The sequence below is a fragment of the Zingiber officinale genome, chromosome 2B, assembly GCF_018446385.1.
Source record: "Zingiber officinale cultivar Zhangliang chromosome 2B, Zo_v1.1, whole genome shotgun sequence".
NCBI classification, from domain to species: Eukaryota; Viridiplantae; Streptophyta; class Magnoliopsida; order Zingiberales; family Zingiberaceae; genus Zingiber; species Zingiber officinale.
In genome coordinates this window covers 82,941,797-83,012,478 of record NC_055989.1, presented here as the reverse complement: position 1 = coordinate 83,012,478, position 70,682 = coordinate 82,941,797, and the positions used below count along the sequence as shown (strand labels likewise).

The 70,682-nt window shown below is 39.3% G+C and overlaps 4 protein-coding genes across 7 annotated transcripts; all 4 read left to right on the top strand.

Moving 5' to 3' along the window:
• Nucleotides 1-14,685: 14,685 nt before the first annotated feature.
• Nucleotides 14,686-20,439, top strand: LOC122046073 (peptidyl-prolyl cis-trans isomerase FKBP53-like). Its single transcript, XM_042606580.1, has 12 exons — nucleotides 14,686-14,848; nucleotides 14,939-15,012; nucleotides 15,109-15,344; nucleotides 15,423-15,565; nucleotides 17,019-17,328; nucleotides 17,398-17,610; nucleotides 17,698-17,886; nucleotides 18,511-18,727; nucleotides 19,298-19,382; nucleotides 19,466-19,507; nucleotides 19,589-19,637; nucleotides 20,012-20,439. The coding sequence occupies exons 1-12, from the start codon at nucleotides 14,836-14,838 to the stop codon at nucleotides 20,088-20,090; spliced, it is 1,650 nt and encodes a 549-aa protein (XP_042462514.1). The 5' UTR covers nucleotides 14,686-14,835; the 3' UTR covers nucleotides 20,091-20,439.
• Nucleotides 20,440-34,355: 13,916 nt separating this feature from the next.
• LOC122046071 (eukaryotic peptide chain release factor GTP-binding subunit ERF3A-like) lies at nucleotides 34,356-46,346 on the top strand. Its single transcript, XM_042606575.1, has 17 exons — nucleotides 34,356-34,636; nucleotides 35,963-36,016; nucleotides 36,374-36,481; nucleotides 37,743-37,854; nucleotides 39,497-39,542; nucleotides 39,842-39,913; nucleotides 41,014-41,076; nucleotides 41,167-41,321; nucleotides 41,413-41,477; nucleotides 41,854-42,004; nucleotides 43,216-43,321; nucleotides 43,399-43,534; nucleotides 44,596-44,660; nucleotides 44,735-44,920; nucleotides 44,995-45,067; nucleotides 45,143-45,209; nucleotides 46,033-46,346. The coding sequence occupies exons 1-16, from the start codon at nucleotides 34,498-34,500 to the stop codon at nucleotides 45,205-45,207; spliced, it is 1,596 nt and encodes a 531-aa protein (XP_042462509.1). The 5' UTR covers nucleotides 34,356-34,497; the 3' UTR covers nucleotides 45,208-45,209; nucleotides 46,033-46,346.
• Nucleotides 46,347-46,687: 341 nt separating this feature from the next.
• LOC122046072 (protein Brevis radix-like 1) lies at nucleotides 46,688-53,201 on the top strand. 4 transcript variants are annotated; one of them, XM_042606579.1, is made up of 6 exons: nucleotides 46,688-46,970; nucleotides 47,048-47,457; nucleotides 50,174-50,309; nucleotides 50,421-50,851; nucleotides 51,564-51,649; nucleotides 52,634-53,201. In XM_042606579.1, exons 1-5 carry the CDS (start codon nucleotides 46,803-46,805, stop codon nucleotides 51,640-51,642), a joined length of 1,224 nt encoding a protein of 407 aa, XP_042462513.1. In that variant the 5' UTR covers nucleotides 46,688-46,802; the 3' UTR covers nucleotides 51,643-51,649; nucleotides 52,634-53,201. The 4 variants fall into 4 exon arrangements, with proteins under 4 accessions (XP_042462513.1, XP_042462511.1, XP_042462512.1 ...); XM_042606577.1 differs by having other exon boundaries at nucleotides 50,174-50,330; XM_042606578.1 differs by lacking the exon at nucleotides 52,634-53,201 and having other exon boundaries at nucleotides 51,564-51,858.
• A 269-nt stretch (nucleotides 53,202-53,470) lies between these two features.
• Nucleotides 53,471-69,208, top strand: LOC122048393 (kinesin-like protein KIN-7K, chloroplastic). The gene is made up of 22 exons (XM_042609964.1): nucleotides 53,471-53,978; nucleotides 54,073-54,170; nucleotides 55,528-55,617; nucleotides 57,760-57,812; nucleotides 58,666-58,731; nucleotides 58,809-58,862; nucleotides 60,756-60,815; nucleotides 61,667-61,745; nucleotides 61,884-61,951; nucleotides 63,047-63,109; nucleotides 63,306-63,410; nucleotides 64,061-64,165; nucleotides 64,252-64,359; nucleotides 64,524-64,670; nucleotides 64,764-64,844; nucleotides 64,944-65,168; nucleotides 66,949-67,089; nucleotides 67,178-67,303; nucleotides 67,395-67,445; nucleotides 67,660-67,707; nucleotides 67,786-67,986; nucleotides 68,608-69,208. Exons 1-22 carry the CDS (start codon nucleotides 53,725-53,727, stop codon nucleotides 69,103-69,105), a joined length of 2,721 nt encoding a protein of 906 aa, XP_042465898.1. The 5' UTR covers nucleotides 53,471-53,724; the 3' UTR covers nucleotides 69,106-69,208.
• The last annotated feature ends 1,474 nt before the right edge of the window (nucleotides 69,209-70,682 follow it).

Below are 70,682 nucleotides of genomic sequence, written 5' to 3'. Positions count from 1 at the left end.
GGACTTTGTGCCAGCTATCCGGTCAGCCCGTCGACCTAGCTAGACTTCGTGCCAAGCGTCCGGTCAGCCCGTTGACCCACTTGGACTTCGTGCCAGCTATCTGGTCAACTCGTCGACTTAGCTGGACTTCTCGTCAAGCGTCCGGTCAGCCCGTCGATCTGTCTGGACTTAGCCTGTATACTCGATCAAAGCATTAGATAACGACAAACCTAACTTAACCTATTTGTCATTCATCAAAACCTAGGTTAAATCGTTAGTGTTAACCGCACCAACAATTACAAGAGTAAATTCCTAAGTTGGCCAAGAAGAAGGGTCAAGTAGCACAAAAGGGCAAGGAGAAGCTCAAGGAGACCATCCCCAATACAAAGAAGAGTAAGGAGCACATTGTGTGCTTCTCTTGCAATCAAAAGGGGCATTACCGAAATCAATGCCCTAAGGGGAAGAAGGTGGTCAAGGCTCAAGGAGAAAGCTCAATTCAAGGGGAGTCTCCAAGGTAAAAAGAAAGGTAACTTTTATTGAGCCTACCCCTTTAAATTATAGTAAAAAACATGCTAGTTCAAGTTTATATCATTTTAATGCTATTTACCATGAAAATATGAGGCATGATAAAGTTAAAGAAAATCATGTAGCTTATCATGCTAAAACTTCTCAACCTAAGTTTAGAAAGGTAGATAGGAATTTAGGCAAGAACCCTAAGGATTCTAGATATTTGCCTAAGAAGAAGAGAAATCAAGGTTTTAGTGAAAAACCTAAGGTTGAAGAATTATGGAAGGAAAATCAAGTCTTGAGGTCAAGACTTGACAAATTAAAGAGGGCTCTTAGAAAAATCACAAATATGACACAAGGGTCCAAGAGTCAAAACCTAGGTCTAGAAGTATCAAAGTCATCCAATGGTCATAAGGAATTGGGATACAAACCTAAAACCAAGAAGGATGTAATTTCTTATCATAGGGTTCCATATAGCTATGAAATCAACCCTAGGCCTAGTGGGCAAGCCAAAAATACTAGGGAGGTTATCCCTAAGAGTATTTTTACAACAAATGTGACTAAGACTTCTAAGAAGTCTAAGAAAGTCACTAAGAAGGTCACAAGGAAAGAAATTCCTAGGGTTGACCTAGAAAAAGTGACCAAGGCTTCTAAGAAGTCAAACAAGGTCACTAGGAAGGTATCTAGGGAGGTTATCCCTAATGAGTACCTAGAGCATCCAAGGAGCACCAATAGGTTTTTGGTTCCTAGGAGCATCTTCTCTGCCTCATAGATGGGTTAGAGAGTGTCAACTCTAAGTGGAAGGGTAGTTAACCCAATCATGATGAAGTTGACACTCAAGGAGCATTTTCAAGGTTATTATTAACCTTGAAAAATGAAGAGGATAAAGGGTTTACTCTTGGAAAGAGTAAAATGTGTCATATTTTGAGAAATTGGATGAAAGCTTAAATGACACAATTTGAGAAAATCATAAGAACTACCAAGTTAGGATTTTGGTATGTTCTTAAGAAGTTAGAAGAAAATTTTAAGCTTTAACTCAAAATTGATTACTCTTTGAAAGAGTAAATTGTGCAAAAATTTAAGGAATATGCTTAATTTAAATTGACACAAATTAGGAAAAGCAAAAGAAATGTCAAATTTGGTTTTGACATTTTCTTGGGAAAATTGGGCAATCTAGGGTTTAAGTTGTAGGATTAGCTATGTGCTTAAGGATACTTAGGTGGGTAATTTAGGTATTTTATCTATGCTAACTTGCCATGTTTTGCTTGCCCATCAAATGTCATAACATCATATTTATTTATTTGTGTTTGCACTCATCTCTTATTATGAAAAACACAAAAATATCATGTCATGTCATCCATACATCATATAGTTATAGAAAATTTTCTTTTGAAAATTATTTCTTTTCGATGTATGTCATAACATCATCATGCATCATTTTAATTCCTTGTTTATTAAGGACAAATGACATTAATTAACAAGTAACATCCTTGGTGGATGTCTAGTATTCAAAAATATCTAGATAGATATGCATGATCCCTAGATTAGGGCAAAAACAAACTTTACATCTCACAAAGACTAATAAGGTGACTTGTATGTGTTTTAGTGCACATTAGATACAAGTGAGATGTTAGGATGATAAACAAAACTCAAGATGTTGATTTAGTGCATTCCTTTGAGTTTTAAGTTCATTAAAACACATAGGTATGTGTTTTCCCATCACTGGGAAAGCTAATGTACAAGTCATGTGCATTAAGCCCAAGGAACATGGTGGGATATTGGTTTTGAAAATTATTTTAAAATGATTTTGGAAAATCTTGATGAAGACTATCTTTTGATAGTGATCATCATTGAATAGTTGAGCACAACTAGAAGAAAACACTAAAGTTTTTGCAAGTTCTCTAGTTTGTGTCAATCTTGGAAAATATGAAGTATTTTCTTATAAAATTATTTTTCCATGATAATATATGCCCTAAATAATGTCTACACAAATTTTTACAATTTTTGGATTTTTGTAGAATTTTCTAGGGGTTTTTGAAGTTGACTGAAATGGAATTTCAACAACTATCAGAACTCCAATCGATCACCCGATCGATTGGAGTGCCTCAATCGATCAGCCGATCGATTAAGAAGGCCATTCTCGCGAGCAGAAGCTCGTTGGATCGATCAGTCGATCGATCCAGACTGGCTGAATCGATCAGTGGATCGATTCAAGGCAGTTCAATTGATTAGGACCTAACTCCAATTGATTGAGGGAGCTGATTTTGGCTGGAAAAGCCTGATTTCAGCATTCCAAACCAAGTTTAGTCTAGGTAACCATTCCAAACCCATAAAAATATATTTATATACATAAAAAAGGTGTTTTCATGTTGAAAACAAGGATAGATTGATTAAGAAAGACTAAATTGAAGTTAGGTTGAGATTTGCTTTAAATTTTGAATATTTGACCCTCTAAACTTATAAATTTGGGTTTCCTAAAGGTTTAGGGATTCCAAGTCATTGTTGGTGCAATGACAGAAGGTACGACCATGTCTTTAAGGGGAGTTACTCTTTAAGGACATGAAAATTTATTTTTCGTACACCTTGGTAGGTGGTTAACCTTCTTTTAGAGAAAATGCTCAAGGTTGGGCATGAAAATTAATGGGGAGTAGATATCCTCATTGTTTAAGTGGAGTTTGCTCATGGATGAGCATTTGATACAAATGAAGGGTATGAGACCTCCATTTGGGTTATTCAAGTGGTTAATGCTCAAGGGTGAGCATTGATGATAATGAAGGGTATGAGATCTTCATTATCGTGTTGATCACAACGAGTGAAGTTGTGAACAATGATAAGCAACTCTTCAGGGGGAGAGGTTGTGGTTGATGTGTGCCCAAAGATGGGGGAATGTTTATGATGTGTGCCAATAGGGGGAGAATGCATGGTTAAGTTAGGCCTTCAGTACTTAAAGGGGGAGTTTGCCCTCTAGAAAAGGAGAAGAATGAAGGGAACCATCATTCAGATATTGGCAGGAAGGGAGTTGAGGGTATGAGATTAGCCTAATTTCCTAACTTAACATATGGTATTGTCAAACATCAAAAAAAGAGAGATTGTTGGTACAATATCCCTCAGGTCAAGGTTGACCTGGTTGACCAAGCTTGAGTCTTGGTTTGGGTTTCGATGTTTGACAATACAAGACTTCGATGATATGGACAAGTGCAGGTGCAGTTGTTCATTTGGGGAGATTATTTGGTGCAATTCTCCTCTGATCAGGGTCTGATCAGGTTGGTTGAAGAAGAGTCAAGTAGGTCAAGGTTGACTAGATACTTGAATGGGAAGTCCTAACTGGGATGTTAGGCAGAAGGAAAATCCTGGTGAGTGAAGTCAAGTGAAAGACATAGTGGGTGAAGCTAGGCAGCTTGAAAGTCCTGGTGAGTGAAGCCAGGCAGAAGAAAAATCCTAGTGAGTGAAGCCAGGTGAAAGACCTAGTGAGTGAAGCTATGCAGCTTGAAAGTTCTGGTGAGTGAATCCAGGCAGAAGGAAAATCCTGGTGAGTGAAGCCAGGTGAAAGACCTAGTGAGTGAAGCTAGGCAGCTTGAAAGTCCTGGTGAGTGAAGCCAGGCAGAAGGAAAATCCTTGTGAGTGAAGCCAGGTGAAAGACCTAGTGAGTGAAGCTAGGCAGTGAGGAAATCCTAGTGAGTGAAGTTAGGTAAAAGTCCTGGTGAGTGAAGCCAGACACGGGAGAAATCAAGATGGATCAAGACTGATCAGACATCTGGTGTTGGAAAGTCCAAGTAGGTCAAAGGGATTGACTGGATACTTGGCACGAGGAGAAAAGTCCAAGCAGGTCAAAGGGATTGACCGGATACTTGGCAAAAGGAGAAAAGTCCAAGTGGGTCAAAGGGATTGACCAGACACTTGGTGAGGAAGTCCTAACAGGTCAAGGGTGACCGGATGCTAGGCATGATGAACCAACAGGTCATGGATAGACCGGATGTTGGTTTGGGGGCTGGGAACTTGGTTTTGGGCAAAAACCAACCTCTGGATCGATCGACCGATCGATTGGGAAGGTCCCCGCGACAAGCCTCGAGTGGGCAAGTCGCAGAGCGCAAAGAACGTCTTTGGATCAATCAGTGGATCGATTAGGAGATCGCGATGTTGCGCGATAAGCCCTGGATCGATCAGCGGATCGATCCAAGCAATTCCTGAGAGCACAGAGGCACTCTGGATCGATCAGCTGATCGATCGAAAAGCCTCCCCGATCGATTGGGAGCAATCCAATCGATCGGGATCCGACTGTTGGCGCAGATAAATACCGTTGGCGTGCGTCTTCTTCGATAAAACTTCACCGATTCATCTCAGATCTTCACCAGCGACTCCACAACATCTCTTGAGGTTCAGATCGCCAGGTCTTGAAGGATCTTGGAGAGACATCCAAGTCAAGAGGTGAGAACACAACAACAAGGAGAAGCTAGGGTTAGGGTTTTCGGTTGTAAAACCTTTAAGATTTCTTGTATTTGTGTTTCCCTTTGCTTTCTTCTTGTATTGAGAGATTGTAGGGCTTCTCCGCCTTTGGTAGTTACCATAAAGGAGTGTTATTTATAGTGGAGGGTGCGTGAGTGTGTGGATCCTTGGATTAGTCACCTCTTGTGAGGTGGATACCAAGTAAAATCCATTTGTTAGCGTTGTTGTAGTTGTTTCTTGTATTTCCGCTGCACATCTTTGAAGAAACAAGCAAAGTCAAGCACCTAGCACGTGCCGAGCTATTCACCCCCCTCTAGCTACATTTTGGTCCCAACAGTATGTTTTTATACATGATGGATTTTGTAAGTCTGAGTGTTTGTTGTTGTATGTTGAGTTCTAGGTTTAGATTTCAATCTAGTCCTGCTAATATTTAAGAATAAACACCTTTGGGTTCTAGAAAGGATATACCTCGAGAAGTCAAAGCTTTAATAATAGTATTAATCTATACTTTAAAAAATATAGATCTGTTATATTAACGACCCTCCTAGTATCGACCCCACGGATATGGAGGGAGGTACATGCAGGTCATAGACGTCAGATGCATGGTGGGGTAAACCCTAGGTCGTCAGTTCCTAAGAATTGATCTCTGCCATTATGCTAGAGATGTCATGCGCCCACCGGCTGTACTATGCCCTGAGGGCAATAATCTGTACTTTAAAACTATTATTGATTTGTGTTATTATTTTTTCTAAAAAATTATATCAATCTGGAGATTATGTTGTAATAAATTTCCATAACCTTTGGCTTGGATTGTGATTTTAATATGTGTAGGTTCCGTGCGGCCGATAAGAGAGAGGTGAATAATTTTACACAATAAAAACAAGTATATGTTAGTACCCCAAGGTAGTTTTGATGTGATCAAATAGGTTAGGTTAAGTTCTATTGTGTTTAACCATATGTCTAAGTGTACAAGAACTTAGGGGCACAGAGCGTCGAGCAAAAGACGCAGCTAACGAGAAAAAGGGTATGGGAGAGAGTCGGCGGGCTTGGTGCGTCTGAGGGACGAGGTGTTGCGGAAGAGTATGAAGGTGGACGAGAAGGAAGCGCATGACGTTTCTAAGAGACAAGAAGTCGGAGCGGATGCTTGCTCAAGAAGGTCGAAAGTTGGGTTCAGATGAGCTTTATTTCAAATGGTCGAAATCACTCAAGCGAGCAGAGCCGCAAAAGTCCTGGACTGAAGCAAGTGGAGTCGAAGCAGGAGGTCGGGCCCGAAAAATCAGCAAGGGGTTGATTTTTCTGTTCAGGGCGCTCGGACCTAGTCGGGGCCCCCGGAGCAGTCCGGGGTGCCTGGAATCCTTCCGGGCGCTCGGAACCCAAAACTTAGCCAAATTCGATGTGACACGTACTGTTGCGCTGAGAATAAAATATTATCCTATTCCAGGCATCTAGAACCCTTCCAAGCACCTGGAATATAAGCAGTCATACTCCCAAAAGCTAGAAACAACAAGAAAATGAGAAACAACACTTGTACTCATTTAGTTCTCTCTTTAGCTTTCTTTTCTGTGCATTCATTGCTGTAAAGAAGTTTCTCTGCCTGAAGGAGAAAATAGTGCAACTTCATCTGCCTTAGATTAACAACTTCCCTGGTTGTAACAAAGTAAATTTGTTGTGCCTCTTTCCTTTTAGTGTCTTTTATTATTTTGATGCAAGTATTATTTTAATTAAGTTATAAGTTTGAGAAAGGTTGTGTTTGCTTGATTTGTTCAGGGACTCTTCACCCCTCCCCCCCACCCCTAGATAGGGGTTCTTTCTCTTGGCTTTTATGTGACGATGAGGGTAGTCTTTAGTATTGGAAGTGGATGTGTGGATTGTGGTTGGGATACTTAATTTCTTTCATGTTTTTTGATGTTTGCTAATTCTGATTGAATGCTTGTATTGAACTTAATTTTCCATGTTTAAATTGCACGTACTATGCTTAATTAGTTTCATGCACACAACGTATTCGATGAATTGTTTCAATCATTAGTTAAGCTTAATTTGATGCATTTTAGTTTGTTTAATTTTTGCTTTGTATTGTTCTTCTAATTTCTTTAAGTTCTAGTTTTGATTGAATGCCATTAGGATAGATTAGCTTAGGTTTCGTTACACGCTTAGTTTCGTTAATACTTTACTTCATGTTAGAATTAGCTTTCATTACATGTATAGTCTTTCATTTACTAGATTAGGTTTCATTTAATACTTTACTATTTCATTCCTTAGTTTAACTATGTTGATGGTGAAATTCATAGCGTAGAGTGACAATGTGTTGTGGATTAATTGTTGGCATTTAGTTAGATTTCATCCCAACATTAGATTAGATTCATACTTGCTTCGCTTTTAATTTGTTAAGTTTAGAATCAAAATTCAAAACCCCCATTTTCATATTATAAATCCCAAAAATATGAATAACATACAATCCTATATTATCATCCTATCATTACATTCATTGAGAGATGACTTGAGTCATTTTTATACTGCATTAGTGTAGTTAGATGGGCTCAGTACTTAAATTCTTTTGATATCGTTTCACAGTAAAAATGAACTTTATCAAAGTTTGGTGCCATTGTTGGGGATAATGTAGCGGTGTTTGGTGATCTTAGGATTATTTTTTATTTTCTCTCTTATTTCTGTTTCCTTGGTTGTTGTAAAAAAAATTCAAAAAAATTGTTAGGACTTCATTATTCATCGTTTATATGCATGCTTGCTATTTTGTATATTTTTCTGTATCTTTTGATGGTATTTGCATGAGTGTTTCAGGTAAGACCAGGAATTTTTTTGTTTATCATTAGTAGTTTCAAAGTTTCAATGTGATCAGGTCCTTAGATTTCTTAAGCAAAATGGAAAACGACATTGAAAAGACTCTCAAAGAGCTTTGGGCACCAGATTTGTTAGTTGATTCATTCTATATTCGATATTTTAATTTAGAGGTAGACTTTGAGTTATGAACTATTGTATATCTATTAACGAAGTTTCATAGACTTTCTAGTGAGGATCCCAATAGACATCTACAAGAATTAGATATAGTATGTTCTTCATGGAACCCATATGGTATATCAAAAGAAGACATCAGACTTAGAACATTTCCATTTTCATTGGCAGATTCAGCAAAAGATTGGTTATACTGTCTCCCACCTAACTCTATCACCAACTGATTCGAGATAAAGAAATTATTTATGGCGAAGTTCTTTATTTCTTCTAGGATTGCAGCTATTCGGAGAAGTATTTGCGGAGCCCAACACTTCACAGGAGAACCATTTCAAGAATATTGAGAGAGATTTAAAGGACTTGTTGCTAGTTACCCTCAACATCAGATTAGCGATCAACTACTGATTATATACTTCTAAAAGGGATTGCTTCCCATGGACAGGAGTATGGTTGATGTAGCTAGTGGAGGGGCTCTAGTTAATAAGACATCTACTCAGGCTAGAGAACTTATCAAAATTATGATTGTAAATTATTAGCAGTATGAGACTAGACCGATGATTGCTAAAGATGTCCATTTCTTTTCCAGTGTAGTCCCAACCAGGATCTAGTATCCCTGCTTCTCTTCGTGTTTTTGCTAGGGAATGAAACAACACCCTCTTGCACCTTCTTCCTAACCACCGGCCAGTGGCTCTTTCCTTATCTTCACTGCTGCCGACCGACCAACCATAGTTCATTTCCTCTGCTTCTTGATTCTAGTGGCGACAACAGCAAGCATATTGAGGCAGCACTGCATGCGACAACAACGATTCCCTCGATCAAGCTCAACTCATCGGTGAGGTTCTCCGGTGTTCCTTCTTCCCTCGAACCCTAGAGGTTGGCCGTAGTGGGTTGCAAAAGCTAGGTCTTCAAGGTTCGATGGTGGGAGCGATCTCCGACCAACTTCACCTAGTCGGAGGGGGTTCTTCGGTGTGATTCCACCATCCGGCTTCCTTCTGGCAGCTCCATCGCTTGGGGTTCAGGCGACAGAGCAAGGAGGCAGCGACGACGGTTCATCCCATTTCATAGTGCGGTCTCACAATTGGCCAACTTCATTTGGAGAGGGTTTCTTCAAGTGAAGAGTCATCTCATCTTCGTTGTTGAAGCGTGCAGCGATTTAGAATTAAAACTTAAACCCCTATTTCCATATTAAAAATCTCAAAAATAGGAATAACATATAATCTTAAATTACCATTCTATCGTTGCATTCGTTGGGAGACAACCTAAGTCATTTCTATACTGCATAAGGATAGTTAGAGGGGTTCAGAACTTAAATTATTTTGATATCGTTTCACGACAAAAAATGAACTTTATCAAAAATTAGTGTCGCTGCCGGGGATTTGAATAGGAGAAGGTGGAAAGGGCTGGCCGGGCAGCGACAGTGAAGGTAAGGGAAGAAGTCACAGGCCAGTGATGAAGAGAAAGAATAAGGAGAAGGACAAGAAGTTGACCCAGACAAAGCACAGAAACCTAAAGGCGACATGGGACGAAACGCGTTTGAGTTGAAGATCGAAGCCCACGTCGGACTTGCGTTGATTGCAAGTCACCAAGAAGATGACGAAGCAAGTTCATCGGAGATGAACATTGATGAAGGAGGATCAATGTCAGAAGAAAGTAGCTCTACACGGGGAGCATCAGATAATGAGATTGACAAGGTAAGTCAGGTACAATCTTTACCTCATGATAAGTTATTTAAATTTATAAAAATATTGTCAAAAATTTCTTATAAATTAGAAATTGAAAATGAAAAATTCAAAAAGGAAAAATGAGGAATTAAAAACAACCTTAGCAACATCTTATCGATTAGAAGATTTCAACAAGATAAAAATTGAAAATAAAAAATTGAAACTAGTAATAGAAAATTTGAAGAATTATGCATGCTCACACATTCAATAAATTAGAAATTATTCAGGACTTAATTGCATTTTAGATATCATAAGGGTCAAATTAGAAAATTATCATCAAAATATATCCCGATAAAATTTTTGATTAATTCGGTTGGAAGGAACTTATATTGGATTTCAAAATCGTGCTTAAATTAAATTTGTATACATGTCATACTTTTAAATTAATTAATTTTTTTTGTTTGCTTAAAATTATCCAAATAATTTTTTAGTATAATTTCTGATCGAAATTAATTAGATATTAATTTTTTCAAAAAAGATAATTTTATTTCTTAACTATAGAAAAAATCTCAACATTTTTTTGACTATTGTATTAATTCTCATGATTTTTTTTAACAAAAATTATATTCTTTAATTTAAAAATATTTTATAGTGATATTTTTTGCAAAATTTATTTTTTATTAAAATTTATCATATTCTCTATATAAGGAAATATTTTCAAAAAATTTTAACTGTTAAATTTTCTATGAATTATTTATTAAAATACTAATTTTTAATATTAAAAATTCTTGAAGATTGAATTTTTGGAAATTTATTTTTTGTATAAAAATACTTGCTTTATTATATTCTCAGAAATTTTTTCATGATTTTTTAGTTTAGAAACTACTTTTAAGTATTTTTTTTTAGAAAATACAACTTTTTATAAAAATTATTTTATTTCTATTTAAATATATTTCATAATTTCATGAAAATTTTATCACAACTTTGATTATGTATGTTTAACAGTTATATTTTTTTTTAAATTTTTTTGCACAATTAGATAACTTTAAAATTATTTTTCTCATAATTCATAAAATTCCAGATTTTAAATGTTAGTAAATTTTCTCCTTAGATGTTAATTCAGATTTATTTCCCAATTTTTTTTTTTTTTGACTATTTTTTTATTTTTAATGTGATCAAAGTAAGAGAATTAGAAGTTAAATCTAGGGAAGGATACATTTTTTTTTTGCATTAAATGTTATGCTATTTTTACTGTTATTTATTTTTAGTTTCCCTAACATAATTTGGTTTGCTCACATCAAAAAAGGAAGAGATTGTAAGTACCCCGTGGTAGTTTTGATATGATCAATCAAGTCAAGTTAGGTCTTGTTACGCTTTGATCCTTATGTCTAAGTATGCAGAAACTTAAGAGAACAAAAAGTCAAACGAAACACGCAGTTAGCGAGAAGGATAGCATGAGAGAGAGTCAACGAGTTCGGTGCGTTCGAGGGTGAAGTGCTGCGGAAGAGTGCACTGGCAGTCGAGAAGGAAGCGCATGACGTTTATGAGTAACGAGAAGTCGGAGCGGAAGGTTACTCGAGAAGGTCGAAAAATAGGTTCGGGTGAGCCATATTCCGAAAGACCGAAATCACCTGAGCGAGAGGAACCAGAGCGAAAGATTCAGACGAAAAGTCAACATGAAGTTGACTGCGGTCCGGGCGCTCAGAACTATTTCGGGTGCTCAGAGTTCGAGCGCCCTGGAGCTACTTCAGGCACCCAGACCGGTTTGATCCAGGCGGGGGCACCTTGGAGAGATGCCCCTATGCGAAGGAAGTTCGGGGCGCCCAGAGTTGTTCCAAGCGCTCGAACCAGATAAAATATTATGTTTCGCCCGTTGCATAGTTGTTGCGACACGAATAGAGTTTTATCCACACCCAGACGCCTAGACCGTGCCACGTTAGCAACAGTCAATTTCGATCAGTGGACTATAAATAGAGCCCTGATCTTCTTCTTTCAAGACAATACACTCTATACTTCAAGTTTCATTCCGTTTTTCATTTTTGAGCGGTATTTTCATGTATGAGGCTTCTCCACCTTTGACGTTTTGTTCTAGAAGGAAATTATCTTACTGAGCTGACTTTCCTTGGAATAGCAATTCTCTGATTGCCAATCAAATAAATCTTTACTTGTCTCATACTTTTTTTGATTCTTTATTCTTCTAAGTATGTAATTCTTAAGCTTGATTGTTTGAGAAAGATGTTTATTTTTTTTTATATTGTGCAGGGTAATTCGCCCCCTCTTGTTGACCGTATGAGACCAACATTTAGAAGACCATAAAACAAAAGTTAATTACATAGATATTTACATAGATGTGGTATAAACAGATGGAAACATGTGGACATTACATGCACTCTTTTAACTTAGGAATAAACTTACATATGAAACTTGCTTAGCTGAGACTGCTTGCATGTTGGGAGGTCTCTATCCCCTTGGTTGAAACTAGGAGGGCATTTATTGAGGAAGAGAGGGAAGACATCTGATGAGAAAAGAAGGGGGGCTTTTGTGGAGAAGAGTTCCTTCTTGAAGAAGGAAAGATAGTTGTTGAGAAAAAGGAAGGAGGTTATTTTCTGAGTCAGAGTAAAGAAGGCATCTAGAGGATAAGAGAGAAAGAAGGTGACAATAGTAGATGGAGCTATAAAATGAGTGTGTCAAAGTGGTAGTGGAGTGTGGGACCCTTAGGGCTCTAGCATGTTTTCAAGGTTCTGTTCATCTATAGAATTCATTGTTGGTGAAAGTAATGGTTCCCTAGGCTTCATTGAACTAGGCTTGTTGGTTGTAAGGGATGTTGGCTTGGGCCTTGATGAGAGCCGCTCTATAAGCTCTAGTAGAAAGAGTTGAAGTTGTTCTTGCTTTATGGGCCCATCGTTCAGTTTTTCGTAGGTAGTGTTGTAGTAATGTTGTATGTTGTGTTGTGAAGGAGAAGGGAAAGAAAATGGTTCCCATGTCTCTAGGCCAATAAATTTTTTCAGTATATGTTTCTCTGGTTAAAAGGTACTCATTAGGGTCTTCTTGTCGATCCCACATCCAGTTGGACCCTTGGACAAAGCCTCTCCAATGTTTGACTTGATCTATTAATAAAGGGAAGACATTCCAATCCATATCAAAATCAATCATCAAATTCTGGTTGTCATCCATTAAGTTCATCAATGCCTATTTTGATGAGATGCCTAGCGGGTTTAATCTTCACATCTATCCATTATGTAGGAGAGTTGTCAATAGTACATATAACATATGCCTTTGCTTCTTTAAGAGCTAAAGAGATGGTCTGTCCAAGTTTCTTTGGGAAGTTTCAAATAGAATCAAGATCATGTACCCATAATTTATGAAGAAGACCTTAGTCCATTAAAAGGAATTGAGTAATCAACTTGCTTTTAACTGTTGGAGGCTCTGCGTATCAATATTTATATGCACTTTTCTAAAGGAATATACAAGTTGACATTGGCACCCATATTTTTTTGAAGTTTCACAAGTTTTGTTCCTTTTTTGACATTTGAGTTTGGAGCTGAATTTTGCTTTATAGATAATTATCATTCTTCTTAGTACCTTTTGATGTAATAGTTTAAAGACTTCACATAACTCAACAAAATTATGGAAGATAGATATTTTTGCCAACTTGCGTATGTAGATGACAATATCTTTAAGAATAGTGTCGGGTTGAAGTGGCTTCTCATTGAGCTTTTAACTGTCCCAAAGTTAAATACTTTGGTATGTGGATGGGAGGTTATGCAATGTTGGAGTTAGGCATTGTTACGAGGTCCTGTGTGGCTGTGCGTAAGTCTTTTTTTGTTCCTCTGTTTCCATTAGTGTTTTTCCATAGATTCTAAGTGCTAACAAATAAATTAGGGTTGATAACTGTTCTTGCTACAGTAAAGGCCTCTACTCTCACACTCTTGGATAACAATAATCACTTCTTACCGGTCATAATAGACTCTTGCTTGTATACTAGAGTATACTACATAATAAGAAAACTTCTTTCTAGATGGTTTTTGTATCATTGTTTGAAAGTAATTAGCCAGGGCATTGATAATAGCTATATTGTAATTTGAACTTCCTGCGATTATAGGAATGCTCCATATGTTGTCAAGTAAATAAGTTTGTATATGATCAAGTTTTTCTCTTACTGTAATGTGGAATTATTCCTCATAGTAAGTGAACTATTGGAGTTCCTGATTGCCAAACCTCATGGTTTCATAACAAAAATTTTTTACATTCTTTTGTCTATCCATGCTCGCAAAAGTGACGAAGTTAATGTAAAAATCTAGAAAGTGTATCCATAAGGGAATTATTATTTCCCTTAATATGTTCTTATTGAATCTTTAATCCTTATTGATAATTGTGCCTATAAATTTTAATCATCTTTTAGTAGTAAGTTCTTTTCTTAAACATTTTATTTGTTAAATATATTTTACTATTGCTTTAGAGTCTATCCGGACTATGATTTATTGCTGGCTATAAATGAAAAGTCAGAAAGTATCTAAACAATAGATTTCTGTTAAAATTTCATAGTTAAGAGGAGTTAAATGACATTTTTTATACTAAAAAAAAGTATATAGCATATGGCTTCTGTATTCCTATTTAGATAGTTTTTAGTAAAGAACCCCTCATCTATTTTTATAACTATATGTTTCGATAATTAAATAATCAGAATCAAATGATAATATTAAGATTGAAATTTATTTGACCATATTTTTAATTTATCTAACTAATTTCAGGTCTTATAGATTAAAATATTTTTTGATATTTTGTTATATAAAGTTTATTAATTTTTCTGTATCTTTCAGATATTTTCTGACGAGCAATGATATGCACAAGGAAAAAAACTCAATGAAAACCTAAGGATAGACACATAAAGTCATGATCCACCATTTTACTTTTTGTGGGCCCCATCACTTTATGTGTCTATCCTTGAGATTTTTATTGAGTTTTTTTTTTCTTGTGCATATCATTTTTCTTTTCTGACATAGTGTCCCCTATTTTAACAGAAAAATATGAAAATAAAAAAATAATATGTGATTGAAGCGAGATTTTTCCTTGTCTAATTTCTCAGTCTAAAATGCTCTATTTTCAGTTGCAAACGCCTCTGCTTAAAGATATATAAACCTCTCCGCCCGGAGCTCTTCGCCAAGAAATCGTCGTTAGGGTTTACTTCCGCCGCAACCTCAAGTCTTCGCAGTCCAGATTGTGGCTCCGATTGCTCACTTCAGTCTTTGCGAGGTCTCCACTCTCGCCTCGCGCTTCGTCAATGGCGTTTTGGGGTTAGAATTCCTTTCATTCCAGGCTTTTCTGATGCCTCTCTACCTCGATATTTTTTGCTCTTACCCGTCTGTTTGCTTCTCTCGTCGCAGGAGTGGAGGTGAAGCCCGGAAAACCTTACACTCACGTCCACGACCAAGCTCGCGGAAGGCTTCGCATCGGCCAGGTTTAGCATCCTATCCAAACCTATTCTTCTGCAGGTTTGCTGTTTTCGGCGCTTCTGGGTCATCAAGGAATCCCGTCTTTTGTTCGTTTGTTGTAGGCGACGTTGGGAAATGGTAAGGCTACCACAAAGAGCGTGGTGCAGTGCAATGTTGGCAAAAAGAGTCCTGTTTTGCTTTGCAGTTTGATTCCTGATAAAACTGAGGCCTGTCCTCTAGAGCTCGAGTTTGAGGAGGAGGGCGAGGTTCTCTTCTCAGTCATAGGGCCGAGAAGCGTCCACCTTTCTGGATATTATATTGGCAGTGGCCGGAGCGGCAGGGATGGTGGAGACGATACGTATCCTTGTAATGTGTAGTTGATGTTGAAGCTGTTTAAACTTGTATTTTCTCTGGTTTGTTCTTTACTTGGAAATAGCGATTCATATGGCGAAGATATTGGAGTGGACGATTCTGAGAGCTATGAGGAGTTTGACAGTGATGAAGACGAGTATGAATCGGACTTCATTGATGATGGTGACATTGACATGTTCCCACTCTCTCCTCGTCATAAAAACAATGGTAATCCATTTTTTTCTGCCGAGTTATTCTAGAAGCATCTAATATGGCTACGTCTCTTCTTCGTCTGTCCATGTTATGCCACATTATAGTAAGCACAAGTAGATATTTGTCCTCGATGAACTGTGTAAGCTATCAAAGTTATGTAATAGAGACCATGCAAGGGTTAATTAACAGAAATATAGCTTACTCAGAAGAGATTGAACTATAATTTCCCATCAATGGTATAAAGGAAAAAAATCACAAAATGTATATGCAATTGTTATGTAAAAGTTGTATTTTAGTTACTTAAAGTTATTGGCAGTACTATTTTGATTCTTAATTCAAATGGTGAAGATGAAAATCAGTGCCGTGGACATGCAAAATGATATACTAGGATAACATACTATGCACAATGATCTTAATAATGATTGAACAATAATAAACTGTTTTGGGAACCTTTACTGGTAAAACTCTGTCATTAAGCTGATTGAGCCACACTTTTCTAAAGTGTGTGGGAAAAAGATAGCGAGATTATTGCATAGTGCATATGTAGTGGGGGGGGGGGGGGGGCTATGTAAGGTCGTTAGGAGAATTAATATTCGGTTGGCTTGCCCAAAACGTATTCTTGTGTTGACTTGCCCAAGAACATATTGTTCTAGTGTCAGCTGACATCAATATCATGTCTACATGGGCAAATGTTGTGTCATTAGTGTCAACATAGATTTGTTAGTGCCTATTGAGATTGATCTTGTATTGTCCTAAATAGAATGATGCATGAAGATTCTCTTCCCATGTTTCTTTCTTCTGTTCTGTTTGTCAGTGATGGGCAAGGAGATCAAACACTAAAAAGAGCAGGGTGGAGAAAAAAGAATCATCAATAATGATATCGAGATAGAAAGATTTTGATCTCATGATCCAACTTTCATTCACTTTCATTTGTAAGTCATTAGGACGAGATGAAACACTAAAAAGGGAGAAATAGAAGAGAAGATTCCCCAATTGGAGCACCAAATATAGCAAAGAAATGACACTAGAGTCTAAGAAATATAGATGTATCAATATCCTATACCTATATATGTTTTAATTTCAATTGTGTCAATCTAAATCCAATTATTAGTAGTCTAGATCTAACTATTAATGTTTAACTAAGCTATGTTTATGAACACAGATATTAATTTCAATATTGGATGTCTTAGGAACTTATTTAATGCACGTTTTGAAATTTTTTGATATTAATCTTAGTAGGATGCTAAAACTAATGCGCTCATCCAATAATACATTCCCTTTATTGCGGAAAGAATCATGCAATATTCTACATACAATTCTTGTTGGAGATTGAATTTCTGATTCTGCATGATATTTTAAATTTCACATTATCCAACATTAAGTTATTGCATTAGTCTTTTACTTGACTAATTTAATGATCTTTGTGTCACCTTGGTATTTACTTTACCTTTTCTCTTCATTCAACTAGTTGTAATTGAGGAGATTGTAGACGATGAAAAACCAACAAATCGAAATAATACGCGTCGACGTTTGAAGAAAAAGAGTCAAGTGAGTGATACTGATAATGAGGATGACAATTCTCAGCTCCAACTGATTGTCAAGCCTAAGAACACTGCAGTCGTTGAAAGTGAAGATGAAGATGGTTTTCCAATCTCTTCTTTGTTAAGGAAAAATGTGAACAAGAATGAATCTGGAGATGAGAAAACAGATAAGAAGACAGTCGATGAAGACAAGAAAAGAAAGATTGATGCAATTAGTCAAGAGACTGAACCTTCAAGGTTTGACTTGTTCATAATATATATTTGTGTCACTTTTTCGTGTTTCCAATAGCATGTATCCATTAGCAGGGGTGTTACTGGTGTTGAGCAGAACCATGTCCTTGGTGATAATGTTGAAACTCATGTGGGCGAAGGGAAGCGGAAAAAGAAGAAAGAGAAGACTGTGAAGGAGTACAAAGAACTTGCAGAAGAAGCAATTAAAGGGGATGCAAATGCAATTCCTAATGCCAATGGCGTAGATCAAAATCACCCCTCTGAAGCTGAGAAACCACTTAATGAAAAGTCAGACATAGCGATTACTTTGACTTCACTAGTCCTTTGAATACGTATATTGTTTTAATCTTTCTTTGAAATTGTTCAATTGTGTAGTGACAGAAGCAGTGGCGGTAAAAAGAAGAAGAATAGAAAGAAAAAAGCTAAAGAGGAAACTGCTCATGAAAAAGTTGGTGAAGAGACTGGTTTGAACGAAACAGAAATGAATCAAGACACTACAGAGGTTAAATTGGGTTCTGATAGCGCAGAAGTGGAACAATCTGTAAGAGAAGCACTGAATGATGAGTAAGATATAAAGCAGCCTTATAGAAGCATTCAACATAAAACAGTGTTATAAGATTGTCACGCTATTGGATATCTCGTGGTTAATTGATAAATCTATCACAATTTTTGTATGAAATCCCAAATATATAATGTTAATTGTTTTTTTTTCAAAATCTATCACAACATTTATTTATTAATTTCAAATTGGTCATCCATTTGCTGTCCATATGCAATTAAGCTGTTGTGGCATTGACATGGAAGAATACTTGATCAACTGATTTATCTACATTAGCTGTTGGATACTAATCGTGCCATGTCGGAGGGAAAAATATTACTAGTTGATCTCTATATAGTCTGCAATGGATTTTTTACTCAAGTTGATGATGAGGCATGGTTGATACTATTCGAAGATGTGAACAAAATAATGGCTGATCTGGTGTTCTGCTATGCCAATGCAAAGATTAACAACCACAGACAAGGATTGCTGATGGATGAGTAAATGGTGTGATAAATTTGAAAATTTTAAAATCTCAACTGTTAATAGGTTTGCATTTTTTTTTATAAAATGTTATGATAGATTTGAAAATCTATGCAAAAGTCGTGATATACTTGTTGTTAATTAAAAACTATTTACCTTGTGTGCAGGGTTCCTGATGATAAAAGCCTCTTGCAAAAAGCCAAGAAGAAGAAAAAGGCAAAGAAGGGCAGTAACCCGCAGAATGATTCCAATGTGAAGGAGCCTGTCATTGCGCCAGAAGAACATAATCATGAACACAAAACGAGAACATTTTCAAATGGTTTGTCTGTAGAGGAGCTCTCTATGGGCAAGCCTGATGGGAAGAAAGCTTCTCCTGGGAGTAAGGTAGTCTTATCATCTACGATCTACCTAGTGATGCATGTTTATATTTATGTTTCTTGGTTCCATGCATTGAGTTCATCTTATATTTGTTTAATTTTATATGTTTATTTGGAAAGGAGGGAATGGAAGGGAAACAAAATAATTGAAGTGAAAAGAAAAGTAACTTAATTCCTTTTGTTGTCTTATTGATTTACTTTTGGGTTGTAGGGAGAAAAGGACTCACTTTTCTGTGTTTATGAGAGATATGTAAATGTCATCATTTCATTTCCCTTCGATTCTACTTCTTGTGCTTACTGGAAAAGGAGGAAATACAAGGGAAATGAAATGGTTTATGCAAAAAGAAAAAATGTATTATTTTACTTCCAGTATATTTCATATATTTCGTTTTCTTAGATGCAATTGCAGTGAGAGAGTACTTCACTTTTTTGTATTTATGAGTTGGATGAATTTCAGTTCATTTTTGCTCGATTTGAGTAAAATAAAATAGAGGAATTGAGGAAATAAATGAAATTAAATTCATTTTAAGTAAACATAACATATCTGAGAATGCATGAAATATGATTTCATTCCCAGGTTTTGGTAAACTATGTTGGCAAGCTAAAGAATGGAAAGATTTTCGACTCAAATGTTGGCACAAGACCTTTTAAATTCCGCCTTGGTAAAGAGGCTTAACTCCCTCTTTTATCACTAATACACATTGCAACATGTTGACTAAATTAAGAAATCACATCCTAATTGCAGGTGTTGGGCATGTCATCAAGGGATGGGATGTCGGCATTGCTGGTATGCCTCTATATTCTACACATACCTCTTTACCTCAAATCTATTTGTGAGACGCTAACGCATTTAAGTTTGAATTATTAGGTATGCGAATTGGGGACAAAAGAAGACTCAACATTCCGCCATCAATGGGGTGAGTATTCTCTTCTGTTTGTGCTATGATCAAAGTTTGAAATTCCCTTCATTTCCATCGGCACAAGCATAGCATCTTGTTCCACAGCCAATACATAAACCCAAGAACTCCACCGCTCGTCACTTGCTGCCGCTGCTTGCTCTGTTTCTATGCTGCGGGTTGCAGCATAGCATAACTCACTGCCAAATAAACTTGTTGAATCGATTAAGCTTATTCCTATCTTTGCATTTTGAAATGTGGCTTCTTTATCTTGGTCCCGCACCGACTCATGAGTACCATCAGAATCTTGTCAACACATTGGCATGGCCTTACTACTGTTTCATTTGTTGTTCACTGGATTTCTCACATTATAACTTTGGATGCTCTGTGTGCAGTTACGGGAACAAGAATGTCGGAAAAATACCAGCAAACTCATGGCTCTACTTTGACGTGGAGCTGGTGGATGTTAAATGAACCAACTCCCATTAAATGAATCAATTTTGTCGATTGATACAAGAGGTATATTTGTTCTGATGCCATACTCTATAGTTGGTGCCATCATCATCTTAGAACAAAGGCATATCTGAGATAGAAATTTTGCCGTATTAACTGGGAATGGTGATTTGTGGTCGAACATTTCTATCAAAAGACAAGTTTTTTTTTAAAAAAATTTGTTTTGCTGTTTTTGATATGTGAATTCAGACTTGCAAGTTCTTAATCAATTTGTCATTTTGATCTTTAAAATTCACCTTTTCAGTTCTAAGATAATCAAAATATCTTGTAACTTAAATCTTGTTATTTCATATTGTAATCTTCAGCTTAATTCGTCATGGTATTGTAAGGACGTCCGGGGACGTGCGTGATTCTTGTCGTTTCAGTGAGAAAATCTGTATCAGATTTAAATGTTTTTTGTCTGTTAATTCTAAAATCAAATCGAATTAAATTGTTTTAGTTCTGTTCTCCAATCTAATAGAAATTTCAGCAAAATAGAAATTGATAATTTTGTGTAATTCCTAAACTTGTAATTTTATTTTAATCCTGGAGGTCGTTTAGTTTAAAGAGGAGCCTTAACGGTAAAATTATTGTTTCGTGGTTCAAATTTTGAAAATAACTTTTTTAAAAGGAAAAAGGAAAAAAAAAATGGATAATGGATCTTTTTCCGGGATTTCATATGTTTTTTTTTAAAAGGCCGTTTAGTTTAAAAAAATATCGGTTCAATTGAATTTGCCTTTGCTTCGACAAACGAACCTAGAAAAAAAGTTATTTTATTATTTTAATATATTAAGGAAATGGAAATTAAATTTATTTTATTATTTGTCAAAAAAATATAAGACACTTTTTATTTTTAAAATGATTAAAAAGTGAATATAAATCATTTACTTTTAGGCTATGTTTGGTTGGGTGTAATGTCATCTTGTTTCTAATGTAATCAAATTTGTAATGTAATGTAATGTAATCTTGATTACGTTTGGTAATGTAATGTATGTAATGTTTGATTATAAGGATGATTACATTTTTTTGTTTGATATCCATTTTTTTTATAAGGAATGTAATTCGTATTATTATAAAATGACAAAAATATCCTGCGACCTCTACCGACGGCCGTCGCACCTCTGCCGGAGCTTGCGGCAACCAGCGGCTGCTGCCATAAGCAATTGCCGGCAATCGGCGACGACGACAACCACCGGCGGCGACTGTGGGCAGCGGCGGTCGATGCCGGTGGCCGGTGGCGGAGGCCGGTAGCGGTCGACGGCGATAGCAGCCGGAGGCGGGCTGCGGCCGGTGGCGCCAACGGACGGCGGCTGGAGACGACAACCAACGGCGGTGGGTGGTGGCAGTCGACGACGGTGGGTGGTGGCAGTCGACGACGGTGGGCGGCGGCCACGGTGGACTAGGGGTATATTCGATATTTAAATTTTGGTTAAACGGTGACCTCGTAATGTAATCGGATTACATAGTATTTGCTTTATAATCCAGATTACAAAACTTCACTATCTTTTGTAATCCAGATTACATTACATTACAAGTTTAAAATTAAACCAAACAAAATAATCCATCTTGTAATATAATCCTGATTACATTACAAAGCAGATTACATCCTACCAAACGTAGCCTTAAGGTAAAGATAATTTTAGTTTTCATGTAATTCTAGATCTGTTATAAAAGGTGATCCGGTGGTAAGGACGGGGGACCCTCATTGGCGGGAGGTCAATGGTCAAGAAGGTCAACCCCAAGGTCGTGCCGAACTGACAAAAGTCATGCCGAACGGAGTAGTGGGCCGACCAAGCATCCAGCCGACCGGACATCCGGCCAGGGGTTTCCCGGACCGGACGAAAGATAGCCCGACCAGGGGTCGAGTTTCCGATGCTCAGGTAAAAAGAGTCTATGGGCCGAGCGGACAGGCCACTCGGCCGAGCCGCAGGACGATAAGGCGCAATTCCATCCGAGCACATGAGCAGGGCTTCCCCGCCCGGGCCGAGGTATGCACATTCCCGGAGGCCATGAGCGCCGAGCGGATGGTCCGCTCGGCCCGGGAACAGGCAAGAGCGCTAGGAGACAAAAAAGACAACTGGTAACTTCGTCCTCGAGACACCTGCCGCCGACAAACATCATGGTCGGTGGCCGGAGCGGACAGAGTATCGTACGGTGAAAGTTTCCATCGTTACATTCGAGATATGCTCAGACGATTGCGGAATAGCGTCAGACATGCTTTTCTGACACAACTCTACTGAGGTATGTTTGGGGAAGCGTGCACGCATCGAGAAGCGTGCTCGCGCCTCTCCGGGGTCCTATATAAGGACCCCCAGATTTCGACGGAGGTATGCTATTCTCATCACTGTAGCCACAGTAACGTTGCCTTGTTCTTCTTCTTTGCTGCCTGACTTGAGCGTCGGAGGGTCGTCGCCGGGAAACCCCTCCCGGCTCGGCTTCTTTGCAGGTCCGCCGGAGATCCACATCACCAGTCGAAGACAGCGGAGAGTGTCACGTCCCCAGTATCCGTCGACTCAGCGCTCGGACAGGGTCAAATTGGCGCCGTCTATGGGAACGCACCTGAATCCGAGCAAAGACGATGGAAAAAGCTGGACGCCAACTCACGGTGACACTCTCTCCCGAAGAACTAGACACGCTCATCCAAGCGCGGGCGGCCAAGATAGTCGAGCAACAGCAAAAGGCTCAAGCCGAGCGGATAGCGCAACAGGCAACGTCGGCATCAGACGGTCGGGCGGCACCAGACGACCGGCCGGAGCAGCTCTCAATATGGAGCCAGAACAAAGGTCCGACCGGCACTCAGGTGGAAGCTCTGCCCGCCCCGATACCATTCCATCGGGCTTTATTTCAAACACCGTCAGAAGTCGCTCAGGCCAACCTCGACCGAGGATCTTTGTCAGACGAAGCCCCCGCGCGGGACAACAGAAAAGGCAAGGCGCCACGAACAGACTCGTCCCCCGAGCGAATCAATAGACAGTTCTCCGAGGCCATCCTGCGCGACCCACTGCCAAGGCATTACGCGCCCCCGGCGATCGGGGAATACAACGGGACCACTGACCCGGACGACCATCTGGGTAAGTTTGACAACACCGCCACTTTACATCAATATACAGATGAGGTGAAGTGCCGAGTGTTCCTCACCACCCTTTCTAGGTCGGCGCAAAGGTGGTTCCGGAGGCTGCCGGACGGATCGATAACAAGCTTCAAAGAGTTCCGCACGACCTTTCTCCACCACTTCGCGAGCAGCAGACGCTATCAGAAAACCAGCGTCAGTCTATTCGTCATCAAGCAAGGATCGAGGGAATCGCTCCGAGCTTACATCCAACGCTTCAACCAGGTGGCCATGGATATCCCGACGGTCACCTCGGAAACTATGATGAACGCGTTCACACAGGAGCTTGTGGACGGTGAGTTCTTCCGTTCGCTCATCAGAAAGTCACCTCGCAACTACAACCACATGTTGAACAAGGCCAACGAGTACATCAACGTGGAGGAAGCGCAGATGGCGAGGAAAAAGGAAACACCAGCCGAGCCACCAGCTCAAAACGAACGGAATCCGCCTTCCAATTATCAACCGTCGAGAGGACCCCGCGCAGAAGTCGCCAGGCCTCATCAGCAAGCAAGGCCGCACGCCGTCCAACAAGTAGCGGCCGATCGGCCTAAACCGAAAGGGAAGGTATGGACTCCCTTATTTTGTTCGCTCCATCAGTCAGCTACTCACTGTTGGTGCAACCTTAGGTCAAGGTTGACCTGGTTGACCCGACTCGAGGTGACTTCACTCGAGTTGTATTTTGATGTTTGACTTGGGAAGATTGTCGGTGCAACCTTAGGTCAAGGTTGACCTAGTTGAGTTGCATGTTGATGTTTGACACTCGTGAGAGAGTTCTATTCTTGATGTTTGACAAGAATAGGTGTTTGGGAGATTGTAGGTGCAACCTTAGGTCAAGGTTGACCTAGTTGACCTGATTCGGGAAAAGTCCAAGCAGGGAGCTTGGCCCGCGAAAAGTCCAAGTATGGAGACTTGGCACTGGAAAAGTCCAAGCAGGGAGCTTGGCACGCGAGAAGTCCAAGTGTGGAGACTTGGCACGGGAAAAGTCCAAGTATGGAGACTTGGCACTGGAAAAGTCCAAGTATGGAGACTTGGCACGGAGAAGTCCAAGCAGGGAGCTTGGCACGAGGGAAAGTCCTAACTGGGATGTTAGACAGTGTGGAAAGTCCTGGTGAGTGAAGCCAGGCAGTGGAAAAGTCCTAACTGGGATGTTAGGCAATGGGAAAGTCCTAACTGGGATGTTAGGCAGTGTGGAAAAGTCCTGGTGAGTGAAGCCAGGCAGTGGGAAAGTCCTAACTGGGATGTTAGGCAGTTGGAAAGTCCTGGTGAGTGAAGCCGGTGAGAGAAGCCAGGCAGTGGGAAATCCTGAGTGAAGCCAGGTGGAAAGTCCTGGTGAGTGAAGCCGGCAAGGGAAAATCCAGATAGATCAAGGATGATCGGACATCTGGTGTTGAGGAAAGTCCAAGTAGGTCAAAGGGATTGACCGGACACTTGGCGAGGAATTCTAGCAGGTCAAGGGAGTGACCAGATGCTAGGGATGAAGTACCAATAGGTCAAGGTTGACCGGATATTGGTTTGGAAGGTTTGGGACTTGGTTTGGGCAAAACCAAGCTCGGATCGATCAGACCGATCGATGATCGCTGTGTATCGATCGGTGCAGTGACCGATCGATAACAAATGTGGGCTTCGATCGGTCCGGGACCGATCGGATGGAGCTGATCGGTCCGGACCGATCAGGCGCATGGATCGGTCCGGGACCGATCAGATTCCACGAGAGTTGGGCAACTCATGAAGCCTTCGATCGATGCGGGACCGATCGACAGACCTGATCGGTCCCCGCGACCGATCAGGCAATACGAAGAAGAAGCCCGACGAAACTAGCCGTTGCTACGCAACGGCTAGTTCGTGAAGGGGTCGAGGGCTGCTGCTGCGAAACTTCTTCTTCTTCCTTCTCGAGGTGTTGTTGTGCTTGAGCTTTGTTGAGCTCCTCCTTGTCGAAGCTTCGCGTGAGCTTCATTCCACGACTGGATCAGCTGCTGCTGAGTTGCTTGTTGCATCTGTCCGTGAAGTTGCTACTTCATCCGGGACCCCAGTCGACGAGAAGGCAAGCTACTGTGTTTACATTCCTGTTGTATTTTGTTCTTGCTATTCTCTTGTACTCTTAGCTTGCTGTTGCAAGTGATTGTGGCGAGGTTTCTCCACCCACAAGGAGTTTGATTTAGCCGGTTTTCCGGGGACTCATCCACCGACGGATTGATAGGCTTCGTCCACCTTACGGACACGCCGAGGAGTAGGAGTTTCATCTCCGAACCTCGTTACATCCTTGCGTAGAGGTTTGATTTCTTCTCCTGTTTTCTTTCTGCATTTAGTTTCCGCTGCGCTAACCCTAGTTTGTAGAAAGAAACGCGAGCAATTGGGGTCGACTATTTACACCCCCCCTCTCTAGCCGTACGAAGAGATCCTAACACTCACAACACCCGCGACTGTCGGAGCCTCCCCCCAATCACTCATCCTACACCAAGGAGCTATCGCCGTCGATCACCTTCGCCGAATCAACGACGTCAACACCGAAGTCCCGCTCGGCATACAGAAAGGAGATCTCCCGAGCGGCAACATAACCAACAGCACAAGGCCATTCCTCGGGCATCGCATGAACGACCCCGACCATCCGCTCGGGAGGAGGAGAATAGAGGCAATACGTCGAGGGGTGAAATCAACATCATTGTCGGAGGGCCGACCGGAGGCGACTCCAACAGGGCAAGGAAGGCGCATGACAGGCAGCTGACGATTCATGTGGTTGGCTGCAGTCAGGAGCAGTCAAACGAGCCCGAGATTAGCTTTGGGCCTAGGGACCTCGAAGGAGTTTAAGTCCGCACAATGACGCCCTCATCATCCGAGCGGTAATAACTAACTATACTATTCACCGCATCTTTATTGATACAGGCAGCTCAGTCAACATAATCTTCTGGAAGACTTTCGACCAATTGCAAATTGACCGAGCCTAGTTGCTGCCGATGACAACCCCCCTCTACGGGTTCACCGGTAACGAAGTTCTGCCAGTCGGACAGGTCCGGCTGGCTATCTCGCTGGGGGAGGAGCCACTCAGAAGAACGTGGACCGCCAACTTCATCGTGGTCGACGCTCCCTCCGCGTACAATGTTATCTTGGGGCCACCGGCTCTCAACGAGTTCCGAGCGGTCGTCTCCACCTTCTGCCAGAAGATCAAGTTCCCGGTGGAAGACCAAGTTGGGGAGGTCCGAGGGGATCAGCTTGTCGCTCGGCGATGCTATGTAGAGATGGTCCGAGCCGAGGCTAAATCCGCTCGGAAAGTGTCACGAGTCGAGGTAAACGCTATAACCGAAAAGCCACCTGCTCTAGTTTATGAAGAAAAGGAGGAGGTACAGATCCACCCTGCCCGACCGAAGGCCACGACTTTCATAGCATCCGACCTGGAAGCAAGCCAGAAAGAGAAGCTCATCAGATGTCTCCAAAAAAATTGCGACGTTTTCGCTTGGTCGACCCACAAGTTGCCTGGAGTCTCGCCGAGCATAGCGCAACACGAGCTTCATGTCCGACCGGATACTCGGCCGATAAAGCAAAGGAAGAGGGATTTCAGTGCTGAACAGAATATCATCATCTGAGCAGAGGTGAAGAAGCTCTTGGAGGCCGGCCACATAAGGGAGGTCCAGTTTCCGAGCTGGCTCGCAAACGTGGTGATGGTCTCCAAACCAGGAAACAAATGGAGAGTCTGCATCGACTTCCGGGATCTGAACAAGGCCTGCCCGAAGGATTTCTACCCTCTACCCCGGATCGATCAACTAGTAGACTCCACAGCCGGGTGCGAGCTAATATGAATGTTGGATGCTTATCAGGGCTACCATCAAGTGCCGCTCACCCGAGGAGACCAAGAGAAGGTCAGTTTCGTCACCGCAGATGGCACTTACTGTTACAACGTAATGCCGTTCGGACTCAAGAACGCTGAGGCTACCTACCAACGACTGATAAACAAAGTATTCCGGGAGCAGATCGGGAGCAACTTGGAAGTATATGTAGATGATATACTTATCAAATCTTTCCGAGCGGCGGACCTTTATGCGGATTTGGAAGAAACTTTCCAGACACTGAGAAGATATGGGGTCAAGCTGAACCCTCAGAAGTGCTTGTTCGGAGCAAAAGACGGGTGTTTCTTGGAATATATTGTGACCGAGCAGGGCATAGAGGCGAATCCCAGCAAGGTGAAAGCATTACAAGATATGCCTCCTCCCAGAAATCTTCGAGAAGTACAGCGCCTCACCGGTCAGATAACGGCGTTATCTCGATTCATCTCCCGAACGGCCGACCGAAGCCTCCCTTTCTTCAAGATTCTGCACAAAGCTACCAAGTTTCAATGGGACGAGGAATGCGATCGGGCGTTCGAGTAGCTGAAGACTTATCTCAATTCTTTGCCGGTGCTGGCCAAATTGGTTGTAGGAGAGCCGCTCCGTATTTACTTGTCTTCGACCGAGCATGCTGTGGGTTTGGCATTAGTGAGGCCGAACAGCGAAGAGCAGCCCGTGTACTTCTTAAGCCACATTCTAAAGGATGCTGAATCTCGCTACACTAATCTCGAGAAACTGGCTTTTGCCTTAATCCTCGCCGTGCGGAGATTGCACCCTTATTTTTTGGCGCATACAATCATCGCGATGACGAACAGCCCGCTGGGAAGGGTGCTCCTGAATCCAGAAGCGTCCGGGCGGCTCATCAAGTGGACAACAGAGCTGAGTGAATTCGACATTCAGTATCAACCCCGCTCGGCGATTAAGGCGCAGTCCTTAGCAGATTTTGTGACCGAAGTGCAGAATCCTGAGCCCAAAGCTATGTGGAAAGTATTTGTGGACGGATCGTCCACTCGACTCGGAAGAGGAATTGGTATCTTGTTACTTTCCCCTCAAGAAGAGCAGATGCACTTGTCCGTCCAGCTGGACTACCGAGCAACCAATAATGAAGCGGAGTATGAGGCCCTCAGAGTCGGCCTGCAGGCCGCGCGGCACGTAGGAGCCAGCCGGGTGACACTATTCTCAGACTCCCAGTTGGCTGCTCAGCAACTCTCAGGGTCCTTTGAGATAAACAACGCGAGACTTAGGCTCTACGCGGAGGCCTTTGAAAAGCTCAGGGCCAACTTCGTCGAAGTTGTAATACGGAAGATCCCCCGGACCGATAACCAGTCTGCGGACGAGCTAGCCAAACTTGCTAGTTCGATACCGCCGGTCGTCATCCAGCAACCAATCGAGCAAGTGTCCCTGGTGGCGCACATCGACCGGATGGAAGGCCTCACATTCCGGAGTGATTGGAGAACACCCATAATAGAATTTTTGCGATCGGAAGCTACGCCGTCTGATCGAGAGGAAGCCCAGCTATTAAGGAGGAGAGCCGGCCGGTTCACGCTCATCGGGGATCAACTTTACAAGAAAGCATTCTCCCGACCGCTGCTAAAATGCGTCAGCTCGGAAGACACAGAGTACATTCTCCAAGAGGTACACCAAGGATCTTGTGGAGGTCATTCGAGCGGCCGGTCTTTGGCTAGGAAGATCATGATGGCTGGGTACTGCTGATTAACCCTACAGGAAGATGCCGCTCAGACCGTCGCTACTTGCCTTTCCTGTCAGAGGTACCACAACTTCTCCCATAGGCCTACGAAAGAAATGAAGGCGTCCACGATATCCTGTCCGTTCGACCAATGGGGCATGGATATCATAGGGTTTTTCCCCATGACGATCGGTCAACGGAGGTTTCTACTGGTGGCAGTCGATTACTTCTCCAAGTGGGTCGAAGCCGAACCCCTGACCAAGATAACCGAGCAGATGGTTAAGCAATTCATCTGGCAGCATATAATTTGTCGGTTCAGCATTCCCCGTTGGCTTATTTCGAATAATGGCCGGCAGTTCGTCGGTCAACAGCTCGAAGAATGTTGCAAGGGGTATGACATCGAACAACACTTCACCTCCGTGGCGTACCCTCAAAGCAATGGTCAAGCCGAAGTGGCCAATCGGGAGATCCTGCGGATACTTCGGGTTCGGCTCGACCACGTGGGAGGAAATTGGGTGGACGAGCTGTCGGGCGTACTATGGGTCATTCGCACAACCCCAAAGGAGGGAACGGGGGTAACACCATTCCACTTGGTGTACGGAGGCGAGGCGGTCGTCCCAGTCGAGGTTGGAGTAGATTCCGATTGGATCCAAAGCTACGATGGGATAATGTCGAGCGAAGGCAGCTGGAGTTGGACCTAGTGGACGAAGCAAGAGGTAAAGCAGTCGTCCGACTGATGGCGTACAGGCAAAGAATGAAGCAGAATTACAATAGGCGTGTAATTCCTAGAGCATTCTAGGTCGACGATCTTGTATGGAAGAAGGTGAAGTCGGTCGGCGATGTGAGCAAGATGGAAGCTCCCTGGGCGGGACCCTTCAGAGTCGTCGAGAAGCTCCAGTCGGGTGCCTACTACCTGGAAGATGAGGACGGACGGCAGCTAGATCGGCCATGGAGCGCAAATCACCTCCAGCCGTACCGTGCTGGATGAAAGGTGCGCCAATGTAATTCACTTCATGTATGTTTCGTTCGTCTGTATCCTTTGGCCGCAGGAGTGAAGATAAGAAAAATTGCGAAGGGTATGAGCTTTATTAGCCGAACGACAAGCTACACGAATACCGTCGAGTGGCGACGTTAAACTCTAGAGTCGAACCGGCGACTATAAACCCCCCGGCTCGAAGACGGTCGAGCGACGACGTTAAACTCTAGAGTCGAACCGGCGACTATAAACCCCCGGCTCGAAGACCGTCGAGCGGCGACGTTAAACTCTAGAGTCGGACCGGCGACTATAAACCCCGGGCTTGAAGACCGTCGAGCGGCGATATTAAATTCCTGAGTCGGGCCGGCTACTATAAACTCGCCGGCCCGAAGAATACCGAAGGCCATTTGGAAAAAATACGTGCGAAGAAGTAACATAAGCAGAGATGAAATTTTTTATCGCACAGAAATAACACAGTCAAGTACGTTGAAAGTCAAATTAAAGCAGATAATTGTAACTCGCAGAACGGCGAGCATACAGATACACCTCAAAACACAGACAAAGCTGAAAACACTCCTCACTCCAAGGGTTCAAAAAGGGGCTCGGGAATGGTCTCTAAGAGGTCGGCCATGTCTTTGGCAGGTATAGAGGCCGTCTCCGGGAGATGACCCTTAGCTTTCAGATAAATCATTGTCGCCCGGATGGCTTCCTTGAAGGCTATAACTAGCCGATCGCTAAACTTTTCGTCAAATTCGTCCGAGCGGAGATAGTTTTTCTTCATCGCCTTGAAGCGGCCTGATTCACCATCTTGATATTCCTTTAGCGCGGCTCGGGAAGCGTCAAGAGCGTCTTGGAGATCTTTCTTTTCTCCTTGAAGTTTAGCTTCGGAGGCCGATCGGCCCTTCTGCTCAGCAGATAGCAGATCGGCCAGCTCGTTGACACGCTGCTGGAGCGCTCGGGCCTACACATTCTTTTCCTCTAAATCGGAGACGACCCTATTTTTTCTATTGGTTGCCAGCTTCATCTCCTTGTCGTGAGACTTGACCTGGGCTTCAAGGCTAGCTACCCTGGTCTCCAGGCCAGAAGACTTGTGCCGTTCGGCCGCTAGTAATTTCTCCGATTTGCTCAGCTCGGCTCGCAGCGTGGCATATGAGGGCCCCAGAGCTGGCGCCCCTCTGGAAATTTGAAGCTTTTTTAATTTTTCCTCCAGTGCAGCCAGGCGGTGGATGACCGCGATGTTCTCTACCCAAGTCTGCGCACAGAGGAAACAATATCACGGACCAAGTCAAATAGGGACGTATGGTGTTGAGAAACATACCCCGGTAGCCTGCTGCAAGTGGCTATCGCCGAGCTGACCGGGAGTCATCAAGGCGACGCGGGCCCTCGCATCCTCCCATATCCTGGCGAGTGGTCCGCGGATGGTAATATGATGCTCAGGAGCAACTGGCCGGTCAGCCGCCAGAAGAAATTCTTCTGTGGGGAGGTGGAGGACGACCTTAACCACTCGACGGCCGCTCGGATCAGATTGGGCTGAGGTTGCGCGCCCGGATGACTCGTCGAGCAGGGTAGATACTATACCAGACCGCCTAAGGCGAACGGGAGCTTGTGGCTGGGAGCTTACAGGCGGCGCTCCAAGGGAAGCCATCGGCGGATCAAGTTGTGAAGGAGTTCGGTATGAAGAAATGACCTCGATTGGGGCAGGGGCCGGGGCGATTGCTATGGTAGGGGCACTGGTCGACTCAGTCACTGGCTCCACAGATATAGCTGACTGGGTGTGGAGGTCCGTCCGGCGCCGTTTGCGTATTATCAGTGGGGGGTCCTCGGTCGAGTGCCCCGCTTCTTCCGATGCCGGTTGTCCGGCGGACGAGATATCATCACCGATCGGCGCAGTTGCAGAAGTCCGAGCGGCTGACTCTCCAACTGCAGGTGAAACTTCTTCACTTTCCCCTTCGTGTGAGCCGACCGGTTCAATACCCAGATCGCCCATCTCCTTCGCGGCTGCCGCCTCCACCTCGGCAGCTTTCAACTTTAGCCGATCGACAACCTTGGCGCGCCACATGATGTCAGCTGCATAAAAGAAGAATAAATCAGTTAGACCAAAAGGAAGGGGGACAAGGAAAATGCTTACCCATACTGCTCGGAAGCTTCGTCCTGATCGAGCTCAGTCCAAATATATATAGCACCCCCTTATAGAGCAGCTTGTTGATGTTGAATCTTTGCCCGACTAGCAAATTGGTTGCGTGAAGGTAGTCTGGCTGGCTCTTATATTTACCGAGATCCGGCGGGCTCGGCACAGTGGTTTGCCATTTAGTGCGAAAGGACAACCGCTCGGGAAAACGAAGATAAAAATAGTTTTCCTTCCAATGCTTGTTCGAGGTCGGCATCTTGTCGAAGAAGACTAGACCGATCCGAGATTGGAAGAGAAAGGTTCCCCACTCGGACTGTTTAGGGTAGTAGAAGTAGTGGAAGGTCTTAGGGACTAAGGGGATGCCGTGCAGCCTAAAGAGGACAACCACCCCGCACAGCAACCTGAAGGAGTTAGGGACGAGTTGGTCGAGCGGAAGGCGGAAATAGTTACACACCTCAAGGATGAACGGATGAATTAGGAAGCGCAGACCGGCCACTAACTGGTCTCGGAAAAAACAAACAGTGCCGGTCGGAGGGTCGTGTGGCCGATCGGAAGGTGTGGCTAATATCAGTTCGTGGTCAGAGGGAAGTTCAAAGGTTCGGGTAAGGCTCAGCGCATCCCTCTCATCGAATCGGCTCTCGGTGGTGGTATACCAGAGGCCGGGGCGAGGTCGGATGGACGAGAAGAATTGGCCATTATCAAAGACAAGGAACGACACAGAGGAAATCGAAGTTTGACAAGTAGGATGGTCGGAACAGTGTCCAAACGAGCATAAAAACAGCGAAAAGTGCGAAGAAGAGCACGAAGGAACTGAAAGGAAAAGGGCGAAAGGGCCTTACAAAGGATAGGACCGAAAAAGGCGGTGGTGGATCACCAGAAAGCAAAGCAGCGAGCTCGCCTGAGCATTGAACGAGAAGAAGCAGAAGCTTTCGGATGCGCACGCGATATCGTGAAGCGGCCGAAGAGGAAAGATGCTTATAAACATTGGGCTCGATCAACCGGGGCCGTCCGATCCAGGTTACGGGATCCAAGGAGGGGATCTGACCGTCAAATTCGAAAAACCCAAAGGTCACATCAGACCTGACGACTCGAGTGAACGGTGACGAATGGGCGACCACGTGGCGCTCGCTCACGGGTCGCATTTAATGAGCACCATCATGCGAGCGTGGCCGCGTGCTCAGCATTAATGACAGTGATTTACACAAATGCCGAGGAGTTTTCTAGGGATAATCAACATGACCGATGCCGGAACGGCGGGACAACGGTAGACAAACAAAACTATCCAAGTACCAACCGGGGACACGCCGAGCGACGTTACCTACTTGCATAGTCCCCGGACAGCCGGACACTAATCTCGGTGGATGAGCGGCAGACACACCACCCAGATGCAGTCCAATCAGTCGGACTTAGCGCCTCCTTCGACTAGATTTGAGGGGGAGGCATGTGATCCGGTGGTAAGGACGGGGGACCCTCATTGGCGGGAGGTCAACGACACGTGAAGGTCAATGGTCAAGAAGGTCAACCCCAAGGTCGTGCCGAACGGACAAAGGTCGTGCCGAACGGAGTAGTGGGCCGATCGAGCATCCAGCCGATCGGATATCCGGCTAGGGGTTTCCCAGACCGGATGAAAGATAGCCCGACCAGGGGTCGGGTTTCCGATGCTCAGGTAAAAAGAGTCTATGGGCCGAGCGGATAGGCCGCTCGGCCGAGCCGCAGGACGATAAGACGCAATTCCATCCGAGCACATGAGCAGGGCTTCCCCGCCCGGGCCGAGGTATGCACATTCCCGGAGGCCATGAGTGCCGAGCGGATGGTCCGCTCGGCCCGGGAACAGGCAAGAGCGCTAGGAGACAAAAAAAAACAACTGGTAACTTCGTCCTCGAGACACCTGCCGCCGACAAACAGCATGGTCGGCGGCCGGAGCGGACAGAGTATTGTACGGTGGAAGTTTCCACCGTCACATCCGGGATATGTTTGGACGATTGCGGAATGACGTCAGACATGTTTTTCTGACACAACCTTACTAAGGTATGTTTGGGGAAGCGTGCACGCATCGAGAAGCGTGCTCGCGCCTCTCCGGGGTCCTATATAAGGACCCCCAGACTTCGACGGAGGTATGCTATTCTCATCACTGTAGCCACAGTAACGTTGCCTTGTTCTTCTTCTTCGCTGCCTGACTTGAGCGTCGGAGGGTCGTCGCAGGGAAACCCCTCCCGGCTCGGCTTCTTTGCAGGTCCGCCGGAGATCCATATCACCAGTCGAAGACAGCTGAGAGTTCCACGTCCCCAGTATCCGTCGACTCAGTGCTCGGACATGATCAAAAGTATATGTACATTTTAATTGAGAATAAATATATTTATTTAAGCAGCTATAGTTGGCAAGAATATGGATTGAAAAAATGAAGCTAATAGAGTTTTTTTGTTGTTTAATAAATAAAATACAATTTTTCTTAATATTTTCATACGCTGTTGGAACTTGGAAGGGGAAGGTGCAAGTGCTACGCACGTGATGCTTGAGGAAGAAGCTTCCGATGTTTCGTGAGGAACAAACTTCAGATGTTTCTTAGCGTGATCCAGCGCCTCTAGGTAGCCTCCTCACTCTACCACTGCGGCGTGAAACCCTAACCCTGGTCGAGCGCAAGGGCGGAGTGAATCCCTCAGCCGCACTGCCCGAGATGGAGGACGAACGGACTCTGGCGACCGTAACCCATCCGAGCGGTCTGCCTGACGACTGGAGCAAAGAGGACGAAGAGATGATCGTGGAGGAGCATCCTCCGGAAGCTGCTGACAACTCCCACGATTCGCCACCCCAAGGTTCTAGACCCGTTGAAACTTCTTATATTCAGATCTGACGTTATTCTTTTTCATTAAGGTGAATCTTTGCTGGAACCCGAACAACACAGTAAGAAAGAAAAAATTGATTAAACTATTCAGTAAAAGAAGTATGGTAGTGTTTACTGCCTATGCTGTCATCTAGAATGGAAATTGATCTTTCACTCGAGTATTTAGTTACTTGTATCAGATCACTTTTTTTATCCTTGTTTTTGCAGAGTTGCTGGATTCATAATTTGTTGTTGATAAAAAGAAGCTACAGGCTTATAATTTTAGTGGTGGTTGAGTTTGGATTGACTTGGTCGATAAGTTATCGTTCTCTTCTATGTTGGCTTCTAGTCTACTAGAACTTAAGCTGATGAGATATATCAGGTGGCCTTGTGAGTTATTAATAATCAGTGCAATTAACTGGCATATAAACTTCAGTTTATCTGGGTTCATCAGGACCATTTGTATCTTTATACTGCAAAATTTTGGTGATCAACTGATCAACATACCACAATACTAATTGGTTTAACAAAATGGCAGAAGTCAAGCTTTCATTAGCAACAAACTTCTATTAATTCTATGCAGTCAAGATCTTCTCCTGTTCTCTTTTGTTCATTGTTTTTGTAGTGAGAGTCATCATAAGGTGAACAGAAGTGCTTACTATTAATGTGGTAGACTTATTTATTGATTAGAGAAATTCTTAGTGGTTTAATCACTATTGTTTCAGTATATCTTGATGAAAGAAAGGAGATTGGGCAACTATGTTTTCGGCCATTCATATTCGACATATAATTCCTTTATTTATCAGGGACAAGACTCAATAAATTAGAAAAAAATGTAGATCCACTACATTAATGCCCCCCTAGTGCCGGCCCCACGGATATGGAGAGAGGTAAATGCAGGTACAGGCGTTAGACGCATGGTGGGGTAAACCCCGGTCGTCAGATCTTGAGAATTAGAAACTAACCACTTGACCTTTACTGTGTATACTTTTTAGTATAGTGAGTACAATGCATGTAACAATATGGATAGTTCAACATTGGTTTGCCTATTGTTCCTAGATTTGAGTGCTTATGCCTTTATATTATTCTACACCATGATACGGTAAACCTTTGTGTATTTCTCCATCCTTTTATGCATAGAGTAATTGATTTTATTGCCAATTAATTATACCGTCAGGCCTGTTTAAATGTTTCGTCTTTTGTATCAAGATAGATGATGGTAACTTTTTAAGCTTTAAAGCAAACAACAATGTGTTCAGTGAATTTCTTTGTTAATTTATTCTGTTGCTAAAAGCTTGCTTTATTGTTCAACATTTAGATCTGAAAGAAGAGGTAACTTCACAACTAAAGTCATTGCAACTGGAAGCAAGAGGTAGAATGTTTTCTTTTTTAAAGTAATTTGATGTTTTGTAGATAATGTAGAGTAGTCCTCGAAAGAATGTGTAAGAGGTGTAATTTTGTATGTTAATTTTCTTCTTTGATTTTCTTTTTGTAAGCATGGACTTACTGTAAAACATTTGGTCATATACCACACTGAGCAAGACTTCCCTCAAAGGGAAACATTGCCAGCGAGCCATGTGGCAATTCTTTTTACTCATTTAAAAGCTCCCTGATCCTCCTGAACTGAACTTATAACCAGCTTCATATTTAGACTCCTGTACCTTCGGATGTTAATTTCGATTCCACCATTTTCTTTTCTTCATTTTAATGCTTTCTGGTGAAACTTTAGTGAAGGAAAAGGAGTCAATTGCAAATGATTTAATTGAAGAGATTGAGGAGCTTGATGAGGAAGAAGACAAGAAGCGACACTTGAATGTAGTTTTCATTGGCCATGTTGGTATGAATCTCAACTGATCCAGGATATATATTTTCTCTATTTGTTTCACACTAATTTGATCTTCTTTCATTAGTTCTGATTTTGAATGTTATGTGTGCATAAGTGCATGCTTCTAATCTAAATTGATTTCTTCAAATATTATTCTTGGATTTGCTGAACTAGTTCACCAATATTCAGTTTTACAATATAAAATGTAAGTTATCAGTAGCTCGATTACATAAAATATATAGCTTAAAATGACTTCTTTATGTTATTAATTTTAATTTCGTCTCTTTCAGATTTACTGAAATTTAATGAATGCTAGAAATCATGGATCGGTGAACAGTTAAGTTGGAAATCAAGTTTATATGCTGAATTTGGTCTCTAGGTATTTTAAGAATGGGACAAATACATATTTATCTCTCAAACTCTGAAATATTATACTTTGTATTATAAAACTATGGAATGCATAATTGCCATTCCATCCAGAAGCATTATGTGTTAGTTCCTTAGCTATATTTCAATCTAGGTTTCATAATGTTGAAAGCGGTGTTTTGGATGTTCAAAGCATCAGGGATGCATATCCAAAACTGTGTAAACCTACCACTTATTTATGTGAGTACATTAGAAAAGTGAAGAATCATACAGCCCATATCAGTGCTTTCCTTTTAGATTTCATCCCCTTTCTTCCAATTTGGTGGATCCCAAATGATTTCTAGTCAAGCTGACCACTTGTCATAGATATGCAAAATGATTCTGACTATTTCCTATTCTTTTCTGCATCAACTTGGTTTATCAAAGGAAAAATGGGTTGCTATGAACTGATCATAAAATTAAAAAATTTTTAGGATCATTTGTACACTCTTGACTTTCTTCTGAAATCATTTGAGGAAGGTTCTTTGTTAACCAGAATATCCATATTTCTTCAAGTCACATCAATTTGTCACCTCAATAGTCTTTCATGCTTATTTAGCATCCTTGCATTTACTCAGATTGTTGGTGTCCCTCAATAGCAAGTTGACAAGTGGATGTTGAGTGAGCTTGTACTGTGTTCTTAAAAACATTTCCCTTGATCATTGACCGTTGACATTTCCTTTGTTTAGGTTTGTTTCTAAATCTTAACATGAATTGTTCAATTAATTTCATTTAAGATGTGTCATGTTCTTGATGTTCCTATAAATACATCTAGTTCAATTTTTTCATAGTATTCTATAACCTGGTATTAAGATCTACATTATGAAATCATTTTCTATTTTCTTCACAACTTATATAATTGATGCAGATGCTGGGAAATCTACAATTGGAGGGCAGATACTTTTTCTTAGTGGTCAGGTTGATGACCGAACAATTCAGAAATATGAAAGGGAAGCTAAGGACAAAAGTCGAGAAAGCTGGTAAGCTAATGCTTTAATTATAATTGTGATTCTTATTACTAAATAATAGATATCTTGTACTAGAATCTGATCTGAATTAGCAAGTCAGATCATTCTTTGTATGGTATTTCTTTCTAGGATCAATTGCTATCTTATTTAAATTTTATCAGGATCAACTGAAGATGTTTTTACATCAATTACTTTTTGGTTTTCAAAAACAGTGAAAAATAATGGGATGAATTAAAGTAAAATATTGAAATCCTCATCAGTTGAAGGGGAGCCTTGGCGCAACGGTAAAGTTGTTGCCATGTGACCAAAAGGTCACGGGTTCGAATCCTGGAAATAGTCTCTTGCAAAAAGCAGGTAAGGTTGCGTACAATCGATCCTTCCCCGGGACCCGCATGGCGGGAGCTTCGTGCACCGGGCTGCCCTTTATTGAAATCCTCATCAGTTGGAAATGTTTACTACTGTGAACAATGCAACTTTTATTTGTCTCAACAACAAAAATGTTCTTCTCATGTTTTTATCAAAAATATTTAACACAGAATATTCCCACATATATTTTCATGAAAAAGATGTAAAAAATACCTTAGATTCCACAACTCTCTGCTCAGGCTAGTGTGGCAGTGTGATAAGCTATACTCCATTACAGGTAATTGGAGTGTATCGTGTTAATAGTTAGGTTGTGTGTTCTGGAGTTTGTAGTTTTCTATCAGTATGCAGTAGTGAAGTTACTGGTTGTAGGTGGAAATCCATGACTGTGGGATAATTATATGAGGTTGAGATGGGATCTAGAATATTCTATGAATTTTTTATAAACATATATGTACAATTGAACAAAATATGTTCAAATACTAAAATTGCTCCTTTACTTCAACATCTATGAAATGCCTAATTTCTCATATTATATGTGCCTGTAAATTATTTTCTCAGTACCAAAATTTTACCTTTGAATTGGCTGGACAATCAATGGCCTACGGTTGGCAAATAGGAAAATCAAAGGACATTTGATTTGCAAATAGGCTAGTTTATGCATAAGGCAATTGATGATTTCCCCACAAAATAATAGGCTGGATGAAATTTCAAGTCTGCGAATCGGCTAACATGACCTTTATTTTTAGATCTAATTTATGATTATGATGAATGCTTGTGTACATTGATGGCACTGAAGTCCTTTCTTAGGAATATAGGGTAGTAGCTGTCTTAATGCCTCTTTTACATGTATATTTTTGCCTCATGTGGGAATGCCTAAGTTAATTCACAGTAAATTTATTTGTATACACCACAGAATATCTTACAAATCAAGAGTTCTTGCACACTATTAAGCCGGCTCCAAATAGTTGGGACTAGAAGTCTAGAACAGCCTGTTGTTATTTTAGTTCTTTCACATTATTGGGTTTGGGCATATACTCAGCAACAACATCAAGCCTGAACTGAACCACCAAATTGTTGGGGCAGACTGGTATGGAGACATGGTTGCTAGTTGCTGATATCTTCCCAAAGTTAATTTCTTAGTCAATAAGTTCTGTTAATCAATATAGATATAATTCAATTGTTTACTGCAAATATAATTTCCTACGATTAGATATGCATATCTTGTACTAAAGTCTGGTGTCCTATTCTAGTCTACTAAGCACAAGAGCTGTTTCATGATCTTCTTTAGGTACATGGCCTATATCATGGACACAAATGAGGAAGAACGGATCAAGGTTCGATTATCACAAACTTTCTTATATACATCTCATTTCACATGTAGATAGGGAATCTTCTCTGCCCTCGCACTTAAAAAACTGTCTCCCATTGCTAATTCTATTTTTTTTGGTGCTTTTGTTGTACACTTGCACTTTTTTTTCACTAAATGAGAAATGATACTAAGTGTTGGTCCAATATACATGGTTATGTTTATTTAAAAATTGTACCATAATAATTCTTAACAATTTTGTATTGATGGCAAATCATTTTTCTTCTATTTGGAAAATCAAACTGAAAATTTGCATTTGGTTTCTAGGGAATAACTGTTGAAGTTGGGAGAGCTCATTTTGAAACCGAAAGTACAAGATTCACAATTTTAGATGCACCGGTAACTTCTCTAGTTCATGCTTATGTGATTTTCTGTTATTATTTTGATTAAGTTGCCTCTTTTTGTTGTTATTTTGACAACTTGATTGAGCATGCTTGGATTAAGAATTTGGAACTCTCGTTTTTTTTCCTCATAAGTTTTTATCTCTCTGATCTTCAGTAAATGGTTGTTTGTTTACTATCTAGAATATTGTGTTAGAATGTTGTTGTGGGCTGCTTAGGCATACACATAATGCATTCTGAGACTCAATTTTATATTTTTCGTGTTCTTGTGTCCTACCAAACTCCATGCATGGCAGAGTTACAGTGAAATTTGAATCATGTTTATGCTGGCAAAAGTTTCAAATTCAAGTTGAAGTGGCGTTAATTGGTGGAGCTGATAGGTCTTAGCTAGTATAACTTATCATTAAAAGTTAATTTAGGTTTATTATGGGTTAGTCATTGGGCTCAAATCCTTAAGACTAACTTACCTTCCTCATGTAAATAGTGAAGTACTGTTTTCACTCTGAAGCACATCCCTGTCGTAGTGTTTTTACCTGGAGCATCTGGTCTAATCGTCAGGCTGCCTTCTAGTTTTGTCTCTTACCTTTAGAACAAGCAGGGAATATGGATCTTTCGACCATGTATAATGCATTTAACAGTACTTTGTTATAACAAAGCTAATATTGAGGATGGTTTGCCTTTGTTTTTCAGTCACACTGCATTCATTTACTGAATATTTACAGATATTGCATGTTCAATTCAATACTAATAAATATTGACAGCTGTTGCATTCAGAAATTAATGTTTGTATTGACTCTTTGGTGTTCCTAAACAAAACTCATCCCTCTATTGAGATCTATGCAAATCCCTCTGTTGAGATATATAAAAGGCTATATCATTAGTAAAATTCAAATGTCAGTATGTTAAATGCTCAAGTTCATATTCCCTCGTAGCAAAAAACTCATATGCTGCTTGTGATCATTGCATTTGGGTTGGACTTGTAGACAATGACACTGAGATCAGCCTGATAAAGGGTGGTTCAGAATATGTACATTTTAGTGATAATTATATAGCTTTCACCATATTTCGAATCAGTATTTGATTGGGATTATGTTACAGGGTCACAAGAGTTATGTACCTAACATGATCAGTGGTGCATCTCAAGCTGATATAGGTGTCCTTGTAAGCCAGTATTTTGATATATGTTTATCTAGTATTGTTTTTTTTGTTCCAATCTCTGATGTTAGCACTTTGGTACTTTTTGTTTGATAGGTTATATCTGCTCGCAAGGGGGAGTTTGAGACAGGATTTGAGAAAGGTGGACAAACACGTGAACATGTCTTGCTTGCTAAAACATTGGGTGTAGTTAAGTTAATTGTTGTTGTCAACAAAATGGATGATTCTACTGTGAAATGGTCAAAAGAAAGGTAGACTGATGTTACACCACAGTTTGTCTTCAGTCTGGATGATCTGTATCCTCTAATGTTAGAAATTTGAACTTTGTTTTTTATTGTTCAGGTTCGATGAAATAGAATCTAAGATAGTTCCCTTTTTGCGGTCTTCTGGCTACAATGTAAAAAAAGGTAACAGTGACCTTTTTTGTGTGTGTTATATCTGTTTGCTTTCCCTTTGAAGCATATTTCACAGCGTATGGTTTCTATTAACATAAACTTTTGATTCTTCAATCCAACCATACTCTCAACTTATTAAAAATTTCTTCTCTATAATTTGCTTCAATAAGGTTATATAACTGTAGAATTTGGTTCTATTACTGTGGGCTATTTTTTTAGTGAACCAAAATATTCAGTAAGCTAGAGTAGAGTTGAAACAGTTGAGATGTGTTTAATGCAGTGTCCATTATCAGCAATACAGATTGTTGCTTTGTTACTTTAACCATAATGCTAATCATATGTAAATTAAATGCTGTCATTACTCATGTAATTAATTTTCCTTGTCCAGATGTCCAATTCCTTCCTATTTCTGGTTTGATGGGTAGTAACATGAAGACAAGATTAGACAAAAGCATTTGTGATTGGTGGGATGGCCCATGCTTATTTGAGGTTTTTAATTCTATTGAAGTTCCACCACGTGATCCTAATGGCCCCTTGAGGTATTAACATAATCTTTGTTTTCTTGGAAGTTATCTCCATGATACCCAAGTTTTTTTCTTTTAATTTTCTTGTGAACTTATTTAGGTATAAGCATGTATATAATACAAAAAATTGTTTGTTTCAATTATTTAAGGTTGGCTACATCAATTTGCCAGTAACTCTATGAAAGAATATATTGATAGTAATAATCAAAGTCTCTCAGAGTTAATTCAACTTGTCTTTTTAGGTAGTCTTTAAATATGTCTATCATTTTAATTTGTTTCCACTTAACTGCATATACAACGAACAACAAGAAGTCATGTCAGCCTCAATTATTTAAAGTTGGCTGTATAAATCTTACTCCGCCGTTGAACTCTATGCCGATTACTAAGAATATTCTATCTTATAAAGCATGGTATTTAAGGTTTGTTATCCACATCTTGGAATCTTATGAACCAATCTGACTCTAAAGATCTTGTTTCCAAGTAGGATCAGAATTGGGCTAGAAGGTTATGACCCTATGATTTACTTGCTTATCGTTTCTATGTAGGATCTCAATCCCAACAAGCTTAACTAGATTGAATATATATAAATTCAATAAGACATTATAAATATTGATATCTACTGTAGCAAATATTTCTCTTCATGTCATAGCGTTTAAGAAAATTTTGAATTATAAAAGATTTTTTAATTACTATGTAGAAGAGTCTTTTTCAATTATTCTTATCTTGCCCATCTTATAATTTTTTATCACATAGAATTTGCTATCTGATATATGAATATGGTACACTAAGAATTATATAATAAATTTCATATATATTGTATGTTAAATTTTAATTATGTTTTGTAATATGATATAGTGTTTAAAATGTTCATATCAATGCTATATATATTGAAAGTTAATAATAAATTATAAATGCTAATATAGGTTTAAAATATTTAAGTTAAATTATAGGATCTTAAAATTTATGTTTCTGATCTTATGAACTTACCTATGTACCCCTTCTCCTAACAACCTTGTTTTTGAAAGTACACATTACAATCATTATTAAATTCAAACCTTACATGTGATATTATTTATTAAATATTGAAATTGAGCAATTAAGCATTGAGACATCATTGGTAATCTTATTTAATGTCTTAAATCTTAATATTTCATGTTCTTATCCTTTTCTTCCATCCTTGAATTTCAAGCCCAACTTCCTTTCTGAAGTGAGTATTTATGTTAAAGGATGCCAATTATTGATAAATACAAGGACATGGGAGTAGTGGTCATGGGGAAAGTGGAATCTGGAGGCATCCACGAAGGTGATAGTTTGTTGGTCATGCCTAACAAGGTATTTTGTTTCTTCAATATTTCTGCCTTCAGGTTGCAATCACTCAACTTGCTTTGTGTTCCATTGCTTATCTCCAGGCTAATGTCAAAGTTCTTGCAATATTTTGTGACGAAAATAAAGTCAAGCGCGCTGGCCCTGGTGAGAATATTAGAGTAAGATTGTCTGGGGTTGAAGAAGAAGATATACTTTCTGGTTTTGTACTCACAAGTGTTGGTAAGTATTACTAACTGTAGATAGGTTGTCTATCCAGTTTTATTAGTTTTGCTAATGGCCAACATAAACTTCTTATTGATACATTGAGGTATATAGTTCCTGTTATTTTTGTTGAGAACCATGCTCAATAGGGTAAGGCTTCTAATGGCCTTAACTAGCTTTTCATATTTTTGTAGCTCCTCTCATTTTTCATTTAGAAGCAAGAACCATGCACTTTAGAATTAGATAGATTTAGTAGCCATTAGCAGGCTTCTCATATCTAAAGTTTGATTCTTCTGTTTTTTTTTTTTTTGGACCTGCCTAATGTAAATGTATTAGAACAGATATGGCTGGGATCTTAAGCGATAGCTATTAGGTTGGTATTAAATGCTCTTGACCATATTAAAATACATTTGTCTTGGGCACCCTTCTTTATCTGAAACTTTATGCACTCCAAGTCTCAACAGTTTTTTGTGGGACTTCCAGAAGATCACATCTTATGTTTAAATAACAGACTTACATAATTTGACGTGATTATGAGCTTGTCCTCTATGTTGAAGTTTGTGTTAGCAACTGGACAATCTACATTTGTATCTCCTTTTATGGATAGCCTATTATTAGTAGGGTGACAATTTGTGTCATATCATGTTAATTATGTCATAAATGGACATCATTCAGCTCAATATAAAACTCTATGAAATATTAAAAGTTTTTAAAACAATTTGTAAATAGTTAAATTTGTGTCACATAAGTATCTTTCCTAGCTCATGTTACTATTAGGCTTTCTTTTTAATTGTGTTTTGGGTAGAGTAATCCATCTTATTGTGTTTAATATTGCCACTCTAATTTTTAGCTCGAATAGGTTAGCCAAATTCCTTGTGCTTCTTGCTATGGTTACGATTATCTGTATTGTACCACATGATATATGATATTTGTAACTTGTTGGAACTGAGTGATACATGACTCCATTTCCATGCAAGTACTCTAGCGAGTTAGTATTTGTACAAGTACTCTAATCTATGCCACATGTTGGAACTGAGTAAATAATAGTTCCTGACAGAGAAACATACTTTATCATGCAGCAAATCCAGTAGGTGCAGTTAATGAATTTAAAGCTCAGTTACAGATTCTTGAGTTGCTGGATAATGTAAGTGTGTGTTATTATTGGACAATGATTACTATATTATTTCAGATTAATCAAACCGATTTTGACTTTTCCAGGCCATTTTTACTGCTGGATACAAGGCTGTCTTACACATCCATGCTGTTGTCGAGGAATGTGAAATTGTTGAACTAATTGAAGAAATCGACACAAGAAAGAAGAAAGAAACTGATGCTAGGAAGAAGAGGTCAAAACACAAGCCTCTTTTTGTTAAGAATGGTGCTGTTGTTGTTTGCCGCATTCAGGTCCAAATCGTCTCTATATTTGATAGAATTTGAGGCTTTTGCAATTACCAATGGTAACAGTATTCGATTTTCAGGTGAATAACTTAATTTGCATCGAAAAATTTTCTGATTTTGCCCAGCTAGGAAGGTTCACACTTAGAACTGAAGGTAATTTGCAAGCTATTTGACACTAATTAATGCATCCATTGTGCGCTTTCATTTACTTGAAAACTGTTTTTACAGGTAAAACTGTAGCTGTAGGGAAAGTGGTTGAACTTCCACCAGCAGGAAATGCTACATTTGTGTAAATGTATGTCATTTAATTTTAACTTCCGCATTTCTTTTTCCCTCGCCCCTTTAGTAATTATTAATGAGCTGTGCGCAAAATCCCTAAAGAAGCCCCTAATGCTTTTAAAAAGTTCCTAACAGGTCCCCATAAAAATCACAGCTCCTATTGTATCCCCATAGCCATACTTGGTGAAAACATTGTTCATCTACAATGATCTTTTTACTAAAAACGTTATTATGAGGATAAAATAGAAGCTGTGTTCTTCATGGAACCTTAACCAACTTTGGGATCTTTTTAAGGGTCTTTGCTGATAGATTGTCACCTTTGTGCACTTGCGCTCACACACCCTTTGATATATATATATATATATATCAAAACCTCTATGGAAACATCATGCACGCTCAATGATTTTGTACTAGAACATGATTATGAGGATAAAATCGAAACGATGTTCTTCCTATTTTATTTGTATAACCCTCCCTATCATTTCATTTTGTTCTTAAATTAAGTTTTTTTTTATAAGGCTTTGGCTGATATATGTTTGCTCGTCTCACGAGGATAAAATAGAAACAATGTTTTCCTTTGGGCCTTAGCTTGGACTTGGGAGCGTTAATCCGTATCTTGACATTTTTAAAATTTTAGGGGATCTTTTAAAGGCATTGGCCGGTAGATAGATAAAATAGAAACTATGTTGTACATGTGGCCTTAACAGGGACTATGGAGCCTTAATCCTCATCTCAACTTTTTTAAAACTTAAAGCTTGGGTCGATAGAGAGATTCAGACAGATTGATGTAAATAGATACATATATAAAAACTTATTAATTTGCAATGTGTTGATTGCAGGAGGAACTGGAACTCAGACAGTCCATCACTACTTGAGCCTATTAGCTTAGGCTGAGGGATGTTGCGTTTTGCTCGACTTATGGCATCGAAAGAAAAAAAAAAAAAAAAAAAAAGACAAAGTTGCAAAAGTATTACAAATTTCAGATGTTGCATGGAGTGCTTGCTTAAAAAATTTTCCCTTGTCGTTGAGCCCGTGTCAGATTTTGATGTGGCTAAAGATTTTGGACATTTTTTTAGGTGCTTCTGCCTGATACTCATAAAGAGTTTGTATCAATGAATACCATATTTCACTAGTTGCTTGTGCATTAGAAATATGACCATTTTTGTCAGTTCAACAATTTACGCCTTGTTTACTTTGGCATTGGATGGGCTAGGATTCATCACCTTTTGGGGGCAGTATTAATATTCTGTATAAGTTTTGGGCTGAAAGGGAATTTTCCCATAATGACTCGGCTCTTCGACACGTGTTCCTTCCCAATGTCCACCTGCTCCCACCTCGCCTCAAGCTTCAGTTATCGGCCCCACCCGCCTCGTAAACTTTCCTTTGTTTCTTACTTTGAAGATGAACGTTTTCTTCTATAAACGGTTTATTTTTTTTTTAAAAAAATAATGATAAATGTAAATTGCATTGGTTTTTCCCCCTGGAAGAGATTTAAACCGATATAAATCATCTCTTGTTCTTCACAGCCTCCAGCGAAGCGGCCATTAACGACCTCGTTCGCTCTTCTCTCAGGTTCCGTAGGCACTTGCTCTTTCTTTGCATCGTCCAGATGCTGACCTGCATTGCCTGCTCGAAGCAGCTAAGCGTCGCCACTGCGGCCTCCAGGAATGTCGCCGGCGGCCCCGAATCGCCGATCCATGATCCGGATGGCGAGGGCACGGGCAACGGGGCCGCTACTCCCAGCACCCGCCAGGCCATCAAAGCTCTCACCTCTCAGGTGAGACCTATTCTCCCATCTAGGGTTGCTCGGTTGCTTGTTTCCCCCGCTTGCTCAATTTGAGTGTCTTGGATCAGATTAGGGACATGGCGTTGAAGGCGTCGGGGGCGTACCGGCACTGCAAGCCGTGCGCCGGCGCGTCCGGGGGGAGTCAGCGACTCCCCCACCATCATGTCGGCTACACGGACTCCGAAATGGGATCTGCGTCGGATCGGTTCCACTATGCGTATCGGCGTGCCGGAATGGGCTCGGGGTCTTCGCCGCCGTCGGAGCGCGAGTTGGATATGCGGCTCAAGGCGATCTCCAGCGCGGAGAGGACGCCGTCGGTGAGCGGACGGACGGAGGCCTCGTCGGAGGCGGCGTCGGCCTTCTTAGAGGACGGCCAAGATGAGCCGAAGGAGTGGGTTGCACAGGTGGAACCGGGAGTCCTAATCACCTTCCTCTCTCTCCCTCAGGGGGGCAACGATCTCAAGAGGATCCGTTTCCGGTACTCCCTTTCCTTCCCACTTTGTTTTCTGCGTTGATCTCGGGAACTGCCAGACTTCCCGGCCCCGTCACGGCGTTCCTCTTGCATGAACCAACAAGATCACATCTCCACGCTAAACACTTCCTCTACACATTTGAACCAGATTTATTGCTAAACAAGAAAGTAGATTTGAGACTATACCATATAATTGAATTCAAAACCATTCAACTTTTACAGATAGCAGAAAACTTCCATTTTGATCTTACCAAGCTATCAACATTTTCAACGCGAGTCAAATCCTCTTTTCTTCCTGTGTCTGTTTTCATATTTGCATCATTTGGACGAATCAGCTTTATTTTTAATTTTCTCGGCCTTTGCGCTTGGAGTGATCTGTCTGGTGGTCATGTAAAGTTCGAAAGTCGTTAGGAATTTGAGGAGAAATCACAAAGTGAAGAAAAAGAAATAAGAGGATGAGACTCGAGAGGCCTTTAAGTCCGGTGGAAGGTGACTATGGTCCTTGTTTCGAGAAAAAAGCTTTAATTTCCGGTGCCAAAATTTGTTCTTTAGCTCATTATTGCTAGTATTTTATTGGCGAGGGCTTGGTTGGGTGCGCCGAAGGCAATCGAGAATGACGACAAAAGGTCCACCTTCTCCTCTGCTTATGAGAGAAAAAAGCAGACCTGAAAACTCGGATCAAAGCAAACAAGCAAGTGGGTGACTAGTTTTTTCCTTTCATTTATGATTCAAAGGCGTTTCTTTGGGGTTGATGGGCCCAAAGCGTTCAAGATGCCTTCAATGGAGCTGTCCATTGCCTTCAATGGAGCTGTCCCTTAGTTCCGCGGTCATTATTTAAAAGCCAGAATGAAGTCTGTAGGTTGTGACAGCCATTAATTTGCATTAATGATCTGGAGATTCCCTAAGACTTGAACCTGTACATGAGAGGTCACGTGCGCACCCATCTATGTCTCAGTTGCCACTTTATCACTCCACCGTGCCCCTGTCTTCAATAATATTATCATCATACAAGGATGACCGCTTTAGTTTTTAAGGTCAAGTTTTAGTAGGTGTAAAATGTTCTAGGCGTCTGCCGTTGTGCTAGGATAAAGTAACTCATGATTTACGTGTCTGTATCTAACCGGGAGACTGGCGATACCGCTTGAGATGAGCATTATTACTTTTTACTCCAATAATATTATCATCATCATCAAGTGTATATGCCCCAACTATTTTGGTTCAACTATATCAATCTTGTCCTTCTATTGAGCATATCGTATCCTAAAAGATACCTGATCAAAATGAGGTTCCCAGGGCCTACGGCTATCAAAATTCCTACCTAGCAACGGTGAGAAAGCATTGAACTAGCCCCTAAGTTCAGGTGATTCCAAGCCAATTTAGATCCTGAGTAGGGTATCAATCTATTTAGCCCAACTTGGGATGGGACTAAGATTCTAGGCAAGATAGTGATTTTAACAACCATGCCTTTGATGTCTGATCGTTTAGCAACCTGACATGTATGAATGGAATGCTGCATTTTGATAATCAGTATGCAACTTCTCATCATAACAACGTCATCATGGTCGTCACTGTTGCCATCATGACATCGTTTCATGTACCAATTATTTGGCATGGGTTACATCAATCTTGTTCTTCCATTGAGCTTGTTCAATCTGAAAAGATACCTGGCTGAAATCAGCCTTCCATGACCTTCTGTCCTCGTATCAAAATTGTTGTGAGTTCCTACATAGGAGTGATGAGGAAACATAGGACTAGCCTCATGGTTGCCACTTGATAAGACTATAAGTAGGCAAATGACTATCTGTCAAATTATGCAATTATCATGGCGATACACTACATAGACACATTGGAGTTTTACAAGAAAATGCACCATGGCTGTCACAAATATGTAGAAATGCAATGATGGAAAGGATGATTAAGTTTTGAGCAGTTTCTTCCATTTCAGAAAAGTAGGATTGCTCACCCAATCCATACTTTAGCTTGGGTGTGGTACATGAAGTGGAAGACCTGTGAACCGAATTCTCCATGTTTAGATGAGTAGAGATGATGACAATTCAGGAAGCAAATGTGCCCCGAAAGTACGTTGGCCATAAAAAGTAGCAGCTTTAATCATTTTGAAAATCATTCTTCATTTCCTTCTTTTGTAGCAAAAGGCGAAACCCTCGCCCCCATGGCCCCCACCGACCGGACCCACGGTCATTGTGAGGGAGGTAAATCGCAGCACCCGAGCTAACATGGGACGGTCTGGGTGGGATACAGGGATAGGGGATTTATTCCCCCGTTGCCACTGAGTTTCGACCTGGCGGCCTCATTGCAGCAACCTCCGCCCCATGCCATCTCGGATGACCCACGGGGTTCCTTCTTTTGTTGCATGATTGAGTTGTCTTTGGCTTCATTATGTTTCATAAGTGGTTAACTTCCCTGAGTTTGCAGAAAGTTTGTATTCTGTGCTTCTGCAATGACATTAAATATTTTCTGACATGGCACGCTTCTGGTTTCCAGTGGCAATTCTGTTTTCTCTAGTATTTATCATTTCTGAATTGCTTGATTGAAATCTGCCTTGTTGCTTAGATTATGTTGTAGTCATAGTTTCTTCTTTTTGTTCAGAGTTTGTCACAAATTGTGTCCTGATTTCCTGTTGATATCAAGTGGTGTCATTGAATTTATAGTTCCTAACTAAATTTGGTTTACTAATTCTTTAAATGCTTGATGCCAATGGTAGCCGAGAGATGTTTAACAAGTGGCAAGCACAGAGGTGGTGGGCTGAAAACTGTGACAAGGTCATGGAGCTTTACAATGTTCAGAGAGTCAATCGACAAACCATGCCACTTCCAAACCCGCAGAGATCCGAGGATGAGGTGAAAGAAGAATGCCCAATAGTAATCCTCCATTTCATATTGAACAGAATCTCCCCTGTTCTCTTAATTGCCACTGAACTTTCTTAAATGTTGCTTGAATCATTTTGCTAGTGCTCAAAGGACAGGCTTGCGACACCAGCACTCGGCAAAGAACTGCTTCCTCACAATCTCCACAGGCCATTGATGGGTGGCGGCGGGATTGGGTACTCACCATCTGATTCTCTTGAACAACACCAAGGCTCCACAGGCCATAACCATGGCCACCTGCACCATGTGCGTCACTACTATGACTCCGGTGGCCTTACTTCAACCCCAAAGCTTTCTAGCATTAGTGGTGCAAAGACAGAAACATCCTCAATGGATGCTTCAGTTAGAACATGTTCATCACCTGATGAGGTGGAGCAGTCTGGTGAAATCTCAGCATCTATCAGCAATGCGAGTGATCTAGAAAGAGAATGGGTGGAAGAGGATGAACCGGGTGTCTACATCACAATTCGCGAATTGCCAGGAGGTATCAGGGAACTCCGACGGGTTCGTTTCAGGTTAGACTTTTACCATAATTTCCTAATCTGTAAACTGGTTCAACGAATATGCTGATTGTGTGTTCATCTATTTTGAAGCATGATTTCTAATTGCAACTCCCCTAGCTGTAAATCTAAAACTGTCTTAGTGAAGCAAATGTTCATCAGGGGAGTTTTGAATAGAATATCATCTATTGGAAATCGTCCACAAATGGGAATTCCTGATTACTAAAGGAAATTGCAAAAAAAATCAATACAATAGGACCAAGTGACGAGACTGAGTGGTGTCACTATTTTAACAAATAATCTGCTGTTTGATAACATGAAATCCATCTTTCACTTTTAAAATAATTAGTGCTACTTTCAGCCAACTTGAAGGGTTTCCATTATTTCGATTTTGCACAATTCACGAACCCTGTGATAAGAGTTTTTTAAATCTGATCTGTATTCTGTACACTTCCAAGCATTTCAGATTTATGCTTTTGTTTTCCCCACATGGCCACTACATCTAACCGGTCAAATATTTTTAGATGATAACCAAACAATGGTATTTAGTAGTGAATTCTTTCAGGTTCCATAAACAGTCTGCTGAGATCTGTATTACTATACTTCCAGAACCTTTCTCTATGAAATTTGGCATTATGAATTTGAAAAATGGATTCCTTTTTGCTATTGAGATGTTATTCCATACTCTAATTTAACCACTTTTTTCCTCCTTCGTCTAACTTTGCAGCCGAGAGAGGTTTGGTGAGATGCACGCAAGGTTGTGGTGGGAGGAGAACCGTGCCAGGATACAAGAGCAGTATCTTTGACAAACAGGCAAGAAAACAAACACGACCGACATGTTATTTCTTTGAAATCTTGATGATTCTTTGGGGCACCTTTTCCGAGTTCTTCCTCAACAGAGTACTCTTTCTTCATTCTCCCCAACTGCTATCTAACAATGAGTCACTCGGTAGACAAACTAGAAACACATTAACATCATATTTTTTACATGATACAATGTCAATTTTGAGCTATTTTCTACATGACCTCATTTGATATATCCAATCATTCGAAACAGAAAAGGCAAGCCTATCAAAAAAAGTTTGAAGAGATCTGCTCAGCTATTAACTGTTTAGTTTTAGGTTCATCCTTTGATCGAAAATGCTACTTTTTGAGTGAGATGCATAGTATAGGTTGCAAACATGTTTAGGCACATGAATTGTGTATTCCTTGTGTTGCTTAGATAGGATGGATGAACCAATAGGAGTAAGATAACTTACAACATCCATCCCTCGATCCACCCGATTTGGGCAGATCGAAATTGGGAAAACAGAAATTCATATTGAAAGATCACAGAAGCTAAACATTAGTATTTTTTTTACTTAAATCAATCATGTTGAACAAAATTAAATAAGCTACAACATCAAAGAGAAAATGAATGAAAGGTAAGCCACTATCTACTTTTTGGATAATTGTTAAGAGAAAATTGTGTATTCCTTGCTGTGATCATGGACAACACTAAAGCTGCTCTGCAAAATGCTTAATCATTAACTTTTCTACTAGCTTTCATATCCTTGGCAATGCCTGTAGATTCCATTGCAAGCAATGATACACTCACAAGAGGCCATCAATGAGACAAAAGGCATATTCGAGAGTTGTAATCAATGCTTTCCATGAACAACCACTTTAATCTAATAAACTAAATTAGTTTAGATTATTGATAATTGCACGAAAAGTTTATTTTTATTGAACTGATTTTAGCCTTCGATTTTTTTCCCCATTTAATTGTTTGAAAATTCACTGGTCTGGTTTCTCCAGAGACTCCTTGCCCTCGGATCACGTTATGTTATCCTGATCCGCAACCGCGTGACCTGAACCGTTTCGGGCAGTGGATTCGCCCTTGCGATGGAACCGTTTAGATAAAAGATCTCCGCGGGTGGGTGGAAACCGAACCGGAAGACGACGACCCGGCAACAGCGCGATGCCGTGACGCGTCCAACAGCCATCGAAGGGTCTCTACGCGTCGCGGCGTCGTTGGCTACCGGGCGTCTCAGTACCACGCGCAGCGGCACGAGCGACACGTGACGGCTGACGGGCTTCTTCCGCACGATGTCTTCCTACGCGACACGATAGGTCCGGCGTCCGATTTATGGAGATGGAACGCAAGACGTCGGATCGTCGCCCGCACGGAAGATACTGTGGGTCGGATTCGGTGTTTTCAAAACGCATGTTACCGCACGAGCTCAGCTGCCTTTTTTTTTTCTCACGGGGAAAAGTAGCCTTTCAGGTTTTAAAATTACCAAATAGGCCTCGAAATTTTTAAATTTGTATACTTCATATCGTATTTGGTATTAGTAAGGATTTATTTGTCTCTCTAACATATTTTCTTAAATATACTTATTATTTTTTAATACTTAACACTTGTAAACGAGGGAAATTAACTTTTCTTTTTTACTAATATCATACTCAAACAAAATTTAGAAGTACATTTCTTTTTCAATATATATTATGTGGAAAAGCATTATTTTATGCGAAACAAAATAGCTGGGGGGGTGTTTTTATCAATTTTAAATTCTAGGGAGTTTTCGAAACAATGGACGATAAGTTGCGAGAGGCGAAATGAAGTTTTCCCTGCTCCCTTTTTTCCATTCAACTGAAAAGCGAGCAGAGAGAGAGAAGAAAGCGAGCCTTTTTTTTTTTCCTTTATATTTTTTTCGCAAGACGGGAACGAGAAAACCCTCAAAATCTGCTGCTGTTCCTTCGCCCAAACCTTCTCCGCCTCGTTCCGGCTCCCTCTCGATCGATTGGAGCCAATGCAGCTCCGATTCAAGCTCTTGTGCGTGTCAGGCTGAGCTCGGCGATCTCTTGGGCGTGGTTCTTAAGACTATAGGCTTCGGATCGACCTCGGTATGGCGTCGCGGTACGATTCGAGGCAGAGGAGAACGGTGCAGTCGCCGGCGTCGTATAAGCCTGCTAATTCTCCGACTTCGTCCACGACCTCGTCGTTCAGGCAGGTACCCGAGGCCTCCGCCGATGGGCAGAGCTCGCCAGCGTCGTCGACGGCGAGAGGCAAGCCGCAGTACTTCTTTCCAGACAGCGAGGTGCTGGACGCGGATGGATCGAAGGAGAATGTGACGGTTACTGTTCGGTTCCGGCCGCTCAGGTTGGGATCAGATCTGTTCTCTTCCTTCTCTTCGTCCATTTGTTGGTCTTTGAAGCCGGCGTAATTTGTCTTATTTTGTTTTTTTGGCGTGTAGTCAACGTGAGATTCGTCAGGGAGAGGAGATTGCCTGGTATGCTGATGGGGATACCATCGTTCGAAGTGAACATAATCCGACTCTTGCATATGCTTATGGTACGTGGTATGTATTGCATTTGATTTGTAGTGTCCTTTTGGTGTATAATGAATTATCGGTAGTACAATACTGTGGCATCTTTTGAATCACTCTGAATTTTATGCAACTGGTCAATTGTGCTTATTGGACGATATATATTTCTGGAAATGAATTGGACTATCTTTGAGTATAGTTTATTTAGCTCCTTGTCTTTGTGTAACTATGACATGTATAAGCATAACATTTTTTTCCTGTTCGCATCTGATTATTGAGTGTCGTTGGATGAGTTACTACTTTGAGCTAATATGACAATAAATAGCATATGAAATAGTGGGATCGTGTCTGCTAATTCTTCAGTTGTTAGTAAAAAAAAAGGCAGCCCGGTGCACGAAGCTCCCGCCATGCGGGGTCCCGGAGAAGGATCCATTGTACGCAACCTTACCCTGCTTTTTGCAAGAGGTTGTTTCCAGGATTCGAATCCGTGACCTTTTGGTCACATGGCAACAACTTTACCGTTGCTAATTCTTCAGTTGTTAGTACAGAAGTTAATTTATCAGAACTATAGTGCAGGATGCTAAAGAAAAGCACAACACATAAAGTTCAAGATTACTTCAAGCACCTTAATTTTTAGGGGCATTGGGTGCTCAAAAACATCCTTGCTCAATTAAATTAACTAATTCCCTTTTGACATTAAGCATCATCTCAATTTAATTGACGTAAAAATCACACCAGTTTCATTTAAACTTTAAAGGCCTCCCATTTGGGTGTGAATTGAGATCCATAATTCCTTTAAGAAACTGATATTAAATCTATTATCACTATGAGCTCTTCCCAATTCCAAAGTAATGATTTTGGATTTTTGATCAAATTAGTCCATATTTATAGCTACCATTGAGAGTTTAAAAGAGTTAAGAGTACCTCTAGGAATGTATATGTTAACCATAACATTGACATGTTTCATGGTACATATCTGAGTAGGATCATCTTATAAAACAGTCAACTTCATTCATTAAGACAACTTCTTTTTTTTTATCCCTTTTCTTTGCCAATTTTTAGGGTTTAGCTAAATTTGGAAATTGAAAGCTACCATCTAGCAGGTATATTCGATACCAAGGCTAAATCTGTTAGTCTATACATCTCTACCAAGCATGCTTGTTTTTAGTTGGGGATGGTTCTATATTAGTCGACTGGTATTTATGCACAAAGGAAAAGTTCTCCATTTCTTATTTGTATAATACTGGCCACAAGATTATTATTTTTTATTCATGATAACCTTTTCACTTTATATTTCAATGCATGTTTGTGTGCTTCCCGTTGCCATTACTAAATATAAATCTGGCCTTGGCCTTGACTAATTTCATAACCCTGAAATTATAGATCGAGTTTTTGGGCCTACAACAACAACACGCCATGTATATGATGTGGCTGCTCAGCATGTTGTCGGTGGTGCTATGGAGGGTATCAATGGTAAATTTCTTCTCCTTTTTAAATTTTGCTATTGTACTTTTAAATTATTCATAAATTTGGTATTGATCTCAATTTTCAAAGAAAAAAAATCTCATGGAAACTAGGTGTTGTGGTCCTCTTGATTGTTTTCATCGAATGTTTATGGTGTTTGTCATGCATGATGGTGTTAATCCTCTTGATTAAGTTCATATTAGAAAGTTTGTATCTCATCTATAACTGAGTCTAGCTTGAATACCTACAGCAAAGATGTTCTTAATTTTCAAATACAATTCTTAACACTTCCTTTATCATTGTATTTCTTCAATCTTGTTAGAATCATTACATGTAATCATTGATTATAAAATTAGAAACAAGTATTCTTATGTCATTGACAAAAAAAAAAAAGGGCAACCCGATGCACAAAGCTCCCGCTATGCGGGGTCCCGGGGAAGGATCCATTGTACGCAGCCTTACCTTGCTTTTTGCAAGAGCCAAGAGGTTGTTTCCAGATTCTTATGTCATTGACAAACAAATAAAATCATAAAATCGACATGCTTAGTTGATCATATCATATGACATCTGCTCTACTGCATGTCAATAATTGCCCTCATTCTTGGTCAACCAGCACTAACATCACTTGACACCCTGGCAGTGGCACTGTACATGCTTTCACTAAGGAATTCTTTTCCTCGCTACGTTTCTCAGATATTAACAAGCCCCTATCTGTTAGAAGTATCATTTTGGTTAGAATATTCCTAAATAACACAAATAACAAATATTCCTGGTTAATAAAAAAATCCTTATGAAATACACTATAAGAAGATCGGGATCATCTAAAATCTACAAGCACAATTAAACTCTCAACTCACTTAATCCATCACAACACTTCAATTCTTAGTTTTTTTAGAAAACCCTTGCTTAACCTCAATAATCTGCTAGACCTACCACAATACTCCTATATATATATATATATATATATAACCATAACTCTCCTTAACAGATCCACATTAGATCTAGTCTTACTGGTGCTAGATCTCACGGGTTGGTGCCTCCTGATCAGCAATTACTGCAACACAAATTCGTGCTACCAATTTCAACCCACAAACGTGAAGTTAATAAAGGAAGGAACCAAAGTAACAAACAATACCAGATATGAAACTCCACTTGCAACCCACCTCTTCCTGCAATGGTCTGCAACTCATCCTGTTGCCATATCTTACCCTCAAAATCTTGACTAGCCAGTGGGGGAGATGGACTCCAGATCACTGAGAGAGGAAAACGATGAGAAACATAGAAAAGTGATCACTAAATGACAGATAAAGGAGATCAAGAGAGATAGCAGAAGAAGACAAATGCTGGAAAGGGGCTCTTGATGACCACAGCAATCCTCATAAATAAACCTTCAACCTCTGGTTCAGTTTGGTTCCATTTGTTTGAGTCTAAGATCTCAGGTTCACTCAAAAAGTCAAGACCAATCCTTATTCAACCAGTTAGCCTGGTCTACTCGAACCTGATTTTAATTTATTTGTAGTTGTGTCAATTAAGGAATTAATTGCATTTGATTGAATAAATTAATTATAAGCTGATTTAATTATTCAGGGTATACCATTTAAAGGAGTAGATGCTGTGGCTATAATATCTCTTTTTTCCTGCATATTCTCGTCCATTATCTTTTAAAAAAATATCCTCCTAATCTATCTTTGTTTGATATTCATCAAGGTTATGTGCCATACTGCATATTCTAGTGGTATTTTCCATTTGACAGGTGTTTAGGAAGGAAATTATGCTTATATCCTATATTCTTTGGTTCTATTTTACTTTACCAATGTATTGTACAATGTTTGCTTTGTAATTTATTTTGAAAAATAATCTTTCACTTCTGTGTCCACTTTATAAAATTGGATTTTTGTTTAAGATTACTTGCAAACCTCACACCCTAATGAAATCTTCAAGCTCGACTAGAGTACATAGAATAGAAGAGAACTCACTTGCATTAAGTGAGTATTTTGTTTCCAACTGATGTTTAAATTGTACCACACTTTTTGAGGGTCCTTAATCTCAAGTGCTCCTTGACTTATTCTGACAATTGGAAACAAAGTTTATTGATTGCTGAAAAATACCATGAAATTTAATGGAATCTTGCCTTTTTTTCTCTTTCCACAGGCACAATTTTTGCTTATGGAGTTACAAGCAGTGGCAAAACACATACAATGCATGTGAGGTCACAACTTTAATGTAGAGACACTCACATATTTTTGTCTTTCTGATGCCTGGAAATTTTCCTTTACATTGTTTAATTGATGGAGAATTCAATTCAGCATAACTAGTGTTGTTTTTTTCTTTAATCTTATTATTTCTTCAATTTATCTCATAGACCTAATTGTTGCATTCTCCTAATTTGCTTGCAGCAGCCTCAGCCATTGTTTGATTGCTTCCGGTGCTAAAAAGGAGACCTAGTGAAAGTCTTTGTTCTTGTTTACTTTTTTATTCAAATAAAATTACAAGGTTCTAGATGTTGCATTCCTTTAATATTTCTGAATGATGGTGCAATGCACAAGATCAAGTGCACAAAAAGACAAACGAAAAAAGCATGGTTATTTGCCATTCTGTTCTTGCTTAGCATGTATCACTACTATTATCATTTGAATCACTTTTTGAATCAAAAAATACTGAAATTTTGTTCTAATGTACTATCAAAACATACTGTTTGGTTAGAAGTTCAAAATAATATAGATAATCATTGCAATCCTTGTGCTCTTAATTAAGTGGATATATATCAGTGATTTAGTGGTTCTGTTTTCCCTTTTATTTAATTTCCCCATTTTGGATGATCATCTGTCATGAAATTTTAGAATCCTGTTGATGACACTTTTGCTACAAATTATACTGGCTTCTTGGTAATTGGAAATACTTTGGGTTAAGATTGCAATTCTTTATGATATTTAGTAAGCTTGGATACAACAATGATCAAATCTTCTGCAAACTTGATCATCTGCTCATTCTCAAAATATTTCTAGCAAGTGGATCTCGAAATTTCATATCAATTTAATTATGTTGGATTTATGTCAGGGAGATCAAAGATCCCCAGGAATCATACCATTGGCTGTAAAAGATGCATTTAGTATCATCCAAGAGGTAGTTTGAACATTTCTCTATCTCTGAAACACTTTTAGTAGGTTCATAAGAATCTGAGCACCTACTTCTGGTTTCAGACTCCAAGTCGTGAGTTTCTTCTTCGTGTATCATACCTGGAAATATACAATGAGGTTTGTTTACTGAAAAGTGCAATCTAATGCTGGTTATTTGTTTTCATTTTATGCATTATTGAGTGTCATTTCATGCTTCTCATTATTATGTAGTAATTTTAATTATATTAGAAAAATGTAAACATAGACATGTGGAAGTATGATGCAAATCTAGATTCTTCTATGCTCATGTAGAGAAATTATAAGTTCTTTTGGTTTAACCACTCTAATTTCCTCTTATTTTACCTGTGAAAATAGGAAATATATGAATTTGTTTGTTAATTGAACTAATTTTACATGGAAACAACTTGAAAAAATATATTATCCCGGAATGTAACATTTGGATATGTAGATACATATCATACAATTGTACTTTGTTGTATAGTATTGTTATATTAAGTCTTTAACCAACAGAGATGTATGTTTAATTGATTAATATTTGGAATTGAATCTCAACTAGGTTTCATTGGGATTATTATCTGGAACTGGTTTCAATTGTGTTTAAGGTAAGCTCCAGAGTTCAGTTATGAGCCAATTAATTTTGATATAGGTAAAACTTGATTAGAGAGGATATTATTACTTGAGTGATCTTTATGTTTGTGTTCTTAGACCACATATGTTTGTTACGAGTGTCGTAGAGGATCACCCTATATAGACCAACAAGTAACGGAGGATATGGTGATCGGATTGTCAGGACAAGATCACATGATGTTAACTCTATTTTACGAGCGCATAGGGAGATTGAGCTGACCTGAGGATGGTCAGGAGAAAAAAAAGCGAAAGAATAAGACAACAATAAAAGAAGAGAAGAATATAAGGAGGAAGAGTGTCTTGTAGCTTATCCTCATTGGATTTTATGTTGAGTTCATATTGTTTGATATTGGATGAAACAAAGTTTCTAGCATATGCATGAGTAAGACATGATTGTTTTCAGGTGGTATGGGGCAAACTAATTTTTGTCCGTGCCAACTTTGTTTCAGTTTCCATTGATGGGTGTATTTTTGCATTTTGCTTGTGTTGATTGAAACAACTAGTTTTGAAACCATGATGTGTATTGAGTCAGCAATATCAGGCAACACCATCTCAAATTTTGCAATAAAGGATAAAGATATGTGGTTTCAAGATATGTTGGAACATGACTTGAAATTTATTCTGAGATCTAAAGTATATGATCTTGACCAGGCTCTACTTTCACTACCAATAGGTACCCGTGGTCAAATATTGTCTCTAAACACTTCTGGATCTCTTTTTGTGATATTCAGATCATGTGGATCTGACATGAAGTAGATGTTTTCCTTTATCTCTGTTTGTTGTGATCTTGGAGAGACCAGGTAGATCTTATGCAGACTAGGCTCTTTGCAGACTTGTCGGTGCAACAGGGAAAGCTCAGTCAAGGTGTTAAATCAATTTGATTTCATATGCCATGTGGGTGAAGAATAGAAATTCTTGATCTGAATCACCCCAGTGCCACAGGGAGGTGCGGATGTTAACTTGAAACATACCATTGTATGTGGTGAAAATACGGGATCTGTATTTTACTGAAGCTATGTTGATATGCTGAAGTCTCATTCTTGTGGCTAGATTCTTGAGGGTCCATAACGGTTGTAGATCTCTCCATCACTAAGTATCAAAAGTGAATGTTTCTGGCCAAATGAGATGTGGAGGAAATCCTAGTTAATGCACTGATGATGTCCTCTACTTCACTGCAAAGGTTTAGTCATATGCCTTGTAGTGGCTATATTCAGGATTTACTAGATACATGGATACGATGCATACACATCATTATCAGTGTGTAGCTCACATTGAGGAATTTAATGGGTCATTTGAATTGTCTACCATGAAATTTTGAGTTTTTTCATGATTGTGCTTTCATTTGTGAGTCATAGTTGCATTACATTTTACTTGATTATCCAGGTTGTCAATGATTTACTAAATCCAGCAGGACAGAATCTGCGAATCAGGGAGGACACTCAGGTGCTGGTTAATCACCTACTATACTTGATACTATGCTCTTATTATGAGGACATTTTTTTTTTTGTTTTTGCTATATGATTTGAGAAACAAAGATTTTGATTATCTAGTCACTTTGTGTCAGAATATTTATATAACAGTTTGATTCTGATTCAGTTTTTCATATCTTAACTTATTTATGTCTACATCAATGTTATCCATATTTTCCTTTGAATACTCTTTTCTTTTTGTTAGGTGTATATTATGAGGCGTCTCCACCTCTTGGTTTCTCAATAGAGACATTTTGATATTTTTGGGAATTTGGGCTTGTTTCTAGGTAGTTATCATTACATGGGAATAACCAGTTAACAAATCCCTATGTGATGCTTCCATATTGTCTGCATATCCAATGCTCATGGGTTTCCTTGTGAATCTTCTCAAGGTAACTTTCTGCAGGCCATGGGTTGGCTTGTTATATGCTGCATGCAATGTGGCACCATCAGTCGGCCTGAGCAAGTTACTTCCACTATGTTATATGTTACCTGAGATGCTAAGACTATCTACTTCATGTCTTTAATCTTCTCTGGTATTTGTGTCAATGTTCCTCTGTGATTCTTAGTCTTCATTTCAGGCATGGATCAATCTGCCAGAGCCCTGATCTGTAACCATTTAAGAGTGTGCATTTAAAACTTCTCATAGTAGTTTGGCTATATCCAGCCTGCAGTTCTTGTCCGTTCTTTAACTTTTCCAATTGATGTGTTTTAGCTACTTTATATGTGGAAGTCTATTGACATGCTGCATTCCTACTTTTTTAACAACACCCTTAATGATGATTTACTCAATGATGTGCTTGTTTTCCATGTGTTTGGTTTTAGGGTACATTTATTGAGGGTATTAAGGAGGAAGTAGTATTGTCTCCTGCACATGCACTCTCCCTTATTGCAGCTGGAGAAGGTAAAATTGGAATTTACATACGTGCATGTGCATGCTCATTAGATTTTAAGGTTGATTCTATTGAATGAATTTTTATGATATTTTATACACACGACTCTTTTTTATGCTGATGGTGAAATCTCTCTTAATTGATGATAGAGCATAGACATGTCGGATCCAATAACTTCAATTTGCTAAGCAGCCGAAGTCATACAATTTTCACACTGGTACTTATACTGCATTTTTGTGTTGGTTATAAATTCCAATTGTGCAATTATTATTGTTTACTATAACCGTTTGATGCACTTTTTAATTTCTTTCGTCCCACTAATGATTTAAAAATATAAAAGTATGTGTTTTTTTGGTTCTAATGCTTTATCTTGGTATGGATTGTACAACATTCTATTCACACGTATTTAACTCAATGACCTTGTTTTTTTTACAGTTAGCTATCTTAGTTCTGATTGGTGGTCGGCTTCATCCACATATCATTTCTTAAATGCAAAACTAAATCTTTCAAGGATTTTCTAAATGTTGTGAAGGAGGATAGAAAATTGGGATAATAAGAAACCGTGGCTTTGTTCCCAAATCTGGGAAGAAAGTAACTTTTTTCCTCTTCCCTTCTGTAGGCTAGGATATCAGCACTTAATTGAGTTTGTCTACATGACAAGTGGAAGAAGCAAGATGGGGCAAGAAGTGTTCTTGTAATTTTGACACAGATGGTTATAGTTTTTTCCCCCCTTCCTATCAAAAAATGAGTTTGCTTACTTGAAAATACATTCTCAAAGCAATTCTGCTTTTCTTCTTAATTATTTACCTATCTTTAAGATTTTGTATTACTTGTGGAACCTCATACTCTCTTAGGATTATACAACTGTTTTGATAGGTATATAGTCCTAGATTCCTAAGTGATTCTGATACCAGAAAAGGAAATAATGAAATTAATCGCTTATAGCCTAGCAGATTTATGAAAACCCTGAAACTGGTTAATGATTTTTTGCTGTTTGAAGCTGTCATATATTGCTCAGTGACATGGACAACTGGGAAATTAACTAATTCAGGGTTCTCCATATCTGGTACTGTTATGTCTTTAACACTTCACTCTGCAGTATTGACCCTTTTGGTACATTGAACGGATCCTATTATCTATACAAGTTGCATTCCAGATATGTTTTCTAGTAAAACTTATTTTGGTCTTGGATTGGAAATTGCTTTTGCTTTATAGACTATACTTTTTTCAGTTTTGGAATTCTTTTTTGCAATTCGTGAAAGATATTTGCAAAGTTCCAAGCACTTGAAGTATTACACTTTCACTTTTACAGACAATAGAGAGTAGCCCATGTGGTGATTGTGGTGAAGGGGAAGCAGTTAACTTTTCCCAGCTAGTAAGTTTGTTTCGTTGATGCCTTGAACTTCAATCTAGTTACTTTATCACATCTGACTTGCTGTCTGGTACTATTCTAAGAATCATAGCCAACATAGATGCTAGTTGCTACTGGCTGTATGTTTGTGGTGATGCTTGTGGATTTTTTCTCCCCGAACAATTGGTTTTATGTACTTGTCTTCCACTCATGGATGCAGAACCTCATCGATCTGGCAGGTTCAGAAAGCTCAAGGGCTGAGACTACTGGAGTACGACGGAAAGAGGGATCTTATATAAATAAGAGCCTATTAACTCTTGGAACTGTGAGTTGTCTTTCATTTACTTTAAATATAATTGTACAACTGCTTTCTTGTTGCATCTGATATATTTTACTAAACTTCTTGATTGTGTCAATTGCATCAATGATTGCTCTTCCCTACTGTAAATTATTTATCTGGTAAAGTCTATTGTGAACAACTTAACATAGAGTTGAGATAACTTTTGAATAAGGAGGAAAAGGAACTATTGTGAACAACTTTTGAATAGAGATGATTTGTGCAATTTTTTTTTTCAATTTTGGAAATGCTATTTTGGATTGAAGTGGTTTACTATTGGTTGAATTTTGATATTATTTTCTTTTTTTCATGCTTTGACAATGCTTTTAGTTTCCATTACCTATTACAAAGTTAACCCAGTAAGCTATCATGTATTTTTCATATAATCTAATTTTAAAAAGAGGTACCTTTTTTTCCTACAGTGGGAATAACGTTTCATGGGTGGAAGAATTCAAGCATGCATAATTTATATGAATTAAGCTGACCTATGATTTGTTTAACTTTGACTTTAATGCCCATCAAATCCATAACTTTTGTCTTCGTATGGTTGGAACAGATATGATTTGATGACGATGATGAAATTCAAGTCTCATTTATGTAATTCTCCCTGTGAATTTATTTAACTACTACCTTGTCAGGTTATTGCAAAATTAACTGATGGAAAAGCTACACATATCCCATATAGAGACTCAAAATTAACACGACTCCTCCAATCCTCTTTAAGTGGTCAAGGGCGTGTATCTGTAAGTTGGCATTTGGATTTCTACAAGATAAGTTAATTGAATGGACAATTAAATTATTTCAGTTGTTATTTCCTTCCTTTGTATAGCTCATATGTACAGTTACTCCATCATCAAGCAATGCAGAAGAAACACACAATACACTGAAGTTTGCTCACCGTGCAAAATGCATTGAGATTCAAGCTTCTCAAAATAAAGTATGTTTTTTCTGACCATATGATTCCTGATTTTAGTATAATAGAAGTTCTCCATTAAAATAGTGTTTAACACCAAGGCACGAAATTCCTTGTATGACTATGATCCAGTTCTCCATGTTGGCTGTTTATTTTCTGTACTATCTTATGATTTCACTTCTATATAGATACTTGATGAAAAGTCTCTAATAAAGAAATACCAAAATGAGATACGTTGTTTGAAGCAAGAGCTAGATCAGTTAAAGAAAGGGATTGTGACTGTTAATCCGCATAAAGATACCGGAGAAGATGATATCTTTATCTTGAAACAGAAGGTAGGCCATTGCCATATATTCAAACAATTTTAATTTTAATTATTTTTTCTGTTCAGTTTCGGTTGATTTGTATAAATGTTTAACATGCAAAAGCTAGAAGATGGTCATGTCAAGCTACAATCAAGACTGGAGCAGGAAGAAGAAGCTAAAGCTGCTTTATTGGGAAGGATTAGCGTTGAACCAAATAATTTTTTTGAGTATCTAAGAAAGTCAATCTCCGTACTTGTTGGCTCCTGTTCTGATATTAGTGCTTACTTGAATTTTTTTGCCCAGAAACGAGATGGTGGGACAGCATTGACTAGTTCAGATGGTGACAAATCAAGTGGGACAAAATCACACACAACACCAACTCCTCAAGCAGAGAGCACACACTTATCTTTTGAGAATGGTTTATCAAATTCCTTGGTACCAGATAGTATTCCTGCTGATCTTCTTTTGGAGGTTGACCATGATAGAGAACTTCCTGCCGACAATCTTTCTTCCCAAGAGACACCAATGGTATGAAATAGATGAATATTAAGCTTCCATAAATTGGGTTTCTCAGTGATTTTTTTTTTTGACTGTAAATTCAGTCTACTACTAGCCTTTTAGGTAACGTTAAAAGTATTATTCTCCTAATTAACTAATGTATTTGTTTGCCTTACCAAATTAACTATTCCAGAATGACTTGTGACCATATTCCTTCTTTCAGTTGTTATATCACATTTTAAAGTTAAATATCCACTTTTGTCTTCCTACAATTGTATAAATATCGTTAATGATGTATTTATCTTGAGGGAGAAGAGTAGTTTAAGTGAGTCGAAAGAAAAAAAAATTCCTTATCTACTTCCACTGATCTTGATTATTTGGATGGAAGTAAAATGAAGAAAATAGTGCCATTTTCTTTTGTTGTGTTTATTAGAGATCAAACTTAATTTATTATTTCCATTTCTGCTCAAATTGAATGCAGGATTTTAATGGAATTAAATTCCTTTATCTTCTCATCTTCTTTCCTAGTAAATAGGAGAAACTGACAATGTCATTTATTTTTATTTCCTCCTATTTTTGTTCAAGTAAACACTGACTGTTGATATACCAACCATATAAAATTTAAACTCTAGTAAATTAATTTCACAAAGAAATTATGATTTCTCTTGCGTAATTCCGCATCAACATTGCTAAGTTTTCTAAAAAAAAAAGAGCAGTCCGGTGCACAAAGCTTCCTCCATGCGGGGTCCTGAGGAAGGATCCGTTGTACGTAGCCTTACCTTGCTTTTTGCAAGAGGCTGTTTCCAGATTCGAACTCGTGACCTTTTGGTCACAAAGCAATAACTTTACCGTTGCGCCAATCCCTTCAACATTGCTAAGTTTTCTATTGGATGAAAATTAGAATGGGTAGAGAAGTATGATAAAGTAAAATGAACAATGTAGACAAGCCACAGTTACTGGTTTGAATTTCAGAGTTTCTTCTTCATAAAATATATCAAATTGAGGATTTAATAGGGAAACATGAGAAAGATAGGTTCAATTTAAAGGATTTATTCAATCAGCTTTTGTGCACCATGTAGACAAGTGATTTTCCTTGGGTCCTTATAATTTGCTAGTGAACATTTTCTTTATCAAGCACACTAACTGTGAACTATGGCACTATTCATTGCTGCTACACTGGCCAAATACCTGCAGTCAGACATGAAATTTGAAAATAACTTGTCTAATCTTTGCTCTTTGAATCTTAAGTTGCAATCAATTATTATTAACATCATCATCATTATTGTCAATCAACTTTATTTATAATTGTTGTCTAATATTTGCTTATGATACTTCTTAGCATATGACTTTCTTCTATTGATTTTATTAACAATCAATTCAACTAATCAAACTGCAAACTGTACGAGGTAGGATGGGCTCCCATGCAATGAGGGTTCAAAATTCATGCAGGGCACATCATACACCTGCGGTGTTCGAACCACTCGTGATGCTGGGCCATTTGCTAGGACCCATATGTGCTTCCCGGATTTACATTGGTAGCTGGTGGGAAACTTCCGTAGGGCTCCAACATTAAAAGAGTTGGATACCTGGATTAACAAAAAAAAATCATCTTAGTATTAGTTTTATGGTTTAAACTTTTGCTGTAACTTTGACTTTCTTAATTCAGTTTTTATAGCAACGACTATTTGTCAATAAGCAACATTTTTTTTTGTTCATGGAAGATTATATTTTTATGTGTCACTTTTATGTGCACAAAGTTTGACTACTTGGAAGTCTCTTTATATTCATATTCTATTTTTTTTTTTACCAGACAAGCATCAAAACTATAGATCATCTTGAATTGCTTAAAGAGCAGCTAAAGATTCTCGCCGGAGAAGTGGCACTTCATTCGAGTATTCTAAAGCGACTTTCTGATGAAGCTGCTAAGAACCCAAAGAATGAACAGATTCAAGTAATTATTTTTCTCCCATTTATTTTGTTAAAGAAGACCATGTGATAAATGAGGATTGTAGAACTCATGTGGTACTATTGATTTGAAGATGGACATGAGGAAGGTCAAAGAAGAGATAAAAGTAAAGAACCAGCAAATCATATCTTTGGAAAAGCAGATGGCTAACTCTCTCTCAGTGTCTCACAATAGTATGCGAAACTCGGGAGTTTCACCTGTAAATCCTAGTTCTGACTTCAACTTATGTGTTTCTCGATTGGTCCTACAGTTTCATTTGGTTAATTGTTTTTTTTCCTTCTCTTTTTCAGTCGTATACAGAACTACAAGAACAACTAAATGAGAAAACTCTTGAACTCGAGGTAGTCATTCTTGTTTGCAGACATTCTTTCACATACGTTAACAGATAAATTCATCTTTCTGAATCTGGTTAAATGTTCTTGTTCGTCTGACATTCTCCTCCATTAGTTATTTCCAATGATTAACTTGGGGGCACATGGATAACTTATCAAATTCTATAATCTACTTTGGTGCATTATTTTAACTTAAGCTCTCATTCTGGAAACCCTTTTTTAGGTAAAGACTGCAGATAACAGTATTATACAGGATCAACTGCTGCAAAAGGTAGCTGTATTAGTTATATTGTTGGGCACTTTCAAGTGATGACTAGCATCAGTAATGCTCATATTTGTTCCTTTATAGATACACAAATGTGAAGAACTGCAAGAAACTATTACTTCCTTGAAACAACAACTTGCACAAGCACTTGAAATGAAGGATTCCTCAATGAATGTCAAATCACAGTATCATTTTGAGGAAACATTCTTTCATGAGATGAGAACAAAGTCTGAAGATGGTTTGTTGAATGATACATCATCAAAATTGCAACACGAAGAGGATCTGGTTGGTATTTGCTTTCGCATTTGATTTCACTATTATTCCTTTCATTCACAACGACTCCTGTCCTGAATGTTAGATCTACATGGTGAATTACCCCTAAAAGTCATGGAATGTCTTATCGATTTAAGTTGGACATGCAATCTCCAAATTGAGGGAAAAGTTTGACCAAATAATGTGTCTCTTTGGATGAAATGACATATTCTTTCAAATTATGATTAATTAATTTTTCCCCTGAAATTTGACTATTTTCTTTAATCTATCCATCTGTTATATCTCCACACAGAAATTCGATCAATTATCTCAATAACTTTGACATTTATTAATACACCAGGATAACTTATCATCTCAAAGCTTGATTCTTTTCAAAGTTTTCATAATACTTTATACACTGGGGTTCTTATGGCATGATATATTAGCTATAAAAATGAGTCAATCATCTATCATGTCATAGTCGTAAAAGTATACTAACATTTTTGTTCATGGTGTTTGTTCTTTTGCACTGTAATTTGATTCAGAGTATTTATTAATTTTTTTCTCACTTTAGATAGTGATAAACTAGTGAAACTTTTGTTTATTTGAATTTTTACTCATTTTTTTATAACTCTTTGTGCAACATGCTAATAGGTATCTGAAATCAAAGAACTAAAACAGAAAGTATCCGAACTAACAGAAGCAAATAGCCAGTTAGAAGCTCGAAACCAGAAGTTGGCAGAGGAGGGTGCATATGCTAGAGGGTTGGCTTCAGCTGCCGGTGTGGAATTGAAGGCATTATCTGAGGAAGTCACAAAACTTATGAACCACAATGAGAGACTGGCTGCTGAATTGGCCTCTACTAGAAACTCCACTCAGCGCAGAGCAAGCAGTGTACCAAGGAACACCAGAAGGGAATCTCACATAAAGCGGCACGAACCTACCATAAAGAGAGAAGTAAATGCTAGTTACGAAAGAGAGCTAGAAGCTGCCCTTCTCGAAAAGGAGCAAAGAGAAGCAGAGATACAGAAGAAACTCGAGGAATCCAAACAGAAGGAAGCCTTCTTAGAAAATGAACTAGCAAACATGTGGGTCCTTGTGGCTAAGCTGAAGAAACCTCAAGGAAATGAACCTGAAGTTTTGGACTACTAGCGAGTGCAGTCAGTGTTCCTTATGGCCAATAGCCTGTGTCGTGTATAGAAAACATTGTAAAACATTGAGCTCTCATAGTTTGAATTTATTTTTGTGGATTGTTTCGGTCCTCGTTTTCAGTTTCTCATTTTCAAAAATAGGTTGCGGCCATCGGATGGCATTGGTATAATGGTATTGTAACAAATTACCTGTTTCCTTTCATGAAGATTTTTGTAACATTGAAGGATTATGATGTCTTGCAGGAACAACTCAGCAGCGCTTGCAGTTAGAGGATGAAGACCATATTATGAAGCTAAAGGTATTATCTACTTGTGCGAAAAATGAGAGGGTAAGTTGGATTTCTTATGTTTACTTGTTTGTGTTTGATATCCATGCCTTCGTATTTGCTTCACTCCATGTGTCTACCTGCCTGTTTGGTTTGATTTTCTTGATTCATTCGACTGTTAGGTGTACTTGCCTTATTCGATTAGATCTTGAGTTGGGCCGCTTAGTCGACCTAGCTGATCTTTTTGGCTAGTGGGTTGATAGTGGCTAGCTAGTGGGTTGATAGTCAACTGATTAGTCATTCAACAACCACCATGGTTGGTTCGGTTCCCTTCGTCATCGGCTCTATCAATTCGGCCGGTTCATTGGTGCATATTGACCAAGTCACTTTGGTTGCCCTGAACACTAGTGTGGCCGTTGGTGCGTTGGGTAGAATGTCAATCCTTAAAAGTGACGAATGGTGTTCTATATTTTTTGAATGGAGCACTTAGAACGCTGCTCTGTAAAGCCAAAGCGTGAAAAGGAAGACAGGAATCACATGAATAACATAATTGAACTGTCATTTAGGATGGGAAAAAGGGTGACATATATATATATATATATATATATATATATATATATATATATATATATATATATATATATATATATATATATATATATAATGTTTAAGATTTAATATTTATATTATTTTATTTAATAAAATTTATCTTAATCATGGATTATATGGATATATATATATATATATATATATATATATATATATATATATATATATAATGTTTTGTAGATTTTTAAAAAATATTTATATTATTTTATTTGATTTACCCTTTTTTCCCCTTAAATCTTCATCGATCTTGGATCATGTAGCATCAAAATCAGATTGTGAGACTATATAACATCTATTTACTTATTTTTTAGTTAATCTTTAATTAATAATAGTGCTTAGAAAATTATTTTTGAGGTTCGAATCAAAGATTTCAATAGTCTTTGCTACATAAATTGGTCATCATACGAACCAAGATAATTATTAGTTAATTTAAATTTATTTATATTGTATTGTTATCTGATATGTCGATTGATGATTATATGTATATATAAAATTATTAATTTATTTATATGTAAATGATTTTTAAAGAATTTTTTTAATTATTAATCAAATATTATAAAATTTTAAGGATTTATAGTAAGATTGTACAATTCTTTAATTCAGACCGATCTGATTTCGATCCCAAATCGATCCAGTGTAGGATTATGATTCTACGAACTTTGTTTCTTTGGGATGGTCTAGTGGCTAGCACATGAGGTGTTGA

What these genes read in the sequence shown, in the direction of transcription:
- LOC122046073 (XM_042606580.1), top strand. An exon ending in ACCTTTTAAATTCCGCCTTG is followed by an intron (nt 19,383 to 19,465) that starts GTAAAGAGGCTT and finishes TCCTAATTGCAG; the next exon opens with GTGTTGGGCATGTCATCAAG. An exon ending in ATGGGATGTCGGCATTGCTG is followed by an intron (nt 19,508 to 19,588) that starts GTATGCCTCTAT and finishes TTGAATTATTAG; the next exon opens with GTATGCGAATTGGGGACAAA.
- LOC122046072 (XM_042606577.1), top strand. Translation starts at nt 46,803, where the DNA reads ATGCTGACCTGCATTGCCTGCTCGAAGCAGCTAAGCGTCGCCACTGCG. An exon ending in TCAAAGCTCTCACCTCTCAG is followed by an intron (nt 46,971 to 47,047) that starts GTGAGACCTATT and finishes GTCTTGGATCAG; the next exon opens with ATTAGGGACATGGCGTTGAA. An exon ending in TGAAAGAAGAATGCCCAATA is followed by an intron (nt 50,331 to 50,420) that starts GTAATCCTCCAT and finishes TCATTTTGCTAG; the next exon opens with TGCTCAAAGGACAGGCTTGC.
- LOC122048393 (XM_042609964.1), top strand. Translation starts at nt 53,725, where the DNA reads ATGGCGTCGCGGTACGATTCGAGGCAGAGGAGAACGGTGCAGTCGCCG. An exon ending in CATTTAGTATCATCCAAGAG is followed by an intron (nt 58,732 to 58,808) that starts GTAGTTTGAACA and finishes TTCTGGTTTCAG; the next exon opens with ACTCCAAGTCGTGAGTTTCT. An exon ending in GTGGTCAAGGGCGTGTATCT is followed by an intron (nt 64,166 to 64,251) that starts GTAAGTTGGCAT and finishes TCCTTTGTATAG; the next exon opens with CTCATATGTACAGTTACTCC.
- LOC122046071 (XM_042606575.1), top strand. Translation starts at nt 34,498, where the DNA reads ATGGAGGACGAACGGACTCTGGCGACCGTAACCCATCCGAGCGGTCTG. An exon ending in GATCCTAATGGCCCCTTGAG is followed by an intron (nt 42,005 to 43,215) that starts GTATTAACATAA and finishes TTTATGTTAAAG; the next exon opens with GATGCCAATTATTGATAAAT. An exon ending in TTTTGTACTCACAAGTGTTG is followed by an intron (nt 43,535 to 44,595) that starts GTAAGTATTACT and finishes TTTATCATGCAG; the next exon opens with CAAATCCAGTAGGTGCAGTT.